The sequence below is a fragment of the Nymphaea colorata genome, chromosome 5 (genome assembly GCF_008831285.2).
Source record: "Nymphaea colorata isolate Beijing-Zhang1983 chromosome 5, ASM883128v2, whole genome shotgun sequence".
NCBI lineage: Eukaryota > Viridiplantae > Streptophyta > Magnoliopsida > Nymphaeales > Nymphaeaceae > Nymphaea > Nymphaea colorata.
In genome coordinates this window covers 10,885,963-10,958,051 of record NC_045142.1, presented here as the reverse complement: position 1 = coordinate 10,958,051, position 72,089 = coordinate 10,885,963, and the positions used below count along the sequence as shown (strand labels likewise).

The 72,089-nt window shown below is 38.0% G+C and overlaps 4 protein-coding genes and 1 long non-coding RNA gene across 5 annotated transcripts; all 5 read left to right on the top strand.

Moving 5' to 3' along the window:
- Positions 1–8,605: 8,605 nt before the first annotated feature.
- On the top strand, positions 8,606–13,533 carry LOC116254742 (uncharacterized). Its single transcript, XR_004172745.2, has 3 exons — positions 8,606–9,396; positions 11,160–11,299; positions 13,150–13,533. It is a non-coding gene; the product is annotated as an uncharacterized LOC116254742 (long non-coding RNA).
- Positions 13,534–19,646: 6,113 nt separating this feature from the next.
- LOC116254006 (protein EARLY RESPONSIVE TO DEHYDRATION 15-like) lies at positions 19,647–20,788 on the top strand. Its single transcript, XM_031629023.2, has 2 exons — positions 19,647–20,116; positions 20,332–20,788. The coding sequence occupies exons 1-2, from the start codon at positions 19,825–19,827 to the stop codon at positions 20,496–20,498; spliced, it is 459 nt and encodes a 152-aa protein (XP_031484883.1). The 5' UTR covers positions 19,647–19,824; the 3' UTR covers positions 20,499–20,788.
- A 12,998-nt stretch (positions 20,789–33,786) lies between these two features.
- LOC116255188 (heavy metal-associated isoprenylated plant protein 45-like) lies at positions 33,787–34,662 on the top strand. Its single transcript, XM_031630973.1, has 3 exons — positions 33,787–33,801; positions 33,898–33,979; positions 34,427–34,662. The coding sequence occupies exons 1-3, from the start codon at positions 33,787–33,789 to the stop codon at positions 34,660–34,662; spliced, it is 333 nt and encodes a 110-aa protein (XP_031486833.1).
- Positions 34,663–49,624: 14,962 nt separating this feature from the next.
- LOC116255136 (heavy metal-associated isoprenylated plant protein 43-like) lies at positions 49,625–50,553 on the top strand. Its single transcript, XM_031630895.1, has 3 exons — positions 49,625–49,653; positions 49,753–49,834; positions 50,279–50,553. Exons 1-3 carry the CDS (start codon positions 49,639–49,641, stop codon positions 50,539–50,541), a joined length of 360 nt encoding a protein of 119 aa, XP_031486755.1. The 5' UTR covers positions 49,625–49,638; the 3' UTR covers positions 50,542–50,553.
- Positions 50,554–56,210: 5,657 nt separating this feature from the next.
- LOC116255114 (heavy metal-associated isoprenylated plant protein 2-like) lies at positions 56,211–58,645 on the top strand. The gene is made up of 3 exons (XM_031630872.2): positions 56,211–56,302; positions 56,390–56,471; positions 58,305–58,645. Exons 1-3 carry the CDS (start codon positions 56,243–56,245, stop codon positions 58,547–58,549), a joined length of 387 nt encoding a protein of 128 aa, XP_031486732.1. The 5' UTR covers positions 56,211–56,242; the 3' UTR covers positions 58,550–58,645.
- Positions 58,646–72,089: the final 13,444 nt, after the last annotated feature.

The following is a 72,089-nucleotide window of genomic DNA, read 5'->3' as shown; positions in this document are numbered from 1 at the left end:
AAATGTGACCTATTATTGAAAGGAGGTGACATTTCCAGCTTCTACAACTTATTCAACTTTCAAATAATCTCACTGCAATGATAGTTGTTTTGCTTGCCAGTAAACAGCCGCAATCCAAGGAAAGTGAGAGGAAGAGTTGCTCTTGTGAAAACTAAAGCTCTGCCAATATCTCTACACAAATCATGTTCCACATGAAAGAGAATATAAACTGATTTCAGGGGATTTACCCTCAATCCAGCTATGGTGCCAAACTCAAGAAGAGCTTCCTTGGTATTAAGCACATAGTTAATCTCCGCTCTACAAAAAAATGATCATGTCATGAACAAAAAATAAACTTGGTTGAAAAGATTGTTGCTGATACATTTAGGAATTTTAATATATTTTTATTTTTTCTCCTCTTTCAATTTACTAGCGAAAACTTTAATGACAAGATTGAATAAAAAAATGGGACATGGCATCCCTTTGTTGCAATCCCCAGGCACTTTGGAAGTAATAACCTTCTCTTCCATTTATCACCACGGCAAAAGAGGGAGTGGAGACACTTCATAATTCTTGCCACCCATTCTTCATTAAACCCAAGATGCAAAAGATTCTTTCTCAAAAAGGCCACCTGACTTTATCATATGCCTTTGTTAAATCAAGTTTTAAAAGCACCAATTGGGAAAGCAAATTTTCCAAGCTATTGATTAGCTCATGAACTAGTAAAACCTGATCTTGTATAACACGATTTGCAACAAAGGCTCCATGATATTCACCAACTATCTGGGGCACTATCATCTTCTTTCTCTCCACAATCACCTTGGTAATAACTTTATAGATAACACTACATAGAGAGAGAGCGTGAAAATTGGCAATATCTATTGCACCTTTCCTTTTAGGAATGATGTGAGTGTGATTAACTTTCCTTACCAACTCTCTTGTTTTCGAGAAATCTATGACAACTTCAAAGATATTAGGGCCAATGATCTTCTAGAATTCCTTGAAAACTCGACTGTGAAACCATCGGGTCCTGGTGTTCTATTATTTTTCATACACCATACCGCCTCCTTCACTTGAGAAAAACTCCTTAAAGTAGGTTATGCAAGTAGAGTCAATGTCCCCCAAGTCAAGTGAAATCATGTCATGAATCTACATAACATCCATACTTTTTTTCTTTTGTTTGTTGTGGGCATGTGACTAAAAAAATGAGTTGTTTTGATCCCATGGGTAAGCCAAGTTCTCCATGCAAGAGCCATTCCAAATTTGGTTCCCTATATTATCATGTCTGTCCACAAATTGAAAAACTTCCAGCTGCCTTCGAATAGCATTATCTTGCTCACCAATATTCCTGAAACAATTTGTATTCCATAACACTAATTTTCCTTGTATGTTCTTATCTTTGGAGTGGGCAGATCATTGGATGACCACAAACCTCAACTACCCAGATTTGATGCACCATCTCCTTGCAATATGGATGCATCAACCAACACACAAAGAAGTGGAAAAGGCATTTCCCATAATGATGATTTTGATTTTCCATCAAAGACAAGATAAGCACACTATGGTTTGAGGTTGTTTGTGTGAGGACTTTCAACCTGAAATTGACATCTAGCATTTGTCACCAAATGTCATTAATGATATCCTAGTCTATTCTATATAAGATCTTGTCCTCGCCCACTCTATTATTGCACCATGTTTTGCTACACCATGTATCTTTGATGACCTGAAGCTAGGGCTGAACACAAGCCGAGTCGAGCCCAAGCTCAGTCAGCTCAAACTCAGCTCGACTAAGTAAGACCACGAGCTCGACTCGGCTCGAGCTCGAATATAGCTCGACTATACTGGCGAACTTGACCCAATAGTCACTTGCGAGCTCGAGCTCGACTCGATTAAGCTCTATAAACTCATTTACAGTCATCCATACTTGTTGAGCTCAAGCTCGACCGCAAGCTCGATTAAGGCTTGATTAACTCGTTACCAAGGAACACAAAAAGAAAACAACTTATTGCAATAGAAACAAGATTTTGACAATTAGCCTCTGATGCCTGTGAAACAGATTGACTAGAAAAAGGGTCACTGTGTATTGCTGCCAAAGAAGGTTCAGGATCTTCTGCAAAATTAATCAAGCTTCCTGAGTTTCCCCTCTTCAATTCAGCTGTATTTCCCTCATTAGAACCTATGCTAGTGGAGCATGTTGCTTTCTACAAAACCAAAAAGAAGCTCCTCTCAAACAAGATAACAGATATTTTATGACGCCAAGCAGCTACCAAGTTCTCTACTAAACCCAACAGAAGCATATTCAAATGGTGCCAACCAAAGGAGAAAGGCAAATAAAGCTGATTCTCAATGCCATGTCAAAATTCATGAAACGGGAATTCTGAGACATCAGTTGCATAGTAAGGACATGTTATGAACTGTATCATGATCAACAATCAATCGGGAAAGGGAGACAGATATGCCTAAGTCAAAAAGCAGTATAATTCATGCAAAAACAACAAGAACAAACAAATTTCACCCTTCCACGCCGATCAACTCCCCTTTCACCACTGTATTTTCTATCCACATAGACAGATTTAATGAAGGTGCAAACCCCATCAACATTACTGAAATAGTAGAATGAAACAAAAAACAGTCCGTGCGGGTGTGATGCACCAACTCTATGGGGCATATCTGCTTTAAACATATGTCATCATCTTCAAACTACAATTCAGCAATTTAAATTGATAAAAAAGCAAGAAATGTCAACAAAGTAAAATGGAAATCACAAGCATTTCCTCTTATTCTGCCTCTCCATAAATAATGTTATGTTAGAATACTCGTTCTAACAATATGCGAACAAATGTTTTGAGAACCCTCTCTCTTCTCAAGGAACCAAAACTTGAAAATGAACCATCCCTTTCTCTAGCCACAATAACAGCAAGCTCCTGAATAACATAGAAAAAAGGCTAGGTCACATTAAAATGACTTTTTAAGTGCACAATAGTCATAAACCTGACAATAATGGAACCAAAGACACCAAGAAGCAAAAGATACAAAAAGAATATTTCTTAAGAGGTGAAGGAAAGTTAAGAAACTGTATCACTCACTCGAATTCACATACTCACTTCATATAGAAGCTCTTCACACAATCATGAGTCATGAACATTAGACATCAAAGCTGAAAACTACAAAAGGCAACAAAAACAAACACTAGAATCACATTAGATCAAGAAAAAGAAGAAAACAAAAGAACGAGAAAAAACAAGCATTACCAAAGGCAACTTGAAGCATTCTAATGATATATATTCACTTGATTCATCCTCAACCTGAAAGAAATACATGTGGTCAATTAACAAATGATTCACAAAATATTTAATGAATACAATTTCTTCAAAACCTACTTACTTTTGTTAACACTTCATGCATTGGATCACCATCATTCTTTACCCAATTACCCAAACAAACCAAAGCTTCAACTATTTTTGGCATCAATGAACTATGACTATCATTAACAATTCGACCTCCTATACTAAAAGCTTTTTCTAAAGCAACAAAAGTTATTGGAATTGACAACAAATCACGTATCATTTATAACAGAATTCGATACTTAGATTCCTTATCCTTCCACCATTGTAAAATATTGAAAGAATCTTCATCACCATTATCATCATGCTTAATCAATCTGTCCTCCAAATATGTGTCTATCTTGGATTTGGTGACCTGAAAAGCAACATTCTCAGTTGTACCTAAGAACCTAAAAAGTAGCTTTCTTCCACCATGTGGTGTGTCTCGACTCTCTCGACCTTGAATACTAAAGGAGTTAGTTGATGTGGTAGAAATATTGGAATCCACTTTATTTCTTTGAATGTAAGTTTCATAAACATCTTGTAAATATTGTTTTATTATTTGTATTTGTTCTTCCCTTTCTTTTCTTGACTGGTAAATTCTTGAAAAGTCAAATTCTGATAATGTGTGTTTCACGCGTGGATCTAATATGGATGCAATAATCATTAACAAGTTACAGGATTTCTAATATATATCAAATTTCTCTTTCATTTTCACTGTCATTGCCTTTATAAATCCACCTTCATTTTCAACCTTTTCCTGCAATATTTCTCAAACTCTCCAAATTTCAAGAAAATACAAGTTTGATGTTGCATAAGATGATCCAGAAAATAAGGTGGACACATCATAGAAAAGTTGAAGAAAATCACATATCACTGCTATTTTTTCCCAATCCTCAAGTCCAAGCAACCATACCAAGCCTGGGTCTTCCATGTTATATCTTGCAAAAGCATCTTTATATGCAAGAGTTGTTTCCAACATAAAATATGTTGAATTCCATCGAGTTGGTACATCTAACACTAACTTCTTTGTCGTTGAAATTTCAACTCTCTAGCAGCAGCTGCAAAACCATGGAGTCTTGAAGCTGAAACTTTGATATATTTTACTGCATCTCTAATGCTAATGATTTCATCTTTAATGGCACTCAACCCATCTTGTACCATCAGATTCAAAATATGTGCACAACATCGCACATGAAAAAATTTACCTCCATAATACAAGTTGATGCCGCTTTTTTTCATGTTCTCTTGTAATTTTTTGACAAGAACATCATTTGATGAAGCATTGTCAACTGTAATAGATATTATTTTCTTTTTAATCTTCCACTCTGCAAGATGCTTAGCAATTACATTGGCTAAAACTAATCCAGTATGAGGTGGCTCAACTTTGGTAAAGTTGATGATACATTGTTGCATATTTCACTCTTTATCAATGAAATGTGTTGCTAATGCCATATATCCAAGTTGTTGGTTTGATGTTCATATATCTATAGTCAAAGCAATCTTATCAACACCCTTCAAGACAAGAAGCAATTTCTTTTTTTCATCTTCATATAATTTCATGACATCTCTCTTAACTGTCATTCTTGAAACTGACACCCAATTAGGAAAACCAAACCTTAACCTAAACCAACAATTATCCACTATGAAAAAAGCATGTTCTCCGGTTGCCACTAGTTTTGCAACTATCTCTCTTATTGATTGAGCATCGATGTTGGAACTCATTTCCATAAGCTTCTTCCTGACATCTGAAGTATTCCCAGATTTAAAACTTAAAATCCTTTGCTTTTTGTTAGCAAAACGTGTCAAACATTTGTACCTTCTCAATGATGATGTAGATCTTCCTGTACTTATCAAAAACAGTGTACCGCAGTACTCACATTTTCCATTTTTGATACAATTTATAAAAACCTCGTCAAAATCATTCCATATTGTAGAAGTCTTTGCCCTTGATTTTTTTGCACCTTATGCGTGGTTCAGGAGCATTTATTGAAACCATAGGAGTTTCATTAGAGGAATGTACTCCAATTGGGACATCATCTGAACTTTGTCTCAAATCACATACTTGTTTGCCCTTATCAATGATATTTTTTCCTAAATTTGTCATTCAAACTAGTAATTTTCCCCCTTGCTTAAGCTATTCTTCTATCTGAACATGAAATTTGATAGAAACATATAAAAATCTAAGGGAATATGAAATGAAAAGCACTAGTTCTTATTATTAAATATAAAAAACACTAATCCCAAATGAAAAAACAACATTTAGACAATACGGAATTTGGAATAAAAAGAACTATATGAGCAGACTACTAATTCAGAATATCATTTTATAACAATAGATTAAAAATGAAAAGGAAAAAAAAAATAAAGGTTCTTGTTGGAGCTTGATATAATAACCCCTATCAGTTTTCAAGATATTTCAAGCCATCTTCATTGTAACATACATATGACAATACAAGCAGGAAAGCAAGCAATAACAGCTCATGTGCAAAAAGTAGTTCCAATCACATACAAATCCACATTCATATAGGCTTACACAAACAGAAGACATCCTTACACAAAATACCAAAAAAAACTACTTCATCATTGGGATAAATATCATAAAATGCAAGGGAACCCAACACAACCATGAGAACAATGATTAATCTTCCGAAATAACACCACCTAGACCAAAGCCCCATATTTTTTAGTTAATAATAAATGAATGAAGTTAGTGAGTGAAGGAAACATGAAGCATACAAAACAGCTTTCACTAAAGTCACTCAGTCTACCAATAATTCAGTATCATCAATCCCATTAAGACATGACTGATCAAATAGAAGATCAATACACAAGTAGCAGAAGATTGACTGTAAATAAATAAAAACATATATTTACATGGAAATAAGTTTAGAAACATATACATCTCTGCAAAGAATGCACAAATACATTTATCCTTGGGATCACCTAATTGAACATCAGAACAACATAAGTACAGTTGACTAGGATCGGATTGTCATGTTTTAATTCATGCAGGCAGAGATTTGAGAACTTGACGTGGGAGTGCTACTGGCATGTACAAGCGGGAACTTGATGTGGGAGAGCTAGTGACAATCCAAATTTTGTTTCAATAATGCTCGGTAATGCCAAGCTTGAGCTGTAAAAAATTAAAGCTTGATTCATATTCAGGACAAGCCTATTATGACAAGGACAAATTTAAGCTTCCCCGTTCTGCCCACACTTGTATACATCCAACGTTTGTCTCTTTGCCTGATCATCTTGAAGGCTATTCCGAACCAACTTTGTAATCCCTCATTAGTAAAAGAAATCTTCATTAAGCATTTTCTTGTACAGATTTAATCTTGCTGTGACGAACTGCTGCACTTGCTTTATCAAGTGTAAGGTCTCAACTTGACTAAAGGCTAAAGCTCATCCCTTGGTCTCCACAAGAACAGAAGCAAAAACAAAAACAAAAACAACAAAAACCATGTGGTGTTCAACTTCAATCCCACCTCAGAAAACAACAATGAAAGCAACAACAAATAAAAAATGCCAGTAATATGGAATTTAAATAGCACACAAACGAGAGAGAATAAGTCAAGTGGAGAAACTCTGTTTCCAGCATAATCCACCTCAAAGAGATAGAGAGCACATTTTCAGTTGAGGGAGAATTAGCAGATTTAGGGCTAACGAGATGCAGACAAAATAAAAAATAAATCAAACAAATAGACATTAAACACCCAAAACCGAACACCCAAAATCGCTGCAGGGCTGAAAGATGTGGAGGGGAGCACTGAGAAGCAAAAAGCCAACCTGCGGTGGATGGGAGAAGGCCGAAGGGAGGAGCAGACTGCAGATCTGATGCTACCGGAGCTCTATCCTGTGGCTGCAGATCTGATGCTACCGGAACTGGTTTTTTTTAAACCAGTATTTTAATACATTCGAGCCGAGTCGAGCTTTAACGAGTCCACTTGAGTGAACTCGAACTCGACTCGATATGTTGAACAAGTCAACTCATGAACTCGAGCTCGACTCGTTTAACTAATGATGCAGCTCGAACTCGCACAACGAGTCGAGCTCGAGTAGCTCGACTCGTTGTGCACCCCTACCTGAAGCCTAGTAGTGTGAATAAGGCTAATGAAGTTTGCACATGCAAGCTGCCAAATGTTCCATCCACCAACTTTTGATAGACCTGTTAGGAGGCACACATACACCAAAAGCATTGAAACTAAAACCAATTTTCTGCAAACTACATGCTGCAGTTATCCAACATTCATTAATAGACTTAATAGAGACTTTTATAATGGTAAGATGCCAATAGATAATGATGCTAGCAACATACAAGGGTGTGAAATTGGTGACACATGCCCAATAACACAACAATTTGCTCCATTTCTTGAAAGAATCAACATTCACCATTAAATAAAAATTAAAAGATAAACATGGTTTGTGGTTTTGCAGAACTTGAAGCACCTCTCGCCAAGCAACAGCCCGAGCCAGGCCCCTGACATTCCATGCAACAAGCTTCACTTAAGAAGATTGGACATAGGATCTGACTCAAAGTGCAAGTGAGAAAGCCCACCTCCATCCCTATCGTCTTCACCATGCAAAATCACTTCCAACAATTCACTATAAGAGCCTCCCACGTCTATGTTTTCATCCTCAGATTGAGCAGACTGCTCACTATCAACAGTAAAAGCAGAATCATCAACATTCACCAAACCCTTACTAGCAAAATCTGGACTGCCCTTGGGAGCAATGTATTGAACGTTTTTAGGAACGGAAGCAAGTACTTGGGGACTTCCACACCGTTCTGCCATGCTTAAAGACACAAATATTGTTCTCTTCCACTACTAAAGTTCTAAACTTGGGCAGGGCCAAGCATCTGATGGTTACTAGTTTGCACTGAGAGGAGCAAATTGCGTTCCCTCGAGAAACGAGGCGGAGACTCAAAACGTGAATGTCTCTTTTACGTAAAATGAAAAATATTTAAAAAAACCTGGTGGTGCTTATCTAAAGTATTTTCGGTAACAAGTAAAGGTAAATTGATTGCAAGTGTACCTGAAAAAGAAACGTTTGGGGGCATCATTGTCTGATTCAATGTCTTCTTCAGTTGGACATTCATGGAATCATCAATCACTTATGTAAACACAGTTTCCTATAGTTGTGTCCTGAGACTATGTGGAGAGGTCAATATGTTATGGAGAACATGGCCATCTTGGTCCACATTGGCCTCGATACCATTCTGTTTTGTTTCCACTAGTCCTCCCATTTTGCTGAAATAGCTTTCCCACTTCCCGAAGTGTCCATGCATATCTCCATTTGATGCTTGAGCAGTTTTACCCAAACTTAGTTGCTTTGTCATATGTGTGTTGACTTTGCACTGGGAGCAAAACTTTGTACTTCCCTCATAAACAATTTTGAAAAGAGAAAGCTTGCCATCAATCTCTAGTTCGACTTCTGGCTTTGGTGAAAAACTAAGGGGAACATCAACAAGGAGACGAGCAAAACCCATACGAGTCATTTGACGAATATAGTGATCATTTCTAGCAGTTCTCCACAAAGGGCAAAGCTATCACTGCAAGAATAATTTGGGTTCAGTGGCATAGTTGCCATGTGCACCACTGAAGACCACCCTTTTATGGCATTCGCAGGGGCGGCATCACTCTACAGGTCATCTATGGCGCTCAAAAAGAAATGCCATGCGGGCTTAAGTTACTGACATGTTTGAAATGCCAGAATAAACGAAACCAATTAGGGCGCCTATTAAACTCCATTGAAGATAAGAACCTAAGGCGTCTTTTGGGAGCCACTGAAGATAGATTGAGGGCGCTGTTGGGATACCACTTAAGAAAAAATTAGCGCACATGTTAACCGCCACCAAGGAACATTTATCGCTATTTTTCCTATTCGTGATTAGTTTTGTCTGCTTTGGCCATTTCCACGCTTCAACTTGTTGTTCCCTCCTCCAGCATTCTATTCACTGGTTTTCCTATGAATTCTTTTGGAGCTTGCAGAAGATCCCTCTCTAGCTTGCTTGATATTGTGCCCGTGGTGTTTCAATCACACTCGCTGTTGTCACCAGAGGCAGAGATATGCAGTGGAGGATGAGCAGGTCAATTTTTGTTTCTTCCCATTTTTTTCCTTATGCTAAAGACTAGTGTGCATATATCATCTTTATGACTTTCTCTCTCTCTCTCTCTCTCTCTCTCTCTCTCTCTCTCTCTCTCTTATATTCCCATTTTATCGGCTCTCTCTCTCTCTCTCTCTCAAGTTAGATCATCAATGCGTTTACGTTTTTTGTAGTTGTTTTTATTGACCGTTTCAGGTTCATCTCTCTCTCTCTCTCTCTCCATCATCACTTGTTTGATGAAATTGAGCTTTCCATGTTATTCATCACTTGTTTGATGAAATGTGCAAGAGAAAAACCCAACGTACTCTTTGTCTTCCAAATATTTAGGAGAACCCTGTTTCTATGGAAAATTGAAAACGCTAATGACCTGTAATTTCTATAGAACTCTTCAACAAAGTGGATTAATTATGGCCTCTTCTTATAATACATCTTTGCACATATGGCGAAGGAACCCCCATCCTCTCCAATGAGTTTTATCATAGACTGCACCTTCACCTGTGTCTGCGTATGGAACAAACTGTTTCATTGTAATTTCCGTTCAATAAATTTTTATTTCTATTGAAAGCATGTGTCATTGTGTTCTTGTCTCCATGAACAAGTAAATCATTTTGTAGTGACTTCATATGTGTTTCATAAGAAGAGAAAGAAAAAAAAAAAAAAAAAGCAGAACTATTTCATTGTTAGTTCATAATTTGCGCAAATGAAAAAAAAACTGTGTTCACATAAGGATTTTGCTTACTTGCAGAGTCTAATGAGCCTATATGTAGATCTAAGAATATCATTGATCTCTTCTAAGATCTACAGATTTACATATCTACTCATTTTAATCTATATATGTAAGACATCAGTAATCTGCTCTAAAATCTTCAAGAAAAAATCGCGAGGGTTCTCCTCATATTAGTTCATATATCTATGAATATATGTAAACTTTTCTAAGGTCTAAGCTAAACATGAGAATTATGAGAAGTTTGAAATCATCTTAAAGCATGCTCTGTTTTTGCTATAACAAGCGAAAAAAAGAAAGAATTAGATCTTGAAAATCTACTACGATTGTATTGATTGGATCAAGAGATGTCCAATTTCAATAATCTGGTATAGATGATATTCTCATTGGAGGCAACCTACAAGCTGAGATGTGATTACGATATGCGACTTATGAGTAACAGGATCACCTTTTGGTTCCAGTCAATTGGATTGCTTGGTCCTTGTCCACCACCATGAATGTGCATTGCTCGCCGCCCTCTACAACATCTTGACACTTTCCCCTTCTCCCTCTCCCTCTCCCTCTCTTGATCTCATAAAGTCTATAGGCTCAAGATGCAAACCAACAATTTACAGGTCTAAAAATGGCTTGAACGACCATATCTCTTTGTCTCTGTATCTCAAGCACTGATGGAAAATGGGCAGGGGATGGGGGTGGGTAGGGAGGAATGTGGAGATGGCCGAAATTGGAGGGTTTGAATAAGTAAGAGGAGGGTGGTGGGGATTGTGCTCTAGTAAAAAAGATGTGGGAATCTAACAAAGCATTCTCTGGTGACTTTTATAGCTCTTGGATCCCTTCAATGTTTGTGAATGATTAGAGTATTCACAACTTCTTTATTCAATGTTTTGCATTTTGTGCTTCTTTTACTGTTAGTTTAATTAATTGTTTCTGCACACCAATTTTTTGAAGCATATAGTTAATGTTATTTTTTCTTGAAATGAGTGACGTGCACCTGAAAGTTATGCATTTCTTCATTTTTCAGTTTGAGATATTGGCTAGTCAATTATGGTGCAAGACTTCTCTTTCCTATTATTCAAGCTCAGTTCCTATCCGGTGTTATGTTTCACTAGAATTAGCTAGTAAGGGGAAAGTAGCCAAAGGCACTGGTTCTCACATTATAGAGTATGTCCTGAACTCTTATTGACTTCTTGTATTCTTTTTTTGGGTTTGCAAGTTATCAAAAAAGTTTGAAAAATGAAAGGAAGAGGGGAACTGATGAGCATTTTATCTGTTGAGAAAAATGAAAGGAATAGGGGAAAGGTGAGAACAAAAGAATGTTTTCATCTACAATGAAGTCTTCTGCTTGATTTTACACTTCATAACAGCATTACTGGGATGATCTTCATGTAACCTTGCTGTTCAAGTCAAGACAAGTACATTGCATGTTTCTATATCTATTGAAGTTCTATCTCTGGCCATTGTAATTGCAAGCTGTTCGAAGATCATATCAATTAACTGTATCACATCTTTGTTGGAAGTTACCCCTAGGCCCCAAGTTTTGCTACCGAGAGATAGGTTTGAGCGATTCTTCAAGATTAGATCTGTTGTTAACATGCTCATAGCCTATGTAACACGGGTACTGCTTCAAAGGAGCAGTACCAGTACCGTACCGGTACGACACTGGTACGGGTATGGGTACGGCTTGGGTGCGGCGTTGACCGTGTTGGGTACGGTCAAAGTACCCGAGGTCGAATCCGACCATTTTCAGACTCGGTCAAAGTTGTCTGAGTCCAAAATTGTCCATTGCACGTTTTAAAAAACCATTTTTTTTCCTCTCTCTCGCACGATGCCTTTGCCCTCTTGCCTCACCCCTCTCGTCCCTTGCCTTCTCGCCCCTTTCACCCCTCTTGCCTTTTTCATCCTCTCACCTCTCCCCCCTTGCCCCTCTCATTCCTCGCCTTTTTGCCCTTTGGAACTCCCAAATGACAGATTTTTTGTGTTGAAATTCTTAGTATCTACAAATTTTGGATCATGATTTAATGATTTATGAATATGCTATTTTGTTTGGAATTTTTTTGATATATAATATATATATATATATGTGTGTGTACGACCGTACCCCCGCACCCAAGTTTTTAGAAAATGATTTGTACCCGTACCTGCACCGGTACCCGTACCGGCACCCGCACCCGTACCTATGTGACATAGCTCATAGCTAGATCTATCAGTTTATGCTTGTACTTTCTTAACAATGCTCACAGCTAGATCTATCAGTTTGTGCTTATTACTTTCCCGGGTGAGTTTAGCTTGTTATGTTCATTTACTAGGCCAAACCCCAATACTTAACTACTGGTACAATGGGAAAGGATAATCTGTCTTCGCCACCCGATAGCTTTGTTGTCTTTGCCTTTGACAGTTCTTGAGCTTCAATAAGCCTTCCTTGTAGAGTTTTATACTTGGGAAAGTAATAACCGCATGGGAAGCTGGTACTGGTTAAACCAACGAGTGACGTTTCCTACTTGACAGCAGTGTCTTCATCTTCGAAAATAAGGAGGTTCAGAACAAAAAGTTGAAAATGGGGATAAATGTTGATCTGAAAATCAACAGAAAAAGAGGGTGGAGGAAAATATTTTACTGCCTATTGGGAAGTTCACATTTTGCTGTCTTCTTCTCAGGGTATATTGGTGCAATTTAATTGTAAAAAGCATGTCTTTTATGCTTTATAAGTCGATGTTTCATAATGAAGTGATCTCCAAATAGTAGAACCTGGCTTTCATCATCTTATTTGCATCTGTAGATGGCATTTTATGAGAAACAAGAAGTGGCTGTCTAAATTTCTACAAGTTTTTTAAGTTAATAAAATGTTCACTAGTCATGTTCAAAATTAAAATATGAAGATAAGGTATATTTGGATGTATAATTATGAAATTAAGTTGCATTTGGTCACACTTTACCATAATGATGCATTATATGTTGTTTTCTTGCAAATGAGTAGATAGAACTTATGACGTACTATTACCTTTCCAATGTAGGGAAACAAAATCGTGAGCCTTGGTGGACATTTTTTATCATCAGCCTGACAAGTTTCTTACTCTTAAGCAGCTGCGTGCGTGTTGTGCCTGCTTTCGGTCACTTTTCTCAATCTTTGATATCAACAGTTCTCTCCCTTTCCTCCCCCTCTCGGCTTCCCAACTGTCAGGAGGACTGTTACTTTGTATGGTTGGGATCATGGGGAGAAGAGCCTGCATATTACTTGTTCTCCTACATAGATGAAATTTTGTAAATGTGTACAGATGTGTATGCCTTTGAATATGGAAAAATATATATATATATGTATGCACTATATCGTTGTTCTTATTGTATCTATACATTCGTATGTACCAAAATTTTATTTTAATGACACTAACTTTTATATTGCCAGGAAAAGGTTCTTCTTTTAGTGTATTTATTTTTACTTTCAATGCAAATGAACTAAAGATCTTTAGTCATGTCCTTAATAGGCTTTTAGTGGCATTTGCAAATAGTCATAAAATGACAATAATGGCATACATATATGTGCCATTAAACATTGTTAGTAGCTATTTGCAATGTCACTATATAATCTTTAGTGGCGCAAAACATTAGCCATAAAAAGTTAACAATGACATTTTATAGGTGCCACTGAATGTCCTTCAATGGTGTTTTTAGTGTGCCATAGTAGTCTAATACCCATGACACTCCTTACATGTAAAAACGTCCACTATGGCACGAATCGAGCGTCACTGAAAAGTCGCCAGTGGCACAAATAAAACGCCATAAAACGCATGCGTCTAGGGTGTTCGGTTATTGTGCCACAAAAGGGTAACAGTGTCACAACATTCAATGGCGCTTTGGGTGGCGTTTGTTACGCCCCACAAAAGACGTTCAGTGGCACTTTTTGAACCACATGGAATGTCGTCTATCTTGTAGTGCATACTGAAGAAAAATTTTTTAGTCCCCATCAACGGTAGGATTCTTGTAACATGGCTCCCTCCTGCTAGCCATCAACACTCTGCCACCAACTCGCCAAGCCCCCCTTATGCAGAACTTGTTGTAGTTCCATTTCATCATCCACTCTAACAAGGAAAACCCCTTTCCCCAGGAATGAAAACCTTGGATTCTTTGTATCACGCCAAAGAGCTTTCAATCGACTCACTACATAGGGGAAATCCACTCTTTGATTCAGCACCTCCCACAAAGCAAGCAATGGCCGTCCATCGAAAGGAGATTTTCATTGCCTCCAATTCTTCCTTACCAATGACAATACTTGGTTTTCTCCCTGCAAAAGATATTTTGATCTCCTTTTCCTCATCAATCTTCTTGTTTGATCGTCCGGTTGCAATCTCAGCCCATGAAGCGGTCATTGGACGCCTCCCCGCCAGAAATCTACCATCGTTTGTGGTAGAGTCTCCCTGAGCAGTAGCACAGCCAGAAATTTTTCATGAGAAGGGTGAATTAAAGTTTATAAATTTTGACATGAGTCAAGATATCATTTTTTAAAATTTTTATATAAGACAAATAAAATTTTCAAAAATTTACATGTAATTTTTTTTTAAAAAATATTGAGATGGAGCCAAGGCCCAAAACACCCCTTCCCCTGGCGCTCATTCTCGAAGCTTGATAACCTCTTTAAAAGTGTCATTTTAAATCCAAGCCGACACCAAAATCCAACACTTGAAATATAAATTCAATCCAAGGTATATTTGGTTTCTATTACAATTGTCCAAAACGAAAACAATGGTTTGTTGGACAATATAGCTGTTTAAAACTTAGCAAGTTTAACAAATTTAAGAAATTTCACCGAGGGATTGAGAGATCTAGAGAGAGAGAGACTGCAAGAGACACGCTTTTCTAACAATAGTCAAATCCCCGAAGGTGGATGGGATGGGAAAAGTGGGCAGCCGACTTGATTTTGAGTTTTGGTGACATTAATTTTTTTTGTTGTAATAGGAGAAGTATGTATGATATACAAGTAAAAGCATAACAGAATTGTCATATGAGTCGTTAAGGCATCAAAAATAGGTCTAGTATCATAGGGAGAGGAGACAAGAATGGCCAAGGCATCAAAAATAGATCTATAGGAAGACAAGAAGACGAGTCATAAATTAAACAAAACAGAAAGAAAGAGGAAGTGTTGTTCTTGCTTTGCATGTCCCGTTCCAATAATAGTAGGGCCCCAAAAGAGTTTACCATTGTTTTGAGAGACGTCGTTATTACATCGACACACCGGGTCATGCTGATGCAACGTGGGGGCACTATGATATCTTGTTGCTACTTTTATTAAAGTTGGACGAGGGCCCATAGGTGCTGTTCGTAAGTCGTAACTTTTTCAAAATGGCATTCTAGGCCTGGTTTGGTTGAAAGAGAAACTTAATTTTCATTTTAGCAAACCTTTTGCCAAAAGTTAGTCTATTATTTTTTTTTTTTTTTGCATAACCAGCAAACACGAATATAGTTTTGACATATAAAACTTTAGGACAAATTTTTATAAAGAAAAAGCCAGTACGATACTTCTTCGAGCCATCGCAATTTAAAAAGGGTAAACGAGTGAGCACACAGGCAAGGCAAATATATACGATTAAGTTATTTATCCTTTCTAATGCACTTGATGTCACGAGTGTCGTTTAAGCGAACTGTTTTAATAAAATTAAATGTTTTTGGAACGATAAAAAATAATTTCTTTTTCGAGACAGCTCAACAAAATTAAACTCATATAAAGTTTATTTATTGAAAATGGAGAAAAAAACCTATTGACAGGGAGTAGGGGTGCACAACGAGTTGAGCCAACTCGGGCTCGACTCGAACTCACTCAGAAAAACTCGACTCAAGCTCGACTCGTTTATAAACGAGCCGAGTTCGAGTTTAAACTTATACCCGAAACATTAAACGAGTTGAGTTCAAGTTGTAAAAACTCGACTCGTTTATGCTCGGCTTGACTCGATTATTGTAAATCGTTTCGCTTAATTATATGAACCGGTTCATCGAGCCACCAAAACCGATTCACCAGTTTAGGTTAGACATTTTTGTTTATTTTGTTTTCATTTTTAACATTTTCGTTTTGACTTCTCCCTCTGTCTCTCTCTCATTTCTACTGCCCACGGCTGCACCGACTCACTGCCGCTCTCTCTCCTCTCTACCACCCACACCGACTCACTTTCGCACATGCCATGACCACCACCATCCATCCGGCAGAGTCTGGCCACTATACTGATTAGTCTCTATTCTCGCCTTTCCCTGAAACCCTAGCGTTCTTTTGAAACTCTGCCGATGCACATTTAGGGCTTTTTTGGTAGGTGGATGTCGAGACAGAGGTCGCGGATGAAGAGGGGGACGTTCAAGAAATTCAGTTTCAGGGGAGTTGATCTGGATGCCCTCCTTGACATGCCCACTGAGGAGCTCGTCAAACTCTTCCATGCCTGGGGTTGAAGACCGTGACGGTGTGTATCTCTCGCACTCTGTTTTTCATTCCCCTCTCTTTCTCTCTCTCTTATATGGTTTTCCATCTTTTTGACAAATGTGTAGGTTCTAAAGAGGTTTGAAGAGGAAGCCGATGACATTGATAAAGAAACTGCGCAAAGCATAATCAATCTCTTTCTTAAATTTCATTTTGTTTGACAAACATCTTCTTGGTTGGGTTTGAGTTGGTGCTTGGGCACATAATTGGTTTTCATTGTGGATTTTGTTTGCCTGCATGTTGCCCTTCTAATTGTACCATAGAATTTGCTTTGGTGTCTACTCGTGTGCAGCCCTAACAAATGCAGTTTGAGAACATGAATACCTCATAAATATTATGTGAATTAAAATGGGAGCGGGTTCATTTTGATGAGTCTGCCACAGTTTTTTATCAGATTAATAAAAACACTCACAAATATTTTTACCGCCCAACTACCTCTATAAATGTTTTCTTATGCACGTCGAATTTGTCGTAAATAAGTTCCACTTGACCACTTATGTGCATCAAAATCCATGACATGTTTTTTAAGTGAACTGTAACCGAAAAGGCATGCCTTTCAAGGGAGAAATTTTATCATGTTTGATTGTTAGATAAATTATCTTAAAACTTGAAACAGAATGTCACTTGGGATATTGTGTCTGAAGAAATTAAGGCGCCGGAGGATACTTTCCTTTTTGGAGCAAAAAAATGGAAGTCACATCAATGTTCTCACAATAAAAATATATTTTAAAATTATAAAAATATATTCACCTACCTATGTCACACGAACTCGCCAAAATAGCCCACGTATCCGTGTCGACATGCGGACACGGGGATACGGGTGCGGACACGGCAAAAAAATAGAAGTCATTAATTTAATTTTTTTGTTTTCATTTTATCAATTTTTTATGATGCATCCAATTATTTCCATGAACAATCCTTTCAAATATTCAATACTTTTGTAATAAAACACATTTTCTAACAAGATTGTAAGAATGAACTATTAATTTAATGTTTTTTTAATCTTATTATTTTTTATAATATTTAATGTAGCCGTGTTCGCGTATCAAAAAAAATTGAAAATTACCGTATCCACACCCATATCGGCACCCGTATCGCATCTGCACCCGCGTGACATAGTCACACACCTATCAACTAAAGTATCATTGTTTGCGGTTTAAAGAGTAGCACTTATAAGAATCGAATTGACAATCAAATTCTCATCAACTCATACTCTACACCACTCATAACACCATATTACAAGGGAATTTGATACAGGTCAAAATATCATTTTTCAAAATTTTTATATAAAAAAATAAAATATTTTAAAAATTATATATAAATATTTTTAAATATTTTTTTGAGGTGAGACGAGGGTCCATTGGAGCCCCTTAGCTTTGCCCATAGTTCCTCATCCAAGCAATTTTATTCGATGCACTGATCGAGCAGCTAGGCGCAATATTATGAAAATTGGAAATAGAAAAAATTATATACTCATTATAATCGAAAGTAAGTTTTGGGCCGTTTTTTGACATTTTGCTTTTAAAATTTTGGTACTAAAATCGGAATTACAAGACCTCAATCTCCACTAAGAGTAAAAGAGCCACATACTTTTTATGTAAATATATTTGTTTGGAAATTTGAAAAAGATCAGTATCTGTGCCCTTTAATTAGCTAATTATTAACTAACTAACATTCAATTGAAATAAACTTTTCAAAGACATTTTTGAAAACTCATTTTTTTTTGTCATTCAAACAGAAACTAAGTTATCATGAGTAAAAAACTGTTTTTTGTCGTCCTATCTAAACACATAAACCAAGCTTTCAAAACTCATTAAAAAATTGGTTTTTTCAAAATGTTTCACAAAAACCTTTTTTTCAGACGCTACCTAAGCGCTTTTTTTATAAGAGGAAAAATAAACCGGTACAGAGCGACAACGATCCATCGTCCCGGTACACGGGCATCATTTGATGAATCGGTTACACGACGATACCGATACGGAGAACGCAGGGTGGGTGAGCAACTTTTGTTGCGGTTCCCCAAAAAACTCAAAAAGAGCAAAAAAAAATCTCAAAGTGGGTCCCGCAAGCACATGGTTATGTCTCCAGAGGAGATGAGGACAATGACGTGTCCGAGTCCGATTCGTCGGCCCAAAGCCTTCCGTCCAACGTGCTATTCCGAGGCTCTGATGTAACCACTTTCCCGGGATTTATTTACGGAAGAGTCCCTAGAGAAAAAGATAATGGACAAAAAATTTAACTAGGATAAAAGCGAGTGTAGGGATAACTACGTCAAAGTGGTCGGCAAGGGTCTGAGGACGTCTCCTCGGCGCACACGTCCACACTGAAGTGGTCACACCGTCACAGCGCAGAAAAGTAAAACACAAAAAGAATTTCTAATACTCCTGTCCAATTTATTAATAATTATGAACGGTGACATAGTTTTTGTCTTTTTATTCAGATTGGGCGTTTGGTTTGTCTGTAGGCTTTTAGGTTATTTTTGGATGACATTCTTAAAAAAAAAGCGGTCTTTAAAGAAAATTGATTCATTAATATTTTTTAAAGCTTGATTTGTGTGTTTCAAAAATGTTTTTCATGAAAAGCTTCATCTATGAACTTTTCTGATCGAGCATAAACAAGTTAGCAAAGACGACTAGACGAGGTGCCTTTAAGATTAAACTCAAAAATATAGGCAGCTAATTGAAATATCTCCAAAGCAGGAGACGAGCCTCACCGAGTCACCGGAAGCTTCCCGTTTGGCTCCGAGCCACTGATCTCAGCGCGTCATGCGTGGGGCCCGCTCGTCAAAATCCTTATCCTCGGTTTCAACCGCTTGACCTGTTAGACCCCAGATTCTTCAGATATTACGAAAGGGTCACACCTCTTTCCCTTGCCCCTTTCTTCCTTCGCAGTGCGCAATTTCGCGACGCCTCTGGACCACGCGCACGGTAGTTGGTGGCAGTAAGGAAATATTTCTCAGATCTGAGGTTGATTCACCAAGCGCGAAAGGAAAAAGCCGCCACGTCGTCGCTTTTGGTTGTGGTGCCCCTTTGTCTATAAATATCTGCTCACGGGGCCTCCCAATAAAAGCAAGGGGCGCGTTTAGTGGTTGGTGGTGTGTCGTCGCTTGCTGGTTTCCGGTTTTCCGTTTCTGAAGCTTTTCCCCTTCTTCTTCCCTGTTCTTCTTCTTCCTCCTCTCGTCTCGTCTGTGTGTTGTTTCTGTTGTTGTTCTAGTTGTTAAAGAAAGAGTAAGGGGATGGAGGTACTATCTCGGTCGGCTACATCTGGTCTGAACCCGGACGCACCGCTGTTCGTGCCGTGGGCGTACCAGGCGGTGGAAGATTTCTCAAAGGAGTGGTGGGACCTCATCCAGTCGTCCGCCTGGTTCCGCGACTACTGGCTCGAGGAGAGGTTCGACGAAGAGGCAGATGCCGTGGAAGAGATGAAAGAAGTCGCCGACGTCGTTGATCTGGACGATGAGTTCGCTGTTCTCGGTGAACAAGACGCGTTTCTCCCCGATATGGCGACGGATCTCAGCGGCCTTGAAGGCAAGTATTTTCTTCCTCCCTTGGCTTGCTTTTTTTTGGGAAACGGGCTTTTAGATAACGCGATAGATCTCGTTTAATGCAAAAGATCGGAGATTCTTCGACGAGCGATTTCAAAATAACCGTTGTTAACGGGTTGCGATACTTGGATTCTGATCGTAGTGAAAATGAGTCAAAGCCTTGCTGACGATGGGATGGATTGTTTCTGGATGTTGCAGGCGCTAACGGGAAGGACAACGATTGCAGGGAAGTGGTGTCTCTCGCGGGGTTGAAATGGAAGGAGAGTCGGAACGGGGGTGAGAAGGTGAAGAAGGTCGTGGCGGAGAAGGCGCCCAAGATTGTGAACGTGAAGCCGAGCCCTCGCCTGATCCACCAGCCCCGGTGAAGCAGGGAGACCAGCTTTTGATGATGCCTCCTACCCTCCCCTTTGCACGGGAACTAGGCGAAGGAGTCTTCTTCTTTCTGTGCATATTGTATCCGTTTGGTTGATCGCTCATGTTGCTTTTCCATCTCTCTGCTTTGTCGGCTAAATCATAGTTGTAACCGCTTCAAGGGAAAAATGGAAAAAAAATTGTAAATTTTGGAGACGGAGAAATGCGCCCTTTTGGGTCCTGTATCTCCTCTTTCAGCATCATCTCTCTCTGTCTAAGAAAATAGGTTAAGATCCTTCTCTTATCTCCACTTTGATCTTACTCCAGGCATAATAACTCGAATCCCGATTATGGAATTGGAACCAGGACCTCACCGAGAATTGGGATAATTATCAAATGAGGCCTCGGATATGGGTAAAGTCAAGGTCTTTCGCTTCCTAACCACATTGATCGATTTTGTCTTGTTGGCTAACGAAGTGCGAGTGTCGTCTGTTCGCTGGCGCTTTCTTTTGGTGGTTCTGGAGAAATCCTGTTTGGGGGCGGGGCTGAAAGTCATGATCTTTGTCATGGTTTTTTAGTGTATGCTCGATAAGGTGCATTTCTTTCCGATGCACGATAAGGTGAATTACCTTCTGTTCATGAAGCGGCGAAGGCTGTATTCACTCGAGTGCCTCTGATAAAGCCTCTCTGTCATTTCTGTGTGCTTCTTTTCCTGCCGACTTTGTAAAGGCGATGACCTTGTGTCTTGATGCATATCTCCCCACTTCTCTCTTTCTCTCGCGCCCCAAAGTAAGTGGTAGACATTCATCAATACCGATCTAGTGATAATTGACAAATGACCGACTCGGGCTTTGCCTCCCTTTGTTCATCCATATGCGACATTAGTAACATGTCGATTTTTCTAAGGCGGGTTTAATTATTTAATACTAACTATATGGTGCATTGGGCTTGGAAGTAAGTCTGACAATCGGGTCTATGCGGCCACGAGTTTCCATTCCACCACTTGGCTTCGGCTTTGGGTAAGGGTAAAGATGCTTGAGTTGTTTCTTAAAAGCATTTGATTTCACTTTATTTAAAATTCTCACTATTTTAAAACCATGTGACTTTTGATTTTTATTTCTTTTTTTCAATAAAAAAGACAAAATAAGTATTTCAAATATGGGTCTGACTTAAGATCTTTGGTATGATGAATATACCTTTTGCCATATCAACCAAAACATGCCACTTTCGGAAGTATTCAACATACCTCCTTAAGGCTCTTTTGATGGCCACATATTTTATCAATGGATAAAAGACTATGGATAAGAATCTGAGAATCTATAGATTTTTGTCAATGGATTTTTCTTTTTTGTCTGGTGCGATAGGCAGGAATTTAAAACCCATGAAGTTATGTCCATTGCATGATGGATAACAATAAATATCCTAGACAAGAAAATTGGCCGTTGCATACTTGCAATGTTGCTGTAAAGAAAACAACCTGTAGGCAATTTATCATTTATAAAATTGTATGCAACATATAAAAAGAACAAAACCAAATTCATCAATATATCATGTGATCGTTCATATATATATATATATACACACCTAGCCTTCAAAAGTCGTATTATATATATGGTGATTTTAATTAAGTTATTTAAGTATCAAATGGAAAATGATCTACTGAGGCTGTTCAAATGATAATTTCAGCAATGAGATAAATTTATCTATGCCAACAGCCTCCTCCTTTCATCTTCAGCTTGTATCTTTTGGTAATCTTGCCCTTCTCATAAGGAGTTAATATGTAGAATTAATCCCCAAATAGCAGAAATTACCAAATAGCTGCAATGCATGGAATAGCAGGTAGCTTTGGCATCCCCCTCAAGTTGGTGAATGCAAATTGCTAACATTTGTTAAATTGCCACAACATTCAAGAAGAGGAAGCATAATGATCGTAGGACTAAATCGGTTTATTGTGGTTCAGCTCTTACAACCAAAATTCCACTTCTCTCTCTTTCTCTCTCTCTCTCTCTCTATCTCTCTCTCGAATGAGAAGTAGAGGTTCTCTCTAAAATTGAATGAAGAGAGGGAGGTTCTACTATTATGTTCATATAGAATAGTTACATAAATAAACTAGGAACGGATGACGTTTACAATTTTTTTTTTCCTTTATTATTATTTTCCTTTTACCAAGGGTCCCAATGGCTCCAACAATTTCCTTTCTTTGCTGTTTGAATCCACCATCCCCTCATATTGCTTCATTGACATGCTCCCTCATGCTAACATCATTGAGGTTAAACTTCCTCCTCAATTGATGACACTTCAGCCTAGGAAGAGGCTTGGTGAAAGTTTTTGTACATTGAGCATCAAACCCAACAAATTTGACGTCAAATTATTGGCTTGCAATTCTCTTCAATATGAAGTGGTAGTTTATCTCTACAAGTTTTGTGCGCGTAGGGAACATAGAGTTGACCGCAAGAAAGGTTGCTTCAATGTTGTCTCACCATAAGACTGGTTTTTCTTTTTTCCAAGCTCTGTGACAAACATACTTAGCTATAGTAATTCAGCATCTCCCACTAGAGCTTTATATTTAGCTTTGGTGGAGAATAATGGAAGGGCGATTTGCTTATTTGAAGTCCAAGACATAACATTTGTTCCTAAGCACATTAAGTATTTGCTTGTTGATCTTCTGTCATCCAGGCAACTTCCCCAATCAGCGTCAGAGAAATATGATAGTTGCAAGTTGCTAGATTTTGAAAAGTGAAGACCATTGGTTCACCATTTCTTTGTTATATTTGATATATATGTTTTACAAAGCTTCAATGAGCATTGCCTGGTTGACGCATGAATTGACATGCCTTATATAGCGGGTAGATGAAATGTGAAATAAAATAGAGTAACTTATTGTAACACTCCACGCATATACTTAATGTGTGTGTTGAACTATAAAGTGCAGCAACTACATTATTATAGAAACTTGTTTTACTTGTGGGCCAGTTTGCAGTTTTTCTAGTGAAGAAGTGATCAGAATATGTAGTACCCTCTTGATATAGTAAAGAAACCAAATCTGATTATGATGTTATCATCTCTGCTATGTAATAAATTCATGGATTGATAATATATTGACTGGCTCTGCAATGGTACCACTTCTTTAAATTACATATTTTTGGGATTCTATATTTTATGCTACTGGTGAGAAACTGAGTGTCGCCCTTTGGCGGAAGTAGATGATTGTGGCATTGCATGGCTTGAATTTAGAGTAAGAAACTATGCAATTGAACTTGGAGAACCTGACTTCTGAATTCTTTGCAAATACTCCACGCATAATCATACTTTTGGCTTGTCCTGACTAGAGAAATTTTGTTCATTGCTTATAAAGTTAAAAATGACTCTTAACAAATCCCACATGAACACAGTAACCTGAGTTTAATATGCTCCCCAGTTATAACTTTCTAGTGACGGTGGCTTGTGAAATTGTCATCTATTGTTTGAACTGTAGTGAATGCTTCCACCATGTTCCCCGTTAGTGTGTTGTTATATTGTCTCTTAACTACCTCTCATTTTTTCTGCAAATGTACTATACTCTTCATATAATCACCTGATCATCGGTTTCTTCATAATACTTAAAATCTCTTTTGCGTGCTCGCTTCCTTTCACATCTGTAACTACCTTTTAGGGCACAATTCCCTTTTCTTCAACAAACTGCCTATCTACTGGCACGCTTCAATGGATTATGATTGTGTCTGTAATTTTGGGAATATACCCTAAAGGAATGTGGGGGCTGTCCTTTGGCACATGATCCATGGTACTTTTTTTGTAGTTTACCATCGACCAACAAGAAATTCTGTAGCGATCGACCAAATTATGGTAAAATTTCAAACGTTTGGGTATTATTTGATCTGGTAATCAAACATAATGAGGGCTCTTTCTCTAAAACCTTGTACTGCCAAGCATATGGCTCATTAAGCATGTAAACAGTTCAGAATCTAGTAGGAACCAGCCTTAAAAGGTTCCGGTTAATTAGCTTATGCATTCCTCTTTGCTTGGCCAGGTAATTCATTCAAAGGCCACAATGACCTCCTTTTAATCAGACTTTTGTGCTTTATCACTCATACCATGTACTGCTACTCTACTATTTCATATTCTATTTTGGTGTCATGAGATGCATTCTCCACCTTCAGTTCATATTACTTTTTTGCTTACGTACTCTTCTAGCTCTGGATTCTACATAGGGTTTTTATAAGTGAATCTCATAAATTGGAATCCTATCTGGGATTCTGACTAAGTGATCCATGCAATGGGTTTAATTGCATATAAATATAAGCAATTATATAGGATCAGATTATAATTATATTTAGGAAAAATAAAGTCTGAATTGAATTTTGAATCCGAATCCAATTGAATAGAATCCAGTTAGTCGACCGCATGTGTGTGTCTATACATTTGCAACCCCATATTTGGATCATATCAGATGCGATGTGAATCCTTTTTCATACCCATCTACTTTTAGTCACATGTATTATATTTTGAAGGATAATTTCACGGCCAAATTAATAACATGGGCTGATTAATAAATAAAATTCCTTAGATTGAAGATGAGTATGATGCCAATATACCTAATTAACCTTGAACTCAAACGTAAGGTACTAAGTCAGATCACCCATGATACTTTGTTGAGAACTTCAAAGATCCTTCCATAAGGAAACAACAGAATATCAGGGACCTTAAGGTAGTAGGTGTTGATTCTCGAGTCAGAGACTGCTATATTTAAAAGCAAAACTTCAAAGATCTGAAGTTTACAGGCTGTCCTGCAAATGGATAATATCTTCATTTCCCTATATCATGGAGAGATAGTAGCTAGGGGTGTTGAACGAGTCAAGTTCACTTGGCCTCAACTCGAACTTGCTCAATATATTTGACTCCAGCTCGATGTAACTGGTGTCTTTACTAGGGGAGATCAGACTAAGGACTAAATTAAACCTATGAAAAACAAACATGACCTAGTTTTAAAACCATGCATGTTTTAAAATCTAAGTAGAATTAAATCTTGATGTCTGTTCGTGATCAGATCATCATAAATGAGTGCAAATCGATGTCCTAAATCTAATATGATGCATGGAAAAAAAAGGTCATATACACCTGGACTCCAGTTTCCATTGGGACTTGAGTGTAGGACAAGAACCTCTCAGGAAAATTTGGATTTGAATGCGAAACCTATAATCATGATATAAGAGATTTTATAAATTCTTGTTCTAAATTAGAATGTGAGATGTTATAGAAACCCAAAATGTCATATCATGCCATTGAGATTCATAATTCATGATAGTATATTCCATATCAGAGATCAAGTAAAAGCTTGAAATATATATATATATATATATATATATATATATATATATATATATATATATATATATATATATATATATATATATATATATATATATAAAATACGTGTCACAGTATTATCACAAATGTTAGATAGTTCAAATTGATATACATGTGACTAGATCGGTGTTCAAGTTTCCTTGCCCCCTCTTTCTGTAAGAACTACATTTCTTAATGAAATTCTCACTATATCTCAAGCCTAACCGAGCCGAGTTTCTAGTTTTTAGAGCCCGAGCTAATTAACATGAACTCAGCTTGAGCTGAAACCGAGCTCAGGTTTTTTCTTAAAACACTTGAGCCGAGTTCAAGCCGGCTCAGCTGGGCTCGAACTCCGGTCGTTAACAGACAAAATAGTAGCAACTGCTGACGTATCTCTTACAATTTTCATTTCTGTCAACGCCTATTTATTTAGTAGGAACATCTATTGATTAACAGTAAGGCACAAAATCATCGTCCTGGACGTCGAAGCTTCCATCTCTCAACCTGCATAATCCTATATATCTTCGATCTGCTTCTGCTTACAAATAGTTGCTTCCAATCATCATAAAGATTGAAACCTCGAAGTATCTTTTCTTCTCATAAAAAGAAAAAGCGAGAACCCGTTCTTGGCAAATTGGTCATGCTGACCAAAATAGTAACGGGAAAAAGATTATGAAGAAATTAAGTAATGGAAATATCCGGCGATCATGTGGCGTAAGCATTTTTGTTTCTATGTGCGTCTGAAGGAACAGATTGAGCGTACTGTAAAAGCTTCTTTGCCTCACGGATCGGAAGACAGTGGGCAGAACCTTAGACGAAGGCATATTGAATCCGGCGGACCGTCGGTAGAGGTCAATAAGAATGACAAAACAAGCATATATATATATATATATATATATACACACACATTGCTGACGCCCATATGAGTAAGACCTACTCACAATCATGACGTGGGTGCCCTCCTGTAATCATCCCCTTTCTGATTCTTCCAATGCATCCTTAATTTTCGACTACGCAAGCTGTATTTCTAGAATTAGAATAGCATAGGTTGAATTTTTCAACCCCGATTTCTATTGGCTTCTTAAGAATCTATAGATCATCGTAAGGGAAAAAAAAATTAATGTTTCTGTACATGTTGTATAAAAATCCATGCTTCAATCAATGTTGTATCAAACAAGGGAGACATGCAATACTGTTTAGAATAACATTAGTTCATATGGTTGAGCTGCCATAGGAACATGATAAGTCTTGGTGGTGCCCTCTTCTTGAACGTTAACCCTGCTTGCCCAAGTTTTCCTAATTAATTATGTGATATCACATACATGTTCCCATCGTTATAACCCATCTACCACTAGGGGAGTTCAAAACTTGTACAAGAGCTGAAAAATATGTTTCAGAATTTTTACATAGGATAAATAATTTTTTTTTTAAATATAACTAAATTTTCCTTTTCTGAAGTATGAGTGGGGCCATAGCCCCCTGCCTGCCTTCCTTCCCTTCGCTCCTGTCTACCTCTATAATAAGTGGTCTTGTTCTGGTACGTTCGAGTAGAGTACTTGGAATCCTTTACTCTCTTGTATTAAATAACCAAAATTGCTGTCAATATCTAAATATCCAAAGCTGCCGTCAATATCTTAGTTGGGCCATCATTAGTTTAAAATCTCGAAGTTAAATTAAGAATGACAAGTGTTCAACACTTAAGAGGTGTGAATACTTTACAACAAGGCCAAAGCAATGTAGACTATTTTAATGGACAAGGGAACATGCACTAACAAAGATAAAACAATTGATAGTCTTTATAATAGTATTCAAGGGATGCACCAAGTCAACCTTAGCTTCATAAAACATGCACTACTTAGATCGAGTAGCTAGACCCAGAATCTTGTGCATGGCAGCAGTCCCAATTACGATTTGGAGTCTATATCAGCCTTCTATATATGCATGGATTAGGTCTTGAGTGCAGTATAAGTTTGCCTGTTTGATTCGTGAAAGATACTCGACGGCTCAGCTCGTGCAGTTAGGCTGGTTAAGTTATCGTGAAAGTATTTTATATGTTTGTTGTATCATACACAAAATGGAAGGAAATGACATAAGATTTTGGAGTACCAAATGCACTAAGGTTTGAATAAATTTTTTGTTGCTTCAGTTTCAACCCTTTGCGACTTCTTCTTCTATTTTCTTTTCCTTCATACAAGTCATTGTCTCAAGCTTTCCCAAAATGGTACTATTGTTCCAATTTCATTACATTGACCCTTTTTTAGAAGCACTTGAAGCCATGTGCACATGCGCTTGAGAGAGAGAGAGAGAGAGAGAGGCGTAAAGTTTAAGAAACAACCTTCAGGGACAATCAATAATAAATGCATGTGCATGAGATGCTCCAATTAATTTCTATCAAAATCATATCCACATTAAAATGCATTTGGCTTGCAACAATGGATGACCTTCGGCAGAGAAGATATGATGAAGCCAGCCGATCGAAGGTCATGTTGACCCACTAACAGGGTGATTGACGAAAGGAGCCTATAGAAACGAGAGGTGCAAATCTTCAAAGTTCTCCAAGGGGTTGGCACGAACAGATGGTGAGGGCAGACAGCCAGTTTTCGCTTCTAATTCCCAAAACATTAGCTCTTTGTGTTACATAAAGGGAATTCCAATGCACAAGTTGAAACATAGCAGGAGGGACACCCTAAGGCATTGAAAGTAGACATTGTACCCTGAAAAGACGAGAGATTGGGTGGAGACTATGACACTTTCCTTGAACAGTAGAATGAAATAGTATTACTCCTTACTTTGAAAAGAGCATGACCAAATCATTCAATCACCAACAATAAGTATGTGTTTAAAGGTCTCATTTACTGCTACATACCTAAACCTATGGGCTACCCATAGGCACAGCCACATGTGAGCAGTTGCCCGCACAGTCCCACAAATTTTATTTATTTGTATATTGCTGGACTCCAACAATTTATTTGTTCATATACTAATGCTCCTTCATTATTTGCCTCATGCTCCTTAATAATCTTTTGTGCTAAACATTATTTGTAAGCCTTTATAAAAGTTTGACCATGATAATGTTGGACTCAGGCCTAGCCATATGCAGTGCTCACACTAGACATAGGCTCATGCTCTATCGCCCAACATGCACCCACCTCATTACAATAATAAGATAGATCAGTGCACCTCAGCTAAAAATTTCTAGCTCATCCACTGGAATTTTTTCAGTTTGCACCATATTATCATATTCAAAATACAGGCCAGGTTTTGCAGCTGAAAGGAGTTACAAATGCCAAGTTGGTGTGTGGGGCACTTTTAGCAACGATTCAATGGAGATGATCATGCAAATAACCGTAGGTTTCACTACAGGACCAAAGGCCTTCAAAAGAGTAAATTCCTTTTTTCTCAGTGTACACACACAAGGGAATATTTTAATATCATTATATGCTTTCTAATGATTGGTAAATATCAAAGGAGAGTAGTGTCGAACATGGGTCCAAGTGTTATTCTGGAGGGGAACATTGGCATTCGTCTACTTAGGGTGACTTGAGCATGGGCATAACACAAGCTGAATAGAGTTCAAGTTGGGTCAACTCAAGCTCTACTTGACTTAAAAAACTCGAGTTTGAACTCAACTCGTTTATGTTAAGTACGTCTTGTTTTTTTAACTCGTTAACTCGATGAAGTCATTTAGTTGCTACTCATTTTTAACTATGTTCTCATTATAATTCAATATTTATATGTAGTCAAGCTGACTCGAGTTCTTACAACCCAAACATTTTGAACATATACTTGAACTCAAGCTCGACTCATTTATAAACGAGTTGACTACAAGTCAAGTTTCGACGATCAAGTTCGAGTCGAGCTTGAGCTGGCCCGACTCATTGTGCAGCCCTAACTTAAGAGTGCGTGACTGAATGAGTTTAGAGAGCACGATTGATCTGGTTCGGTTGGGATTATGGATTTAGTTCGAATGTGTATTAGGTACGGGACAAAATTGAGGGCGACTAATTAATTTAAGAAGTAGAACAGGCATTGAACTAGAGTGGATGAAATTGATAAGCTGGTAAGTTGAGGAGGTGCTCGAACGATATATGAAAGGCAAAACTAGTTCATCAAGCACCTTATCGTGGAATATGAAAATCTTTTTGGTATATCCAGGTGGAGGCAAATGCACCCTTTATAATTGTACAAGAGACCAATTATTTTCCGGCAAAAAAAAAAACAAAAGAGAAGTCAGCTTTCATCCCCTCCCGTCGAATTGGCCCATACCAGGGTTTTTACTATTTAATTAAAAAGTAGCAAGAAGGATTATTGGATTTCTCTGGCGGAGTTTGGCCAAGGAATCCTCTAACCTCTCATAACATGCACCACATCGGGCCATGTGTATGATTAAAAGCCGTCCAATGAAATGCATTCGGTGACCTTGATGAAAGGGAATCCATCTTGGTCAGAGAGATTCTCTCTCTCTCTCTCTCTTTCTCTCTCTTTTCTGTTCGGACACTCCATCTTATGAAAAAAAGTAAAGAAAAAAGTTCGACGTTGGGGACGCAAAGCCTTTTGAGTATAGGAAAATGCCCTGCCAGCATCGCCGATCACGGGGAGGAAGGACGACCACCTCTCCCTCCATACGATGCTCACAAGGCATCGGGATGCTGATGCCTGACCTTTTCTTTTGTTTAATTTTTCCAAAAAACATGTAACCTCAAGCTCGACTCAGCTCAACCTCAAGAATAGCTCCAAGCTCGACTCAACAGTTAAGTGTTGAGCTCACGCTCAACTTGATTAAGACTCGACAAATTCGTTTGAATACAAGTGATATTCATCGTTACGTGTTGAGCTCAAGCTTGACTCGATTAAGGCTCGACAATCTCGTTCAAATGGAGTTGATATTCATCGTTACGTGTTGAGCTCGAGCTAGACAACTCGTAATCTCATTTGAATATATCGACTTGACTTGATTAAGGCTTAAACTTGACTCGGCAGTTATGTGTTGAGCTTGAACTTAACTCGATTATTTGAACGAGCTGACTCATGAACTCGAGCTCGATTCATTAAGCAAATGACTCGGCTCGATCTCATTCACGAGCAAAGTTTTAACAAGTCAAGTTCGAGTAGCTTGACTCGTTGTTCACCCTAGTTTTGGCAACTGATTGATACCAACTGGATACTGCTCGACATCTGCCCCTGCATTGCTTTGGCAAGGGACCAGTACTATACGGATGAAGGGATGAGACCATCGGTGCCAACCATGCACCAACTACCAACTGACCGATACGAACTGGATACTGTCCAACATCAACCCCTGCATTGCTTTGGCAAAGGACCAGTACGATACGGATGAGACGATCGGTGCCAACCATGCACCAACTACCTGCATCTGTTTGTATGGACATGGCGGCACATCGAGGAAAAGAATTAGTAGGGAATGGCAAAGGAAATGGACAATGAATTGACTCCCTATGCGATAACATCTAGTGCATGGCAACATGCATGAGTTATATAGATAGATAGAAACATCAGAAATCCCAAAAGAAGAGCCACTATATAAAGAATAAAAAAGTCTTTTTTTAATGATAAACGTAGACTTTGTCCAAGAAAATTAAAAAACTAATTATCCCTGCCGATGGCTTATTGGACCCCGTTAACAATTCAAAGCCACTTGGAATATATTTCTTTGGAAGGTCTGATTGATTCCCATGGTCTTTCCTTCATAGGTCAGACAACACCACAGTGCTTGTGATAAAGTAAGAAAAAACGCTTCTTATAAGAAAAATTTTCAAATGACCACCTTTTGGGTTATTTCTATATGTTTTTTAAAATATTGGCCTCTCTAAAAGAGAATGAGTTATGTATGCCACTCCTGAGTACACAACGACTGTATATGGCATGTGGACCATACTACCAATATACATATTTACTTGAACGTCTTAACATTGCAAGTACACAACGAACATCATTAACATTGTCGTTATCTCACACCATTTTTATTATCTCATACTCCTGTCGTTATCTCATATCCATTTTCTCATGCTCCCTATCATTATCTTATATCCATTGAGTTTAAGATAATGATAAGTAATGGTATGAGGTAATGATAAGGTATGAGATATAGCATCTAAAATACAGAAGTACGAGATATCGATAGACATATGGGAGAATGGGTATGATTAAACAACATGAGTATGAAATAATAGGTATAAGATAACAACAGGTGTATGACGTAATGTGTTATGTGATAACGGCACGAGCGAGACAAAAAAAATGAACATGTTTGTTTTTACTGTTCAAAGGGGTATATATAACAATATGCATATATGGACTGACACATCATTCAGTCTAAAGTTTATCAAATCTCAAAAACTGACTTTTTTTCAGTATTTTTCTCTTTGTCCATACAAAATGTTTTCGTTTTTTACTAACCAGGAGCATTTTTCATCATTACTAAATTGGTGCACGAAAATTTCCTGCACGGCACAGCACATATAGCCAGCTTCACTTCTAAAAGAATTGGTACTAGAAAACTTAAAAAATGAAAGTCTTCATTTGTTTACTAGAAGAGGGAGTGAAAGGTATAAAGGTCGACTTACGTAACTGTTTCGGTCGATCGAAAATAAAACCAAAATTAAAGTAATTTTTTTAAATGAGAGCAGATCAGACCATCCATCGATCGCCATTCTCCAAGATCTCTCGGCCTAATCCAACCACTGAAGTTGATAGTGATCAATCACTAAAATGGATATCGCAGATTTTGGATCCCACAGTTCCCTGAAAATACGTTTTTGGGAGACTATTTAATACTGTTCACACCCTGAATCATTTATAATTAACAGCTAAGATTAATGACAGTAAGAAGGTATTTGATAAGAAGAATATCATACTCATTAAGAACATATATTCTTAAGATATGGGTTCCATAAATATGGGGTTTCTGTTTTATAGCTATGATTACATATAAGCATTGGTTATTGGATTAAGCAACAACATCAATCCTTAATCAGAGCGTGTTTCCTTAAAAACAAAAAGAATTACGTTCTTAGAGCATGTATTCAACGAACATGTGTCTCAAGAATGCAAGATTGTCCTTCTTACCAGACACTCTTACAGAACACTACTCTCCAACAGTGTGCTTGCAAGGTGGAGAGAGGCGTCATAAGTACACCCATCTCTTGGCCTTAGCTAGCGGTGTCAACCCAAGACTATCAAACGTCCCATAATATCCTACCTCGGCAAGGGTTATAGGTGGATTAAGTTAAAGTCAATTCACCATTGCTGTGAACAATTGTTCTCATGATTCATGATGCATTGTACTCTTCTTCAAGCAAAATAAATTCTATTCGTTTGTCTAGGATGGGGCTAACCAGAGCATGTTCAAACACGTGCCTCACAGATCAAACGCAGCATGGCTCTTCCATTTGAGGGAGGAAAAGGACAAAAGAAAAAAAGAAAAAAGAAAAAACAGATGATATCCTATGGATGCAGAACGTTGGCCACATGCATCCATACAACTAGATGTACGTAGTAGCCATTAAATAACATTAATAATAGTAGCAATGTTTTAATCAAAGTGAAAGAATAATATAATTATAATTTCCTTTCTTAGGGAGCATGCACACCAGTCCGTCTGTAGCAACTTATCTTCGACGCAAGGGAAGGGATGCTAGCTTGGAAAGTTGATTGTACAATTTTTAATGTGACTTCAGCCTCTTCCGGCTTGACCCGCGGTCAAGGCAATATTCCAGTATCTTCAGCTAACCGCTTTTCAAATTATGAAGGGGTGATATAGGCCTAACTCCAGCGTATGACTTATTCAAAGCATATGATTAATTGTATAACTACTAATCTTCACTTTAATTAAAAAGATTATCAAGTTCTTGCCATGCAGTTGATAAGTGCTTTATATATATATATATATATGACATGTATGTGTCCTTGATCATAAGGGTCGTCGACTTTCCTGCAGAGATGGGAGCCTGCAAGGTTAGCTCTTAATTTCTTCTTATGGTTTTGCTGAATCTTGGGTAACTAGATTCCACAGAACGGACTCAAGACTATGGCATTTTTTATTTGATACAGGTGATGAAAATAGTGCTAAAGGTGGAGCTCTATTGCCTTAAGTGCAAGTTCGTCGTGCTGAAAGCAATAACGAAACTAATGGGTAAAGCATTATATATGCACTTTCTTAGTTTTCATGCGTTGTGCTTGCCTCCGTCTGCATGCGTACTTTGGCAATAGTGGGAAGTGGGTATTACTGCTATCTTTCTTCTAATGTTTGATTTTGTAAGTCTGAAAGAATGAAAATATCTATGTCCAAATCGTGATCGAGGAATTTTTTGTCTCAAACTTAAGAAATATTTCGTAGGAAAGTTATATTAATGCTTCCGTAGGGAGTGAATAGGAAAGGGAATCTTTTGAAGATACCCTCGAGAAATGAACACACCATTCCTAAGAAAAAGCTAATACTCTTAAAATGTAAAATGTAGGCTGGTTTTGAAGTACCGCAATGTTCTTCTGCAAGCTAACATTGGGATTCTTCTTGTATTATGAAGCTTTGGAGATCAGTTTTAGTGATAGAACTCCTTTCTCTCCGTATTGGTGAATGTAGGAATCGACAAGATAGAGATCGACATGGAGAAAAGCACGGTGACGGTGACCGGTGAGGTTGACGCGGTGGCCGTAGTCCAGCAAGTCAGGAAGCTCGGGAAGATGGTGGAGATTGTCACGGTGGGGGAAGATAAGAAGGAGGAGGTAGTGAAACCCAGCAATCCCCTCGAATGCTGTAAAACGTGCCAGCACATCTCCGTCAAGGTTGTGGAGTACGGAGGATGCGCCATCATGTGACGTTGCAGAAGATAACCTTGACTGCTATACATGAAAGCCTTTTACATTGTCATTGATTTCAAAACTTTAAGGATCAAGCTGTCATGTTCTTTCACTCTTCGGAAGCAACGGTTTCCAAAAATCTTGCTGGCGTCCGGATATGTTGATTCCGTTTTCCCATCCTTGTTGTTCAACACCGAACTCTCGTTGGGTTGTTGATTTTTTTTGTAAGTTGGCATCAATTAATATGGTTCGTTTCTGCTCTCTTTTGTGTGTGTGTATATGTATAGGGTGTGAGAGAGAAAGGGAGCACTGATAACATTGTTTTAATGAGTGCAACAGATAACCTGCACATGCAAATGCTGGCATGATATTCCCTGCTTTTATCAATAAGGTAGTGTTTGATGACCAGAAATATGTTTCTGGAAAAATGTTTCCAGAAACATATTTCTGGAATTGGTTTTTAAGAAATAAAATTCTTGATTTCCAAAACTAAGTTGTGTTTGTTAGTTTAGAATTATTTTTCTAGAAATAAGTTTCTGCGTTTGATGGGGAGGAAGGAAGAATTGGAAATGGGAAAACCCTCCGTTTCCTTCCCTTTCTTCCTCCTCCCTACTTCCCGTCTTCCGCCTCCGCCTCCACCTCCTTCCTCCTTCCCTTTCCTCCTCCCTCCTTCCTCTTTCCCTTCTTCCTCCTCCCTCCTTCCCTTTCGTTCCCTTCTTCCGCGCCTCCTTCCCTTCTTCCTCATTCGTTTCTTCCGCCTAGCTTCCTTCCCTTCTTCCTCATTCGTTTCTTCCGCCTAGCCTCCTTCCCTTCTTCCCCTTCCCTCCTCCCTCCTTCCCTTCTTCCACCTCCTTCCCTCCTTCCCCTTTCCTCCTCCCTCCTTCCTCCTTCCCTTCTTCCGTCTCCTTCCATCCTCCCTCCTTCCCCCTTCCCTTCTTCCGCCTCCTTCCATCCTCCCTCCTTCCCCTTTCCTCCTCCCTCCTTCCACATCCCTCATTCCCCTTTCCTCCTCCCTCCTTCCCTTCTTCCTCCTTCCCTTCTTCCGCCTCCTTCCATCCTCCCTCGTTTCCCTTTCCTCCTCCCTCCTTCTAGCTCAGCCTCCTTCCCTTCTTCCCTTTCTTCCTCCTACCTCCTTCCCCTCTTCCTCTTCCCTTCTTCCCTTTCTTCCTCCTCCCTCCTCCCTCCTTCCCTTCTTCCTCCTCCTTCCTTCCTTTCTTCCTCCCCAACGGTAAAAAAAAAAACCAGAAATATTATTCCGGCTCTCAACTGGAATAATATTTCTAGAAATATTATTCCGTTTTGAGCTTCAACGGTAAAAAAAGTAATTCCGCGTTTGATACGCAGGAATTTTTTTTAAAATTTGAATAATCTTTCCTGAGCTACAGTAGAATCCTTGCCTATCAAACGCTACCTAATGAGCAACTCTTCCTCAGTAAGGGGGCACATTTTAGGCCTTATAGCGTGTTGAAGGACATTTCCTGATCACTTGGTTACTGCACGTTTACGGAGTGATGCTAGCAGAAAACATGCATTGAAGTTGTGCATTTGTAGAATTGCAAGTTCAGAGAGTTTTTGTATTTATGATGTGATCGATTTCGTTGGATTGAGCTACTTAAAAGAACGGGTGGGAAGTAAATTGGGAAGTTATGATGACTTAAATCTCAACGGATACAATATATGGAGGAAGTCATGGTTTCATGATCACGATTCAATTCACATGAGCCAATTACAGGCTATGATCAGCAAATTATAGAACTGGCATTTGTACAATCAGCAATCATACGTACTCAACAAATTTCAAACTTTGTTCATGCAAGACCGTTTTATTGCTTATTCGGTTGTATCAAATTCGAAGTTGTTGTAGAAAAGATATATATGGTGTCATAGGAATCTATATAATAAATGATACTAAATCACAAAGCCTACGTATATGAGTATGTTATGTTTGTAAGGCTTTGTTCCAAATCATGAATGCGATGTGCATTAATACTTATCCTAATTGAGAGGTATAGGGCAACTATGATCGCATATTGCCACTAAATCACAAAGACAAAACCTAATCCAAGCTACCCACAATTACGTACATATGATTAGTACATAAACAGATTGTGAAGCTACAATAATAAAAAGTCACAAATCTATGATTATATCTCAACATCAAAAAATCACAGGTCTCGCTAGCTCGGCATGTATTTGGTTGCATGTCTTGATATTATACTTGTGTATAAGTCATGATGGCTTTGAAAGCAAAAGTAATTATGTCTCATTCAAAGACAACATATACTAGTTTAGCATGATTAAGTCATTGATTGCACAACAAGAATAACTGGATTTACGAACTTACGAAAGCACCCATAGCACCGGTTCAGGAAGCGGTCCAAAACTATTGCTCTCTCCTTATAGGTCTCTCTCACACTCTCTCTTTTCGCTCAAACACTCTATTTGCCTCTGTCAATTTCCTGCTGCCCCCCCACTTCCTCTTTTTTTCTCTCTCGATATCTCCATCACTTCTGTGTAGTTCTTGTTAGAGAATCAATTCATGTGGCTAAAGATGATCATCCGCATAAGTTGGGGAAATCAGAAGATGATAAGGTGCAACCAATTGCCAAAAAATGAGGAGTGAGTGAAGAAGAGGTTGACGTCCAAATCGCTTTATCTATGGAAAGAGATAAAATAGGAAACGATATTTTGAAGGAAACAAGTTGTATATCAACTCCATGATTTTAGGAGTCCAAGATTGTGTTTGTATTCTTTAAATGGTGGAACCTCTATCTCTAAAGGGAGTAGAGAGGCTTTGAGGATGTAGGTGATTTCAGCACCGAACCTCGTTAAAATTCCTTGTTCATTCTTCTTCATATCTCTTTTTTATCATGGTATCAGAGCTTCACGGTATCTACTCTAGGTATTGATCCTTGGATGGTGAATCTTTCCACAGAGATTCTTTCCTCGGATGTGTGTTCTTTATTTCTGGTGGAGTCTGACTATTTTCGGTGTTAAATCTGTCCGATTCTGAGACCAATACATGTTTTTGATCGTCTGAGGAGAAAGCTGATGAAATTTCGAGCATTTTGACGTTTGACAAATCAGGGAGAAATCGATTTTTAAAGTCTGCTGCAATTTTTATGTTTTTTCTGGCGCGAAAGAGGGATTCCGACGAAATCCGACAAACCCGGCATGTCCCGACACATCTTCATTCACGGTGTCAAAGCTGCTCGACGAATCCCGCCAGCGTGTGCCGCTATCTAAGCAGTGCCGACTCTTTCAAAGTGCCGACAATACCTTCATCCGTTTTGACTTCATCGGCTTCATTGGTTTTTTTTTGGTGGCTTCATCGGCTTCATTTAATGATGGCAACATCTTCATCGTCAACCTCTTCAATGTCGAACAGAACTCTCAACACTAGCTTCAACTTCAACCGGGTGCCGTCAAACTTTTCTCAGTTTCTCTCTATCAAACTTACAACAGATAATTATATGTTTTGGGCTGCCCAATTCAAACCCATCTTGATCACTTATGGGCTCATGGGTTATTCTGATGATGTTAATCCTGATTATATATTATGGTTAAAGCATGATCAGCTTGTTTTAAGTGGGATTATCACCTCATTGAGTGAAAACGTCTTGAGTCAAGTCATTGGCTTAGAAACTACATATGGAGTCTGGTCTGCCCTAAAAGGATCATATGCTTCCAATTCTCGTTCATGCATAATTCATCTTAGAGGTCAATTTCAAGATCTAAAGAAATGAAACAAGACAATAGATGAATACTTTCAGCATGCGAAATCTATTGCCAATCAATTAGCTATTGCCTCTTAACCTGTTCATGAAGATAATCTTATCATGCATTTATTGAAAGGACTGCCAAATGAGTATCATGCCTTTAGGGAATGGAGACCTGATCTACACCAGTGATGTTGGAAGAGCTTCATGGTTTACTCTTGACTCAAGAACGCAATATAATAGAGAGTATTGGTGTTGAAACTGATCAGCTAAATGCTTCTATTAATTTGACAAACAAGACTAGTTTCTTTTCTCACCATCAAAACCGTGGAGGATCACTTTATCGTGGTGGAAGAGGAAACGGTGGTGGCAATTTTGGAAGTCGTGGAGGCCGATTTCAAAGTAATCTACCTCGTATCGCTTGCCAAATTTGTGAAAAACCTGGTCATTCTGCGTGCTTCTGCTATCAAGTTGCCTCTTATGCTCAAAATAATCATTCTTTGGCACCAAAAGCATATCATGTGGCCCCGGCCCCTCACCAGAGCTCCACCAATGGTCAAAACTGGTATCCAGATTTTGAGGCATCGCATCATGTGACCAGTGACTTGAACAACTTATCTCTACACTCTGAGTATCTAGGTGATGATGGTGTTCTTATTGGAGATGGATCAAGTTTGGCTATTAACCACATTGGTTCTACTGTTTTTGACAGATTTGTCATAAGTAATATTCTTCATGTACCTACCATCTCTAAGAATCTCATGTCATTACACAAATTTGCTACGGAGAATAATGTTTTCTTTGAATTTCGCCCTTCTTGTTGTTATGTCAAGGATCTCACCTCAAGGAAAGTGCTCCTTCAAGGTCGAACTGAAGAAGGTTTATACAAACTGACCTTGAACAAGAACAAGCAAGTCTTCTTCACCACTAAAGATATTGGCGTCAAGGACTCGGTTGACACTTGGCATAGACGTTTTGGTCATCCCTCTTCAAAGACTGTTATGAACATCTTGAATAATTTTGGTTTACCTTATGATGATTTTATACAACATAAAGTGTGTGAAGCTTGTCAAAAGGGTAAGAGTCATCGTCTACCCTTTAACAAGACTTCTACACCAGTATATGGATTCTTAGATATTGTTTATTTTGACGTTTGGGGTCCTGCGCCCATAACTAGTATTGATGGATATAGATATTATGCTTTATTTGTTGATGCCTATTCAAGATATTCTTGGATATACCGTCTCAAGAACAAATCAGACTTATATGAAGTTTTTATCGCATGCTGAGGTTGTTACAGGTGCAAAAATTAAATTTCTGCATTAAGATTGGGGTGGAGAATATCAAGGTCTTACTGGTTTTCTTGAATCACATGGCATTGGACATATGATTTCTTGTCCTCACACTCCAGAACAAAATGGTCCAGTTGAAAGACGTCATCGCCATGTTGTTGAAACCGGGCTCACTATGATGGCTGATGCATGCGTACCAAACAAGTATTGGTCTTATGCCTTCCATACAGCCACATATCTTATAAATAGAGTTTCCACCAAAAAACTTGGAGGACTAAGTCCGTTTCAAGTCATATTCAAAACCAAACCAGATTACAATTTCTTAAAAATCTTTGGCTGTGCATATTTCCCATGCTTGCGGCCGTACATAAAAAATAAATTTGAGCATAAATCTGAAAAATGCATTTTTCTGAGCTATGCACCAAGGCATCATGGATATTTTTGTCTCAATCTCATAACAGGAAGAGTTTTTATATCACGTCATGTTATTTTTTATGAAAGCTGGTTTCCCTTCCATCAAAATGGAGAGAGATTTGACAAGGAAAATTGCAGAAAGGAAAGTCATGACAACCAGATTGTCACTATACAATATCCATTCTCTCAAAGTGGTATTGATGACAATATTGAGAAGACACACGGAACTCTTACTGGTGTTAATCAATCAAATAGTCCATCTGAGAATCCAGATCAAAGCATGGCTTGTCAAGGTGAGAATGCAAATCAAAGCACGATTCCTCCACCAATTCTCACAAGAACTCATCCTATGACAACTAGATTCTAAGATGGCACATTGAAACCAAAGGTCTACTCAACAAAACACTCTCTTCCACAGACGCTCTTAGCCAAGCTCTCTCAGGATCAAGATAATATACAGTTTCAAGAAGCAAGCAAGGATCCAAATTGGATCACTGCTATGAGAAATGAAATTACTGCCTTGAAGAAAAATTATACTTAGACTCTTGTTCCTCGTACAAATGAGCAACATATTGTGGGATGCAAATGTGTTTATAAGATAAAGCGCAAAGCAGATGGAAGTTTAGAAAGATACAAAGCGAGGTTGGTTGCAAAAGGATATAGTCAGCAAGAAGGAGTAGATTATTTCGAGACTTTTAGTCTTGTAGTTAAACCAACCACAATCAGAACTGTTATTTCTCTTGCTATCACACAAAATTGGTATTTACGATAGCTTGATGTATAAAATGCTTTCCTTCATGGGCACATCAATGAGAATGTTTATATGGATCAACCACAAGGATTCGAAGAGTCAAATTTTTCAAACTATGTTTGTAAGCTTGAACGAGCCCTTTTCGGACTCAAGCAAGTGCCAAGAGCATGGTTTTCAAGACTCAGCCTATTTCTTCAACAAATGGGATTCAAAGGTGCACAAACAGACAATTCACTCTTCATTTTAAGAGAAGAGAATTATATGATTTTCATTCTTATATATGTAGATGATATCATTACCACTGGAAATTCTCCAAGAAAGGTGCAAGATCTTATACGCATGCTTGGTACCAAAATTATACCTTAAGCAAAGAGTTCTATTATCACAACAAAAGTATATTGAAGATTTATTGCGAAGAACAAAATTACTTGATACCAAAATTGCTAACTCTCCCATGGCTGTCTCTCCACCACTGCATCTCCACTCTGGTACAGCTTTTCAAGATCCAAGTATCTATAGAAGCACTGTGGGAGCACTTCAGTACGTTACTCTTACTAGACCAGACGTTTCCTTTGCAGTAAACAAAGTTTGTCAATTTATGCATGCTCCGACTAATGAACATTGGAAAGCAGTCAAGAGAATTCTACGATACTTAAAGGGAACTATTGATTATGGTTTTGCTATATGCAAAGGACAAGATTATTCCATAAATGCCTATTCTGACGCAGACTGGGCAGGAGATCCAAATGATCGAAAATCCACTACAGGATATACTGTTTTCATTGGACCAAATCTTATATCTTGGAGTGCGAAAAAACAATCCACGGTTTCAAGGTCAAATACAGAATCAAAATATCGTGCTCTAGCAAATACTGTTGCAAAAATAACTTGGCTACAATACCTACTCAATGAACTTAATGTACCCAATTGTAGCATACCGAATATATGGTGCGACAATATTGGAGCCACTTGCCTTGCATCACATCCAGTGTTTCATAACAAAAGCAAACACATAGAAATAGACGTGCATTTTGTTCGAGATAAATTAGCAAGGAAGGAGCTCACAATTAGCTACATTTCTACTCGAGATTAGATTGCAGATATATTCACTAAGCCTTTAGCCAAAGATCGTCATGTTTTTATTTGTACCAAGCTCAACGTCGAAAACCGAGCGTTGATCTTGAGGGGGGCTGTTAGAGAATCAATTCATGTGGCTAAAGCTGATCATCCGCATAAGTTGGGGAAATCAGAAGATGATAAGGTGCAACCAATTGCCAAAAAATTAGGAGTGGGTGAAGAAGAGGTTGACGTCCAAATCTCTTTATCTATGGAAACAGATAAAATAAGAAGCGATATTTTGAAGGAAACAAGTTGTATATCAACTCCATGATTTTAGGAGTCCAAGATTGCGTTTGTATTCTTTAAATAGTGGAACCTCTATCTCTCATTACATGTTGAAAAGAGAGTAGAGAGACTTTGAGGACGTAGGTGATTTCAGCACCGAACCTTGTTAAAATTCCTTGTTCATTCTTCTTCATATCCCTTTTTTATATTTTCTCTCTCTCTACTGAACCTGTTGCTCATGGCTGATTGAGTCATGCCATGGATAGCACCTGAATCAATTGGCAACCCAGCTTTCGCATGCCTATTCGCCTTCTTTCTTCTTTTTCTCTTGCGGCTTTACTAAAGCTTTTATGGAGGATTGACTCTGTGAGCTCAAATTGGTCCAATGACCTGGAGATCGATCTATGCCCTAGGCTTTGTTTAAGGGCTAATAGGGAGGTGAGGCATCGATCTTTGCTATCTCTAGGTTTCAGCTACAACAAGCATTGACAGGCAAGAAAGCATCGATCTCTAGTACTTCTCTTCTCACCTGGAAACCTTGCCCACTGCTTTTCTTTCACCTTTGACCTCTCTCTATCTCTCTCTCCCCACCCCCTAGTTCATAGAAACGATTGCACCAACCTGCGACCTCATCAGTATTGTCCACTGCGTCTTTGTCTCTCTCAAGGCTACTTATGAACCATAGAAAGTGGGTTCTCCTTCAGGGAAGCCCTTTAGCCAGTGACAAATGGCTAAAACAATATCCAGAAACTATTGTTGAGTCCTATATGCAGTCAGAAATAGAGCATTGGGCCTCTCTTTCACAGAGTCGTACTTCATCATCCTTTGCTACATCCGCTTCAAACATTTGTAGTTCTTCTAGCTTGTCTTCTTTCTCATCATGCCAGTCAGCACTCGCAATCTTTTATTCTTAGTTTTCCCTAATTCTCTATTGATCTCTTGTTCATCAGATTGTTTTGTTGCTTCTATTCCTTTCAGTTCGGATGTCTATTTGTTGCTCACCTGCATTATTGTATTATATCTTCCATCAACAATTTTTTACGTTTTGAAGTTTCATGCTGAGGAGGAGAGTGATCTGTAGTTTGATCCCTAGTTTTGGGGTGGAAGGTAGTCAAGCAAAAACTTAATTGTTTCCTGTCGTCTATAGTTCAATAAGTCATGTTGTTATACTATAAGCTGATGATTTTGTAGGATGAAATGATAATCAAATACTATAAGCTGATGAAATGATAATGATATACTATAAGCTGGTCATTATTTAAGTGCTTTACCACGATTAAGCATGAACGAAATGCTCTCATCTTGAGCAGATTAATGATGTTTATATCTTCAGTCTAAGAAAGGGAAATGTCTTGGCTAATAATGCTCTCTTATCTTAATGTGCTTTCTCTTTATACATGAGCATGCTGTGTTGAAGCTGATGTTCCTTCTATTTGGTGAACCTTTTGGAGGTGACCATAATATTTTTTTATTTACATTGTGCCCGATGCTGATTCTCCATAAGTTATCAGTAATATTGTCCTACATTTTGTGTTTTAAGTTTTGATACTGTTTCGCAATTGACTTAGTGTCATGCTTTTCATGTCAGAAGCTTTTTTCTCATCTATGTATAAATTCAATTAGGTGAAGGGTCTAAATTTCTATTTTATAATAGGCTTAATTATTTCCTTATCCTTCATTTATATTTGTTTTAGAAGAGATTCTTGTTATGTCTTTGTAGTTTCTTATATTCACATCCTTTGGCTGGGAAAAAAGTAGTAAATGCTAAAAGCCTAAAAGCATTTCTATCCTTTGACTCTGCAGGAAACATGATCGAATCATTTTCCATTTCTTGTTTATTCTACAAGTGAAGTCGTCAAACATAGTGTGGGATCCTAAAGTTGGAAGAACGAGTCCTTATGACCACAAACGACTCAAGTTAGCAAGAAGCTTGAGTCGTGGGGTTACTGGTAAAGATCTGAAACTAGGCTCTAATGTAAGAAAGTAAGGACAAGTTTCTGTTGTTTGCAGTCCGCTTTCGATTCATACAATGGTTTCTTGTGGTAGTCTGAGCGTTTTCACATCTGATATAAGATATATTGATCCTTATGTTAGTTTTGTTTGCTTGCCTTGATATGCGTTGCAAGTTGTCGAACTTATAAAGTAAATGTTTTTGAGTCGTAAATAGAAAAATACTAATGTAGTACTGTACTGCAAGTGAAATTGTATTTTCCTAAATTTGCAAGCACAAGTGCCCATAGCGAAACAGCTAATATGGCGTTACATTTATTCATCTTTTTTTTTTTCTCAATGTTGATTGAAAATGAAAGCATGTACATGTAGGTCATCATCTTAAATTTTCCAAGCACATGCATAATTGAAATAAGGAAGGAGATGAGGTAGTCCTAACTATTGAAGCAGGATTTTCCCCCCGTGAAAAAGATGAGACAATTAAAAATAACTAATGAGAATAAAAAAAATTGGTCACACATGCACCTAATGAGAATAAAAAAAATACTTACATGCTACAAATAATATTTAACTTGTCTTTCAAATAACATCGTACCACATCCCACCCAAAATGACTTGCACAGCACCCAGCTTATTGAAATTGAGCTCATGTTGCTCAACACACCCCCTTCAAAGATTGCATACGCCCAGTTTGGATTTTAGGAAAATGAATTGTTCTTTGGCTAATGCCTTGGTAAATATGTCTGTCAGCTACATATGTACTCTGTTTGAGATTCATTTGGATATAATTTTGAACTTTTGACTCAAGCCCATCCCCAATCCATACTTATTTCACAAATTAGATTTGGATCCAATCCAAAAATTCACACAGAGACCCAAAACCAGACCTTATATATAGATCTGGATCCAAATCCAAGCCCTAGATCCAAAATAGATCCTTAGATCCAACTCTGAGGTTTAAATACAAATATATGATTCTAGATCCATTTTAAGTTTTACCACAAATCGCAGTAATGCTGAGCCAGGTTGCGTCTAAGAGACAGCCACTGCCCACCCCACTGCGCCAACCATCCGATTTCATAAAGGATATAACCATATACAGCAAAGAAAAAATAAATGCATATATATATATATTAAGTAATGTCACTTTTCTCTACTCCAGAATGACATGTTACACGATTAAACATGCGAATGCATTCAACATTTACAAATAAAAACAACAATACCATCAGCGTCATCGAAGTTCTCCTTGGTTGAGAGTTTTAGATGACTAAGGCACAAACAATAAGGAACAACGATCGAGCCAAAACATTAACTTTTAATTACTTTAGTAAAAGTGCACTTACTACTATCTCAATCATCGTTTGTGGAAACCACAACCAGCATAAGACGGTTAGCGTTCTAAGAGGTTCGTTACCAACACTGATCTTAACTTGTTTCTCTGTCTTTTAACAGAGTTTTGATTCACATTGATATAAATTATGGCTAGTTTCTTTGGGTTTATGGAATAAGCAGGGTAAGATGACAAAAGAGCTTGAATGTCTTTTGAGAATAGCTTGTGACCACTTGATTTTCACAAGCTTACAATTCAACCCTACATACATAACTAAGAATGTAAGCTTGATTCTCTATTACTTGCATTAACTTCACAGGAAAAGTAGGAGACTGTTCTTTGACAAAACAGAAGATATTTGATATGTGGGATGAATAATCACATCACATGTTGCACCCTTCACGACAATTCCAGTAAACATAAAAATTCCTTACTCTCTTTAGAAATGATCAATCACACGATCTTGAGGATGCAAAAATCAATCAAAATGTATAGCAAAACATGCTTTTTAGAATGGCGATTAAGAGTCAGAACTGCTTGTATTTAAAACTAACAGTGAACTGCTTGTATCAAGACACTCAATGGAACCACCTGCTGTGACAAAACTTTGAAATTGAGCTGCTGCCACCATACTTCACAAGAATAGCATCACCAAAAAAGGCTGCGGGAAATTGGAAGTTGGTCGACCATCTTATCTGTCCCTTTGGAGAGCAAATCAACCCCTTTGGAAAGCAGTGCATGATCAGTAAATTAGACAAGCTAATTTACATTACTATTTTGACCTTTTAAAGCTCATAATTCAAAAGTGAGACCCGAACCACCATGAACAATGCCTCCCACCACTCTGCTTATTGAAATTGAGATTATATTTCTCAACGCTCCATGCAGCCTTCTTCTATCAGTGGACTTAATATCAAGCTTCTAATTGAGTAGAGCACTATGAATGTCACATATAAATCATAGGATGTGGACTCATCAAAGCCTTTCTGGCTCAGTCATGGCCTCGGTTCCAAAAGGATCATAGTTTCACAAAAAGGCAGCCTTCAATTGTAGTGATTTATCATTCAATGAATGAGTGCATAACGGAATTAGTCTAACAACATAAAGAAAATCGAAATGTCATTTTCTATACAAACAGACCATGCATTCCCCAACTTAAACCATCATAGTTTTGTTGTGGCATAAGTATTGCAGCCATTGTTTGTAATATGTACACTATTGAATGGCACTGTAACTTTTCTATTGTTGTGAAGTGTTGTTGCGGCATGTATTTGTCTCACATGCGATGAACTTGAAAGTATGGGCAACTTTCTCTATTTTGTTATAAAATAAATAAATCCTGGCTATACTGAAAATCACATTTGTTCAATCAAAAGTCATATCCTTTAACAAACTATATGCAAAATCCCGTATACAGAATATATGCACAAACAAGTAAACATGTTAATCATAAGGGCCTAAATGTTATTTCTTCTATATCTTCATGACACTAGTTACCTATAATTACATGAAAATCACAAAGCTATGTGGCCTTTGATTTTGATCAAACTGGTGATGTTCCCAGACTTATCTTCATCTATCTAACATCACTGTCATATATATGTAGATCACAGCCACATGATTTCTTAGATGTATACAATGGTCTTACTATCAATACAAGGGTCCAATTCTTTTATCACCAATAGAAGTAAAGTCAGAAACTGATGATGTGTGTCCCAGACTTATCTTGATCTATCTAACATCACTGTCATATATATGTAGATCACAGCCACATGATTTCTTACATATATACAATGGTCTTACTATCAATACAAGGGTATTCTTTTACCACCAATAGGAGTAAAGTCAGAAACTGATGATGTGGGTCCCAGACTTATCTTGATCTATCTAACATCACTGTCATATATATGTAGATCACAGCCACATGATTTCTTACATATATACAATGGTCTTACTATCAATACAAGGGTCCAATTCTTTTACTACAATGGTCTTACTATCAATACAAGGGTCCAATTCTTTTACGACCAATAGGAGTAAAGTCAACTTGTATCCCCTTTCATCGAATTAGCCTTTTTGTTTTTTTTTTTTAAAAAAGAAAACATTGGCCCTCCATGAAGGCAGCTGACAAACTATGTATATATGCACACATACACACACATCGAACTTGATGAGAATCACCTAAGCCATTGATTACAAAGAGATTAGACAACGAAGATTAGGTAGCAAATATAGAAATCAAGTTGTTATTTTAAGAATCTAAATATCCCTCAAAGGAGACAGTGGTGTTTGTTTAAAGAAACTTATTACTTTCCTTCTTTTTTTTTTCTCTCTTTTCCCCTTTGAAGGGTATTTTTTCATGCTTTTGAAAATATAGTTTGGTTACAACTTAATTTTCATCATCTAATCTCTTTGAAACCAATGAGCTTGCTTTCATACATATATATACACTCAATAGGAAGGTCAGAATCCTAAAAGCAGAACCATTAATTGCAGAACTCTAATGGTCTTACCTTTTTAGTGATAACGTGGACTTTGTCCTTGACAATTAAAAAACCCAACGGTCCTTGTCGATATGGCTTATTGGGCTCCCCTTGGTCGATTCAAATGCACTTGGAATAAGTCTTTTAGGAAGGTCTGTTGATCCTCATAAAATTTTTACTAATAAGGTGTCTTTCCTTCACAGTTCTCAATAACACCATAATGCATGTGATAATGTAAGAAACAACTCTTGTTATAACTTATAAAAATAGGTTTAAGCTAGCCCACCGTTTGGGTCTTTTTCTAGGCAATATCTTGAAAATTGGGCCCCTTCTAAAAAACTTGGTATTAAAAGATTTCCAAAAATGAAAGTCTTTGTTGACTGGGAGAGAGAGAGAGAGAGATACATGAGTTGCAAATTGTTTTCAATATAATCCGAGAATAAATCCAAAAAATGTGGTTTTTAAATGGGAACAGATCTAACCATCCACCGCTCACCGTTCTCCAAGATCTGTTGGCCTAATCCAACCAATAATGTTGATAGTGACCGATCACTAAAATGGATGTCGCAGATTTTGGATCCAACTCTCTCAAAATATGTTTTTGGCAGACTATTGTATATTGTTCAAACTCTGAATCATTTAGAATCAACAGCCGATATTATTTTATAACTGTTAATCAGTTAATGTTCCCTAAAGAAAAGCATGGTGTTCTTAGAACATGTTAACGAATATGTGCTTCAAGGGTACAATGTCCTTTCTTTTAAAACACTCTTATCAAACAGTCAAGAGACAGACTACCCGTGTTCAAATGGATGAAGTACGTACATGCCTCTCTTAAGGTTCATACCATGGATTCAAACACAGAACAAGACGCCATTATTAAGATTCACAGATAAAAAAAAAACCATAATATCCAACATTGGGAAGGGTTCTGCACGCTATTCCAGGGCGTGGATTAAGTTAAAGGCTAATTCACCAAGTGAACAATTCTTGCAATGATATAATGCATTCTTCTTCTTCAAGTAAATTGGATCCGTGGTCTAATTAGAAGCGGCGAGGCAGATTCAATACCACGGGCAAAACATGCCCCCGAGAAAAGCAAAATAAAAAATATTCGATCTGGAGATGGTAAACATGTGCCTCAAGGATATATCACAACGCAGCATAGCTCTTCCAATTGAGAAAAAAACAGATCTCCTGTGGATGCAGACATCCATGCAATTAGATCTAGGAGCTAATAAAAAGAATAACAACAACAACAATAATAATGTTTTCATTGAAGTGAAAGAATAATATAAAACTAATGTCATTAATAATCTTTTCATTAAAGTGAAAGAATAATATGGCACTACTGCCATTTCTTTTGGAGCATGCACACAAGTCCGTTCGCGCCAACTTGTCAGCGATGCAGCTATAAAAATCGATTGTCCAATTTTTAATATGCCTCTTCAAGATTGAGCACCGGATGGAGGCCATATTCCCGCATCTTCAGCCAACCGCTGTATCAAAAGAAAGGGGTGGTATAGATCACCTACCTCGGTATTTGACTTGTTCAAAACATAAGGTTAGTCATCTAAGTTATCCGATTAATTTAAAACATTATTGTACTCATTCATGCAGTTGACAACTGATTTCAATAGCTATATATATATATATATGTGCCATGTGTATGTCCTTGATCATAAGGGTCGTCAACTTCGCTGCAGAGATGGGAGCCAGCGCGGTTAGTTCTTAACTTCCAGATCTCCCTGTTTTGCAGATTCTTGCATATCTGATTTCCACAGAATGGATTAAAGTCTATGACATCTGTGATTTGAAGCAGGTATTGAAAATAGTATTAAAGGTGGAGTTCTATTGCCTCAAATGCAAGGTGCTCGTGATGAAAACGATAACTAAACTGATGGGTACGTAAAGTGCTGTGTAGTTTCTTGACTTTTATGTTGCTTGAGAAATTGTTATAACAGCGGGTTTCCTTCATAGTTCATATCTGCTGGTTTTAGTTTGATCGAATAAAAATATCGACGTCCCAAACGTGTGAGGAATATGTTCTCACGAACTTAAATGAGAAATATTTCGTAGGAAAGCAAATTCTATAGATGAAAGTGAATCAGAAAGGAATAAGTGAAACCTTTCGAGAGTTCACCTATTCTTTTCATGATATCTTCGATAGAGAGTTAAACATACGAAGAAACCAATACTTGCAAAAGGTTGGCTGGTTTTGAGATACGGCAATGTTCTTCTGCAAACAACATTCGCGTTCTTCATGCATTAATTATGAAGCATTGGAGGTCCGTTTTACGGTTAGAACTCCTGGATTATATATTCTGCTTATTGCTTGGTGATCATAGGGATTGATAAGATAGAAATCGACGCCGAGAAAAGCACGGTGACGGTGTTCGGCGACGTTGACCCAGTGGCCGTCGTCACCCGACTGAAGAAGGCAGGCAAGATGGTTCATATAGTGACGGTGGGGCCACCGCCGAAGGAGGAGGAGAAGAAGAAGGAGGAGGAGAAGAAGAAAGAGGAGCCCTGCAAGCTTCCCCCCTGCTGTAAAAAGTGCGAGCACTTCTCCGTTACTGTTGAAGAGTACCCACAATGCGCCATCATGTGATGATATTGGACATCGACTGCTATGTATATGAAAGCCTGTAATATTAATTGTTATTGTTTTCAAAACATTAACAACCGATATGTTAGAGAGAGAGAGAGAGAGAGAGAGAGAGAGAGAGAGAGTACCTCTACTCTATGTGAAGATGACAAAAAACAAATACCACTTATGGGAATCAAACTAACCACCATGAGATAATGAGATAAGACGTACTCTTTCAACCAATTTAGTTGACACAAAAATTTTAAGAAAGGCGACGACCGACTCAGGCAAATGAGAGCACCGTTAAGCCCTAAAAGGACAAGTTTTCATGGGCCGCTCGATGCATGCAATACATATATGCCAAAAAAAAAGCAAGGAGTTGAGATATTTAGAAAATTATTTAAACAAAAATGCAATACTTCCATCTACTAGGAGCATTTTTGTCATTAACCATAATCATATTGATGCATGAAAATTTTGTGCACCAATATGGGCGTACATAACCCACTTCACAAGAAGGGATGGGATAGGATCAAGACTTCATTCTGGGGCCTCAAAATTTGACAACATTTGCATTTCTCTTTTTCCCTTCATAAATTAAAATATGTAGCTCCTCCAATGCTCAACCTCATGCCTACGTGGCTTTTTCATTTACTTTATTGATGACTCATATTGAATGATACTCCAATTAAAATGACTACTGCATGTAGACCTGGGCACTGGGCCGGGCCGTGGGCCGCCACTGGGTACCCGGTACCCAGCCCGGTCCGGGCCCGGGTCCGGGCCTTAAATTTTTCAGTCGGGAGGCCCAGTAGTTGTGCCCGGCCCGGCCCGACAGCATAACGGGCCGGGGCCGGGTTAAAAATTCAGCCTGTTGGGACCCGTTCGGCCTGTTATGAAGTAGGATAAAAAATTTTCAAACGAAAAACTTTAGGAAAGCATTTGTTAGGGTTTCGTTTGGTTGGAAAGAGAGAGAGCCGAGCCACCCCACCATCGCCACACCGCCGCCGGTCCGCCACTGCCACCATCGACCTCTGGTCTACCACCCAGTTTCTTTGCCTCCTTCAGTGGCTCAACCGCTCAAGCCTCTCAACCACAGCAACGCCCGGCACGGCACTGCGAGGTGGGTTTGGTTTTTTTTTTTTTCTAGGGTTTTGAAGAGATAAGTCCCTGTTTTTAGGTTAGTTTTTCTCCACAATCATCTGCCATTTTTATCCAAACTTGTTAGCATATATTTAAAAAGAATTGGAATATTTCCCCTCTCTGATGACATTTTCCATGGCTCAATGTAACTTACTTCTGTTTTTCCCTGAATGCGTCACTGAAAACCTATTTTTTTCTTATCTATGTGCCAGGCCAAAGCAAACCATTTTGGAGTTTGAAGGTGAAGCTGCTAAATCAAAAAATTTGCAGGTAAGGTTTTCTTGCTTTAGCTGCTAAATCTTATCTAAGTGAATAATGTTGAACTCTATGAGGTGTGCTTTTTAATATGAGATAATGCAGAGACTCGTGTGTGGTTCATCTTAAAAATGTGTGTTGCCCATATCAGATCTACTTTTAATAATGCCATAACCCTGTGATTCACTTCTATGGCGGACTGAACATTCGTCCCACCTTTGGCGGTTTGCTGGAGGCAAAGCCATCCAATTTTCTGTTTCTTGATTTGATCTTATGATACATCTTTTAATTTAAGTCTTTTAATTTAATTGCTTTTGGTCTTATGGTACATCTTTTAGTTTTAAGTCTTTTACTTTAATTCTATTTTACGGAAGAAAGGAAAGGCATCTGAGAACGATCCACTAGAACCATGTTTAGATGAAAAGGAACATATTACCGAACTTGTTCAATTTTTTTTTGTTAAAATGAATTGAAAACTTTCCACAGTAAGTGCAGATAGTCATGGGGCTCATCCTCATCAAGGAGGCATAAGGTCTGAGTGTCGTGGAGACGTGTCAAAATCTGCATTGTCATTTAAAAAACATGCTTGGCACTTGACTTTGTTAATGGCAAAGACTGAGTGCACTGATTGGTGGCTCTGCTAATGGAGCATCAACAAGGACTACATGGTTCTTCGCCCAATGGGTGACATGATTGCCATCACAAAAATTTAAATCAAAATAGCTGTTTACTGTTTCAAATCTCAAGTCTCAAATGACACGCCCTTAATCAAGAGCTTCTTATCTCTTAGTAAACACAGAATGCATGGAGTATATTAAGCAATAAGCACATTTTGATAGTATGAAGCATGTCTTTCTTTTTTTCCTTGACAACACAAATAGAAAAGAAGGGATAACAAATGCCTGCAATCTACAGATGATATGAAGCATGTCTCTCTCTCTCTCTCAACTCACATGTATGCTTGCAGACAAGCACTGATAATTCTTATTGACATTTACTTTTTCATGTGAAATTGCAGATTTGCAGATGGACATTTCTAGGTTGCTGATGGAAGTGTGAGCAGGGGAATTCCCCAATCATTTATTAAAAAAGAATGAATGAAAGTCCTGAATAATGTAGTTGGATAAATCAATTTTGTATATAAATGTCTATGCGTGAGTACATCTGCCTATTCAAGAACTGTAGCCTTCTTAAGCTTTCTGGTTCATCTTTTGTCATTTTAAATGTAAGATGATAGACTGCCCAACTGTATCAATTTTTTTGTCTTCATCTTGTTGTCTATGAGAACTGAAATTCAGGAACTGCAATATTGTGGAACCATAGTAGATGCCAAGGATTGGATTTCTACTCATTTTTTTTGTCTTCATCTTTTATTTGTAACATAATATTGGATGATCTGGACGCTTAACTTGAGCAAGGCTCGCCCAACCCCACCCAGCCGGCCTGACCCGACCCGGGCCTCGGGCTTGAAAGGTGAGGCCCGGTACCCGGCCCGGCCCGTTAATAAATGGGCTGGGTAACGGGCCGATAAGATCCGGCCCGTTTTCTTAACGGCGGATCCAAACCGGGCCGGGCCGGCCCGATGCCCAGGCCTAACTGCATGTGCAAGCACTTTTTTTTTAATCCAATTGAAAGATGGTGATATGCTTAAACTAATGGCAATGTACTACTGTGTTTTAGCAATAAATTTTAAAAATTTAGTGATCCAGTAATATCCAACATCTGGCAGAACAAATTAACCTCATTACTAGAAATGGATGTAAAAATCGAAACACATATTTCTGAAGATGTAATTATATGTTACCTTTATTATTTTTATCATTTAACGCATATTCCATAAGTTTTTTTACTTTGTATGAAAATTGTACGCAAGGGTGCTTATATTTGAATAATGTCAAAGCATAAATTTGCTTAAATTTCAAATCCTACTGTTTAAATTTATCTAAGGAAAAGATATAATAAATAAAGTAAATTCGTATTTCCATCGTCATATTTTCTTAAAACTTTTTATCTTCAGCATTTAATATTTACATATACTGTACGTATATGTAAATATTTGAAAAAAAGAAAAATATCCAATATTAAATAGAGATTGGCAGTAGATATAATTACTTGTATCATAATCAACTCCTCATATATAAATTTTGGCTTTAAATAAGACTTTAATTTGGAAAGACAGGGAAAGGTGTATTGGGTTTAGAATGTAGCTAGAGAAAAAACAATTATTTCATTATCATCTCAAAATTAATCAAGCAAAGCATCACAATCGGTTTAGGACACTCAAGAGCTAATGAAATTGTAGCGGGGGCAAGTCGAAAGTTGTGTGATCATATGCATCTCTTGACCAGCGTGGTTTGTGAACAGCCCAGCACTTCATGATCAAATTAATGAGTCTCAATTCGATGGCCGCTGAATATATATTACTGAACATTAAGTCCGTGTCTGCATCTATAAAATACTTTCCCTCACAATGCTGGTCCATGCCTACAGCTGTTAGGGAAGTCAACGGATCATATTTGAATCCTCTTAACTGTATATGTCTCTTCGCATATTCACGTATTTGAATTCAAAATCGAATTAGAATATGAACAAAGAAAAGTCATATCTAAATCAAAAATCTGATTTCACAATTCGAATGATTTTTTGAACCGAGTTTGACTTATTTTTAAAATGTTAGAACACTAGATATAGGATATTTTGTTTCAAAAATAAATCTGATCTGAATCCATATTCGATCCTGATCAGATATTTATGTATATCGTATTATGAGTTTGATCGGATGTCATTTTTTAAATCCAAATCTGTTGCAATTTCTTGATCAGATATTAATTTTTTTTCCCACATCTAATTCTTTAGGGATGGTTTGGTTGAATATCCGATCCAAATCGGGTATATTCACATTGGCAGCAGCACTTGAACCAGCCAAAATATCAGCTTCAATTGATGGCTTCGGCCCTTGTTGACCCCTTCTTTTGTAAATTAAACAGTTCAAAGTTAACTTTTTAAAGGAAAAAAATTATTGAAAATCACCAAGTGATCATTGTCTTCAAATATTGGTTAATGCAGTCTCTGTGTACGTCACGGGCTGAGAGTAACTAGTGGATATCCAAATGTTCCAAAATCAAGCACCCTTTTCTTTTTCCGCAAGTTAAAGAGGGGCCCTTCTGTTACTATAATATGGTCTTGCCGAACGAATTGTGAAAGCTACCATTGTCTGGAGCGTTTGCAGATCTGACCATGTCCTTTCTTCCTTCCTTTTCAAACATTCTTATGAAACACGACTCTCTCAGAGTGTGTTTAAAAGGGGTTGAGAGGCGTCATCTGTGCCTCCCACTCTGGAGCTTAGCACTGCCTGTCTTGCCACAAACCCCACCAGTACCGCAACTGAAGTTCTAGACGAACCTTGAAAGCAAAAGAAAATGCTTGCAGGTCAGGTCAAGTGGCACCCTACCCGTGTAATTCAAATGGGGGGAGTACTTACGTGGATGACGTAAAGTCTGCCTTAGGTCGTTTTCATACAATTCAAACACGGAACAAGATACCACTGCGATCCACAGATTAAAAAAACCATAACATCTTACATTGGGAAGGGTTCTGCACACTGTTCCAGTTCGTGGATTAAGTTAAGGGCTAATTCACCAGGTGAACAGTTCTTGTCATGATATAATGTATTCTTCTCCTTCAAGTAAATTATTTCTGTGGTCTAATTAGAAGGTGCAAGGCAGATTCAATTGGATGGGCAAAACAAGCCCCCGACACAAAATATTAGATCTGGGTAAACATATGCTTGATCATCGACTATAACGCAGCATGGCTTTTCAATCCATTTGAAAAAAAGAACAGATCTCCTATGGATGCATAATGCTGCCCTAAAGGCATAACATAGCTGGTCGGACTAGCGTTGTGGTAAAAGTTCAGTCATCAGTTTGATTTCTATGGATGTTATTTTCTTGATATGAAAATAATGGGTGCATGACGCAATAATGGGTACATGACGCTTAGTTGACGGGTGTCTCATTTTTTACTCACGTTGTAAACCAGCTCATACCCTAAGAATAAAGGGAAAAGAAAAGGAACATTGGCTTCTTTTGAGTACATCCCCATCGGCCCCAACCAAAAAATGTTGACCACATCCATGCAACTAATGTAGTATTTAATAATAATAATAACAACAATAATAATGGTAATAATGTTTTCATATTACAGTGAAAGAATAATATAACGCTAATATCGACCTTTCTTATGGAGCATGCACGCAATCTTGTACTCTTTCATGCAGTTGACAAGTTCTTTCAAGAGGTCTCTCTCTATATATATATATGCCATGTGTGTGTCCTTGATCATAAGGGTCGTCGACTTTGCTGCAGAAATGGGAGCCAACGAGGTGAGTTCTTCATTTCCTGATCCCCCTGCTTTGCTGCATCTTGCACATCTGATTTCCAGAGAATGGATTAAACTCCATTTGAAGCAGGTATTGAAAATAGTGTTAAAAGTGGAGTTATATTGCCTCAAATGCAAGGTCCTGGTGATGAGAGCAATAACCAAACTGATGGGTACGTAAAGGATTATGTAGTTTTTGAACTTTTTGTTGCTTGAGAAATGGTTATGATAGCACGTTTTCCTTTATATCTGTTTGTGTTAGTTGATTGAATGAAAATACATTCATCGCATCTCCAAGGGGGTTGGCACAAGGAAGGGAGTGAGGGCTGGTAGGCGTTCCATGTCCATTTGAAATTTCTGGTGCATCAACTTCATGTGCTATAAAACAGAGGTGCTGACATGCAAATTGAAGCATAATGTTGACATCTATTTTGAGGCATTGAAAGTGAGTGAGTCTGTATCTTGAGGGGATGAGGGGAAAGGTTGAGAGTTTCGGCCCTCTTGTCAAGCGGTAGGATAAATTACTCATTCCTGGTTACCCAACAAATATCTATGTCCCAAACTCGAGGAATATGTTCTCACAAACTTGGAAATTATTTAGTAGGAAAAGGAATCCTCTAGGGGGCGTTTGATGGCTTGGGAATTTTCATTCTAAAATCAAAATTACAAAATCAAAATTCTATCTCAAACTGGAATTGATATGAAAATTTTAGTTTCATCCCGTTCCAATTTTCTCCACCGAACAGTCTAAAAATCCAACAAAAAATAGCTGGGATAAAAAAATTATAAAAATAATTACTCCAATATTTTAAAATACAAAGAAACAAGCCTTGCATTTTACTCTGTTCTGATACAAACTGCGTTTCTTTTCTCTTTTTGTGCAACTCATTTACAAGGACAGCCACTTAATGGGGGTCATGACAAAGTTACCTTCTAAAGCCAAATGCCTACTTCAGTCTTCCCACTTTTCCTCCTTCTGTGAATCCATCTCATGGCCGGGGCTTAGTTAACTCGTCAGCTGATCTGGCTTTGATGAATATGTTTACATTTTCCACATTCAGAAAACTGAGAAAGGAAAAACCAAGAATGTCAATCAGTGGGGATATAATACACTTGTCAGAAAAATGGTGAAGCCCTAATAGCAGATAAAGAGGGGTTCAAATGGTTTAGATCTGATTTGAGCCTTTTTCTTTTTCTTTTTTTTTTTGTAGAAGTTTCTTATTTTCTAATGCAATTAGCAGTCCTGGATCCAAACCGTTTGCTTTCCTACAGATAAGTTTGAATCTAGTAAAATAATGACCGACAAAAAAATGATCTCCAGTTAGCAAAACACTACTTTTCTATGTGGAAGGACAGTAGAAAACTAACAATTTGGGGCATCGGGTTAGGGCTTTCCAGAGGTGAGGCCTGTCGATGAAGTTGGTGCCTTCTTCAATGAGAGGGAGACTGCTTTGTAGGGGCGGGAGAAGACAATGCATGCTCGGCTGAAATTTTGATTCCGGAATTAAAATTTGTTAGGATTTTGATTCCAGAATTTTAATTCCGAATTATTCACTAATTCCTGAACCAATATTCTTTTTTTTTTTCAAAACATAAGAATTTTGATTCTAAAATTCTAACAATTCCTGCAAATCAAACGCCCCCCTCATGAAACTGAATCAAAAAGGAATACCTGAAACATTTCCAAAGTTCACCTATCCTTTTCATCCTATGCTCAGACCAAAACTTGTAAAGCCAGAAATTTTTTTTGGACAAACACTGATTCATACCTGAATGGGCACTTTCATATATAATAAAGTAAATATTAAATGATTTTAATATAAAAAAATTCAGAAGCTTGTGTAGGCAACTGCCCTCACCAGCCTATATGTGGCTCCGCCACTGGTTGGCTGGTTTTGAGATACCATAATGTTCATCTGCAAACAACATTCTATGAAGCTTTGGATGTCGGTTGTGCCGATAGAACTCCCGTCTTATATTTTCTGTTTATTCATTGGTGATGGTAGGGATTGACAAGATAGAGATCGATGCCGAGAAAAGCACGGTGACGGTGATCGGCAACGTTGACCCAGTGGCCGTAGTCACCCGATTGAAGAAGGCAGGGAAGATGGTTCAGATTGTGACGGTGGGGCCACCGCCAAAGGTGGAGGAGAAAAAGAAGGAGGAACCCTGCAGGCTCCCGGTCTGCTGTAAAACGTGCGAACGCATCTCTATTAGAGTTAAAGATGACCGAGGATGCGTCATCATGTGATGATATTGGACATTGACTGCTATATACATGAAAGCCTGTAATATTGATCGTTACTATTTTCAAAACATTAACAATCAATGCTGTTAAATTCCTTCATTAGAGAGAGAGAGAGAGAGATTAATGTAAGACTTGACGTATGACCTAAGCAAGCAAATGCAGCCATTAGATTGAGCGCCACTATTAGGCCTTGCGAGGACAAATATCATGGTAAAAAGCTTATGGGAGGGGTAGGAATTAGCCTTTATTTTGAGGCCTCCGAGTTTGAGAATGAGAACATTTGCATTTCTCCTTTTTCATCCATAAAGTGAACCATGTAGCTCCTCCGGTACTCAATCTCATGCCATATGTGGTTTGGTTTTCCCATTTAATTTATTAATGATGCTTATTGAATGATAGTCCAATTAAAATGATCACTGCTTATGCAAGCATTTTTTTTATCCAATTGATAGATGGTGACATGCTTAAACTAGATGTAAATGCCAGAAATAAAAGTGGCTCACCTTAATGTGGTCAACCTGAAATAGTATAAGAATAGAGTGACAATTGGGTGCATGTCCGTTGATATATATATATATATAGAGAGAGAGAGATAAAGTCAATGGTGCTGGCTATTGGATAGCTGTTTCATGTCTAAAATTTAAAAATTCATTTTTAAAAGGACCACACATCAACACTAAAACCACCATAACCACCGCCAATATATGGCAATATAGTTACTATTTTTTAGCGACGGGTTTTTAAAGTTTAGCAATCAGCATTCTCCGATATCTTGCAAACATTATTCAGATTACTAACCTTGTTTTTAAAAATGAACGTAAAAATCAAAATATATGTTTTTGAAAATATAATTATGTCTTACCTTTATATCATTTAATAGATAAAACATAAGTTTTTTTTTTTTGCATTATATATAATAAAGCAGAAAAAATAAAAAATTAGTTGATCTATTACTTTATATGAAAATTGTACTGAAGAGTGCTCATATTTTAACAATATGAAACTGTAAATTTGATTTAACTTTCAAATTCTACTATTTAAATTTTTCGAGGAAATACAAATAATAAATAAAGTATGTTAAACCGTATTTTTCCATAGTCATATTTTCTTAAAACTTTTTATTTTCAGATATTAATATTTACATGTACTTGACAAAAGGAAACAATTCTTAAAAAGAAAATGTGGACTACGTATAATTACAGTCATCTTAATCAACTGCAAACACACAAACTTTTGGCTTTAAATTAAGCTTTAACTTGGAGGCCGAGCAAGGTGTATTGGGCTTAGAATGTAATTAGAGAAGCAAAACAATTATTTCATTATCATCTCACAATTAATCAAGCAATGCTGCTAGGACACTCAAGTGCTAATGAAATTGTGGTGGGGACAAGTCGAAAGTTGTGTAATCATATGCATCACTTGACCCGCGTGGCTTATGAACAGCCCAGCACTTCATGATCAAATTAATGAGTACTTAATTCGACGGCAGCTGACTATATATTACTGAACATTAAGTCCGTGCCTGCATTTATAAAATACTTTCCCCCACAATGTTGGTCCATGCCGGTAGCAGTTAGGGATGTCAATTGATCGACTCGAATTGGATATACTCTTAATTGTATCTGCTGTCTCCGATATTCACGTATTTGAATTCAAATTGGAATTGAAATACGAACAAAGAAAAGACATATCTGAATCTGAAATCTGATTTCACAATCCAAATATGATTTTTTTGAACCGAATTTGGCTGATTTTTAAAAAGTAAGAACATTGGATATAAGATATTTTGTTTTAAAAATAAATCTGATCTGGATCCGTATTCGATCCCGATCAGATATTTATGGAGAGACTGATGCTAGGCATGGATGAAGGTGGATCTTGATAAGCACCATCGATTTAAGCACCCGAACAAGAAGCACAAGAAGAAAGGGAGAGAGCTTGTGGATTGTGAGAAGAAGAGAGAACTGTAACTAGGGATTTGGATGCTGTTGTTGTTGTGGAAGTACAAGAACGCGGACATGATATGCATATATAGTGGCCGTGCAGGAGGGAGAGGAGGAAGGGAGGAGAAAAAAGAACGGGATTGGGTCAAAGCGGGAAGCCCGACCGCCGATGACCGCTTCTTTCTTGGGTTGAAACTTGAAATTCCTTTTGTGTTGTGTATTGGTCCTACGCTCTTCTCTTTTAGTTTTAAATTTTGAAACGAGAAAATGTGCCTTATAATATTAAGGTATGAGTGTGGATACACATCTCACACAAGCAACAAAATTGGTTTTATGAAAAAATGGGTTTGGGTTTGGGTTTGGATGCACCTAAAACTTATTTTTTTTAATAAACTGGGGGCTGAGATTATTCAATTCATCTAGTCAAAACACTCTAAAAAGTTGTTTTGAAGGTACACAAGCTGCATTACAAATCCATTTTGAAGTGTCATCCAAACACGACCGTAGTGAGATCTTGTGAACGCAAAAGTAGGGCCCTTAAAGTGCGATCTTGTGAACGCAAGAGAACCTGGGAGGGATCCCAAACAACTTACTCTCGCCCATGTTTGATTGCTGGAGGAGTGTATCTATATAAAATATATATACATGTGTGTGTTATCAACCATTCATTATTGGGTTTTAATCGCCAGTGGAAATAAGACAGGTAAACCTTATAGATGATATTAGGTCCGTCCATTGAGTGACATTTATTATTTTGGGTTGCTTGATCAGCACATTTACCCATTACAAATTAAAAACGAAAAAGGAAGTGGTAGGTCAGGTGGTGGTGGTAGAGGCAAAAGCCACCTTATTCCTCCTCCCGTCCGCAGATTCAAGGTTACTTCAGGTTGACTTGTGTAGTTGCATGTCATATTTAAATTAAAGAGTAGTACCTATGAGAATTGAATTGATGATATCTTATATATACAATTCCGTTATGAGAGACCCTCGGGGTGCATGTTATGCTGGCTGGTAAACAAGATGAACGTACTTTTTTTATCTTGTTCAAGCGTGAGTCATTCGGCAATGAACCCAGCATAGCACGAGCTTGTCAGTTTCTCTGCATGACGAAACATTTTTTGGAGACAAAAAAAGTTGGTAAAATTCGAACTTCAAATTCCATCGAGTCAATCATAATTCATAACTTGCTTCTAGAAACGTCTGAAGTACTCTAAAAAATTAATATCCATCTGGGAGGCAAACGCTTCAAGTTAGCTAATTAATTGTTTTGCATTTTCTAATGCCATTGTAGATCAAAATACTTAGTATCTGTTAGCCAAGCAGCTGAAACCATCGGCTGTTTCGCTTGTTTCTCAACCTTTCGATTCATTTCCTTCAATTGTTATTTAAAAGTACTCTTGGTCCAGTAAGAGAGGGGAGAGCCAGAAAAATTTCTAGTATGGGTAATTATTCAAGAAAATATTAGACATAATAAAAAGATTAAGGGGCACATATGTACGCATAAATAAAATCCTGAAAAACGCTATGTGAAACTAAATAAGATGCAGTGGAATTTGTGGGCGACTACCTACACATGCTCACATGTGGGTCCGCCCATGATTAAGAATTTGTCTGAAAAAGATGCCTTGGGTGCCGACTGCATGGCAGGGGGTCATATAGGTAGTAGGGGTCATATAAGTAGGAATGTTCAACGAGTCAACCCAACTCAAGCTCAACTCAAACTCACTCTGTTAAGCTTTACTCGAGCTTGACCAATAAGTTAAATGAGTCGAGTTCGGGCTTAACTGATAATTCATGTTTGTAAATGAGATAGGTTAGAGTTGGAAGAACTCAACTCGATTAAACTCAATTAGCCTCAATTAACACTAATACTTGTTTTGGCAATTTTTAAAGCTTAAAATGGCTTAAATAAAAATATGAAATCTTTAAGCATAAAATATATATTAAGGGATACAATCTTAAATGAGTCAAGCTCCATTTTGGACTCGGTTAAGTAAGTCGAGCTCTTTCTCACCTCATAAAACTTAAGTCGAGCTCAAGTTGAACTCGAGCAGAGCTATATGTGAGTCCAGTGGAGCTTGAGCTCGGCTTGCTCGTTGTTCATCCCAAGCCATAGAACCTGATGTTTCGAACATTTAGCTGTCAAGATTTCCAAAAGTTTTATTTTGGCTATTTTAAAAAAAATATAACCAGCCGCTGTCGTATGTTCCTGTGCACATGCTTTTCTACACCATTTCAAATGCAAGGCTGCTGGGTAGTAGGATCCCCTCCGTCTATTATGAACAAATCAGATAATGGTATTTACATAAGTACAAGAAACAGAAAGCGGCCAGGATGCTTTTCTACATCATTTATTATCTAATGTATTTTGTAGCATATTCTTTCCAACTACACGGTCTATTAGTAGTTAGCAAGGCAAAAGCACGTACGTGCTTGATTGGCCTGGAATATTGGTTCTGAGAATCTGAAGTCAACAATCCAGAATTAAAATTCCACTTGAACTGCAATTGAAATGAATATTCCTGTATTTGGTAGTATAAATTTTGATTCCAAAATTGAAAATGATTCTACAGCTGTGATATTACTGTTGGATTTCTGCATCTCACAAATGCAGCCACGTTAACTCTCTTTATATGTTTCTTTCTACTATTTTTCGCCCCTTCAGTGAGAGAATGAACCATTAGTAACGCAGCATATTCGCTCTTAAATATGTTTACCAACGAAAACAATGTGTTACAACGTTTGTTACTGGAAGTCGCGACGCTAATTTCATTAGCAACAAAAATTAGTTTTGTTTCTAAAGATCGCACATCACCAACAAATACATTTCGTTATGAATTATTTATAACAACGAAACTTTATGTTGCAAATTCATGGTTTGCAGGGAGAAATTTGGGTTTTAGTGAGGAATTTGGGCGTTGCAAATTGTCCACATTTTCTAACGTTTCTGTGCATTACTGAATGTCTATTAGTAACGAAATAATGCGTTACTAATTGTTTTTTTTTTTTTAAAAAAAAAGACACCCACTGAGCTCCCCCAGATGGCAATCTTTTTCCGTAATCACAAGAGGCTGTTAACAAGAGAAACAAGAAAGAAATGAAAACCAGCAAAAACACGTTAAAAAACCTTTAGTATTCCTACTCTTACTGGCCATACAAAGATATTAACAAAAGCTGGATAGAAAAAATTTGAATGATTCCTTCACATGCCTTTCTTTCCACCAACTGCTCAAGTAACAAGGGAGATGTAGAAAAAGGCAAAGACACAAAAAGCTGACACATGCCTCGTTTGTTCTTCTTCCATTCTCAAAAGCACTGTGTTGATCCCGGCGACGAGTCTTGCCACTACAATCCTTAGTGCTCTCTGGCATCATGGTCTCTTATGAATCCCCATAATTAATTCTAAAAATCTAAAAAAAAAAAATTACAAAATCCACCCACCGTATCTTCTGCATATAACATATTGCTGCATCTGCTTTCTTCTCTCTAAAAAACACACTCCCTTTATGTGACTGCTGACCTGCCAACCTGCAGAATTTTTTTCTTCATTGCTGAGAAATGAGCTATGAGAAAAAGTGCGCCCACCAACGAATTACGATGTAGATGATACATCTATAATATAATGTTGATCTAAAAGTAAGGATAAATTGACAGATTTGCGATGGGTATTGCCCACATATTGGAACATGAATTAAGAAATATGTGTTCAGATGCATTATTGTAACAGAAACAACATGTTCTTAGTTGGAATGGGATGTACAGGAAGAGATATGGAAATACAGCATTCTGAAGGACCAGTACTTGTACAAGATCCTTTTTTCCTTCTTTTTCCTATTTTCATGCTGCCATGGCAGCATGGTAGTAGGTACAACGACTCATTCCTGTGAAACCCTTCTCAACTGAAAATTTTAAAACAATAACAAATACTAAAAATTAGGAAAAGTAAAATAAATGAGAAACTAATAGTCACAAAGGAACAAAAAATTGCAAAAAACATCATCGAGATTTTTGTTCTTGCTAGATTTTCAAAATCTTGTGAGATTTTCTAATTTTTTTCGTTTTACTTGTTCTTTTGGTAAAACACCACGAGATTTTGGAAAATCTCGTGATATTTGTGACAACTATAAAACTCATGGACCACGAGAAACACAAGATAGTGCTAACTTTGAGTACAACAATGATGCTGCATTGTAACACAGTATAAGCATAAGTACATAAGTAAGGACATGCATCTAAACAAATAACTATTTACTCTTAAACAGTTGCGACTTTCGAGTACTGCAGCAGTAACAGGTGGAAAGTTTGAACACAAACCTCTCTCTCTCTCTCTCTCTCTCGCTCTCTCATATCATAGATATTAGATATGTACTAAAAGAATCCAGTATACCCTTTTCTAGAGCACATCTATACTATGTCAGCACACGTGAAACACTCCCTTTTCTCTACAGATGTATGTAAACTATATAGGATTGTGGCATGAATAAATTTTATTTTTTATATATATATATAAAAGAATTGCAACATAACTAATCACTTCCTTAACGGCATGAAGTTGCCATAACTAGTTATGGTCCAAAAAAGTTCAACTGGCGAAAAACTACAGAACATTTAATTAGAATTTTGAAGTTTAGTTGAATATGAACACTTACACTTTTCAAACTAAACTTTTTCTTGCACGGGTTCCTGAAAGCAGTCTTTGGCTTAGCAAGAACCTAAAAAAGAGGTTAGAATCACTAGTTTGAAACTAGCTTACTGACATACTATTATAAATATAAGATCCAGGAGGAAATATTCAAAGGAATAAGAGCAATGGTTTGAATTAGTATCACAAACTACCTGAAACACTATGATAAAGCTAAAGTCCAGAAGGCATCACAGAGTCAAGAAAGAAAAAACTATTCTACCAAGTATTGCTCATACAAACAACTGTTTTAGCAAGAGGTGCAGTGAGTGTAATGCCACAAAACCACCAGGAACTAATGCATGGGAAGGAGTTGAGAAACGGACCGAGTGCGTCAAACATATAATGAGCAGAATCACATTTTTTTCTACTTTGAAAAATGACACCCAAACCAAAGTAGGTCTGACGTACATATGGACATCAATGTACATTGTCATACATATATTAAATAAGACATGTGAGGGACCCATACCTTCTAAGATCACATGAACACCTTTCACAAAGCATAGTACAAGTGTTCCAACAACAACAACCACGCTAGAATCTTTAGCAGGCAAACCTTCTCCAAACTGCATATTGATTTTTAATTCTTTGGTGCTGTCATAGACTCACAGGGAAAAACCACAAAAGGAAGAGAGAAAAGAAAGAAGGCAGATATTGTTAGCGTATGGGGATCGGGTCTGAACAGACCCGATCCATTCTCCTTATATCCACACGCCTAAAGCTACTAGGCGGTGGCTCTCTTGTAATTTTTTATCTTTTTATGTACAAATCTGTTGTACCCTATTAGGGTTATTCTTTTAATTAAAGATTAAGGAACGCAGGGCTAAGTTAAGCCGGCTGCTCCCTTTCCTCCATCGTCTTCTTTCATCCTCTCTTCTCAACATATCTGTTTTGCATACGGAGAGACGAGTACTTTGTGAAGATTCTTACATGGTATCAGAGCCAGGTTGCATCGTCCTCCGGTGAGTGATTTCAGTTTGATGTGATTAGCCCTAATCTGCCCTAAATTCTTTCTTTTCTGGCGTGATCATCCCTCTTTTCAGTTTCTGCCCTAAATCTTGCGTGATTTGCCCTAATTGATTTGCCCTAATCGTTGTGCCCTAATCTTCTCATCGTTTTGCCCTAATTTCTGTCGTTGCCCTAAATCAATTATGGATCAGCCGACCCCCTCTCTTCTATCTTCCAGCTTTCTCTCCCAACTTATTTCACAAAAGCTGAATCATAGTAACTATTTGACTTGGAAACGTCAAATAGTCCCTTTTATCAAAAGTCATAGACTCTACGGGCATATCGATGGGACCACTCCAGCACCTCCTATGTATATTGACCGTGAAGTGAAGAAAACCGTAGTGGGAGATCAAGCTGCTGGGGCTGCGGCTATGAGTGAAATCAGATTTGAATATGAAACCATTACTGAAAATAATCCTGAGTATGAAGCTTGGCTGGCTCACGACCAGTCTCTTGTTGCCTATATTACTTCTACTTTGTCAGAGGAAGTATTAGGAGGTATTGATGATGATTTAACAGCCCTAGAGTTGTGGTCTACCCTTGCCACCACGTATTCTCAAGTATCCGAAGCACGTTTTCTGCAGTTAAGAAGGCAATTTCAGGACATCAAGCGTGGGACGCGTACTGTTTTGGAATATTTGAATGAAATTAAAAGTGTAAGTGATCAACTTGCTGCCATTGGACATCCCGTCAGCGACAAGGACAAAGTGCAACAAGCCTTGAGTGGACTGGGAACAGATTTTGATATTTTTTGCACAGCCTTGGAAGTCCTACCTATTCTTCCATCTTTCGAAGATCTCAAGGCTAAGTTATTCCAACACGAAGCTAGTCGTGTTCAGCGACAGAATTTGATTCCTTCCAACAGTCACAATGTACTGATCACAGGGACACATGCATTGCAAGGGAATCGCACTCGTACTTGGATTCCTCAGGCAGGAATGGGAAGAGGGATTCTCCCAACACCACAGGGCATGAATACTACATCTGCCACATCTAGAAGGGTTCCGACTTGTTTCTATTGCAACAAGAGGGGGCATGTAAAGTCAGAATGTTGGCACAACCCACAGAACAAAAATAATCAGATTAGACGTGAGAACAAGGCAGCAGCAGGGTCAGCTTCATCATCATCTGGATCTAATGTTTCAGCAGACGTACAACAACTCCTCATGACAGCCCTGTCTAAGCTTCATTTGAAACAAAACGAGCAAGGAGAATGGTATGTGGACTCTGGAGCAGCAGCCCATGTTACTGGTGACGCAGGTAATCTCTCTAGTGCTCTCCCTTATTTAGATAAAGGCTCAGTTGTCACGGGAGATGGTTCCCATCACACAATATCACACATTGGAAATGTACAAATTTCTATGGGCTCTTCTTCGATTCCATTAAAGAATGTTCTTGTTGTTCCAAGTGTCCAGAAAAATATTATTTCAGTGTCCAAGCTTATTGATGATACTCAATCCTCTGTTGAATTCACACCCTCTTCTGTTTATGTCAAGGATGCTCGAACCAAGAAGACATTCGCTGAGGGCACTCGCAAAGGAGATATGTATGTCCTTGAAGGAGCTCCACAGATGTCAAAATCTCACCCTTCCGATTCATGTTCTCCAAGTCATAGTGAAGTCAATGTCACAGAGTATAATAAACCATCCATTTGGCATGGTCGGTTAGCTCATTGTAGTCAATCTTTTGTTCGAAGTCTTGTTGCAGACGGGCTCTTAGATAAGTCCAGTCTGAGTTCTGTCAGTGAGTCCAGCATGTGCTCGAGTTGTCATATCTGTAAGAGCCATGCCCTTCCTTTTCAATTAATAAATAAAAGAGCTCCAAAGGTTTTTGACACCATATATTCTGATGTTTGGGGGCCTGCTCCAGTTCCTTCTTCTTCTGGGAGTAGATACTATGTCATTTTTGTTGACTCATATTCCCGATATACTTGGATCCATTTCATGAAACACAAATCAGAAGTTTTTCGCCTATTCACTCAATTTCATGCCTTAGTTCAAAATAAATATTCCAGTAATATTGTGCATTTTCAATGTGATGGTGGTGGTGAATTTATTTCTAATGAATTTACTGAGTACTTACTAGATAATGGGATCACTAGACAAATTTCATGTCCGCATACACCTCAGCAAAACGGAATTGCTGAAAGGAAACATAGGCATATTGTTGAAAGTGCACTTAGCATGATGCATGAAACAGACTTACCTATGACATTGTGGACCGAGGCTTTCCATACGGTTGTACATGTTATAAATCGATTGCCATTGGCTTTGCTTGATGGAAAATCACCATTTTTTCTTTTACACCAAGAGCAGCCACGTTATGAGGAGTTGCGCGTTTTTGGATGTGTGTGCTATGTGCATGTTGATGTTTCCTTGCGAAACAAATTTCAAGATCGTGCTGTTTTATGTAGATTTATAGGGTATGCAGAAAATTACAAGGGTTATAGGTGTTACAATCCTAAAACTGGGCGTGTACATATTTCACGGCATGTTGTATTTGATGAGAACAGGTTACAGGATCCCAAGGCTACTTCTGTGACACTCAAGGACAAAAATGAAGTTTATGATACTTGGCTTCATGCTGAAATCTTAAGACAAGGGGCATCAATGTTGACTGAGCACAATGAGCAAGTTGTTAATGAGCCCGAGACATCTGTAAGTAGTTCCTTGAGCAGCACTACTTCCTTGGACAGCATGCCTTCATCTTCTCAGCCCAGTGAGCCACCTATGCATAATCGGTTCTCAGGCCTGGTGTATTCTAGGCGATCAGTTCCTACTGCAGTTCCACGCCAATCACAACGCGTGCGACATCCTATTGATAGATGGGTGAGCTATAACAGTTTTTCTTTGGATTTTCAGCTGTTTATGACAGAAGTCAGCAAAAAGGTGGAACCAACATCTTATCACAATGCGAGTAAGGAAAAATGTTGGGTTGAAGCTATGAATGAGGAAATGGCAGCCTTGCATGAATGTCAGACTTGGCAGATTGTCCCTCGTCCAGCTGATAAGAATGTTGTGGGATCCAAATGGGTTTATAAACTGAAATATAAACCAGATGGTAGCATTGATCGGTATAAAGCACGACTTGTGGCGCGCGGTTTCACTCAGCAATATGGGGAAGATTATGATGAGACATTCAGTCCAGTCATCAAGATGGGAACAATCCGTGTCATTATTTCTCTTGCAGTCTCGTATGGATGGCCTCTCTATCAGTTAGATGTCAAAAATGCTTTTCTTCATGGAATTCTTAAGGAAGAGGTATACATGGAGCAACCTCCCGGCTACACTACTCATGATTCTCAAAAATGGGTTTGCAAATTACACAAGTCTCTATATGGGTTGAAGCAAGCTTCTAGGTCATGGTTTGATCGTTTTTCTCATCACATACAACAAATTGGTTTTCTCCGAAGCTCTCTCGATCACTCTTTGTTTATCTATCGCACTGGAGAAGCTACCACCTGGTTACTTATCTATGTTGATGATATTGTTATAACTGGGAATTCTTCTTCACATATATCTTATGTTAAAGGTATGTTGAAGCAAGAGTTCAAGATGAAGGATCTGGGAGAATTACGATATTTTTTGGGTGTCGAACTTGACAGGACAAATGATAGTTTGACTCTTACACAGCACAAGTATACCCTTGATGTTTTGGATAGGGCAGGTATGACTAATTGCAAACCCATCACTACCCCCAGTGTTCTGAATACTAAATTGACTGCATCTGATGGAACTGCTGCATATTCCACTCCCACATTCTATCGCAGCATTGTTGGTATGTTACAATACCTTACCTTTACTCGCCCAGACATAGTATATGCTGTAAATCAGATTTCTCAGTTCATGCATGCACCCACTGAAGGACATATGGATGCTGCTAAGCGGATCCTACGGTATCTCAAAGCTACTCTTGGAGATGGACTAGTCTACACCAAATGTTCCAATGTTTCTCTTGGACATAGCATATATACATATACTGATGCCGACTGGGCAGGCGATCCCGATGACCGACGATCAGTTTCAGGTTTCTGTCTCTTTCTTGATTCTAATCTCATTTGTTGGAGCAGTAAGAAGCAGCGTGCTGTTGCACGATCTAGCACTGAGGCAGAATATAGAGCAATGGCTGCAGGGACGGCTGAAGCGTCATGGTTACGTCATTTACTTGGAGAGCTCAATCTTCCTATTGTTCGGTCATCATTACTATGTGACAATCAAAGTGCGATAAAAATTGCTTTCAATCCCATTTTGCATAATCGCACCAAACATATAGAGATTGATCAACATTTCATTCGACAGAAGGTTGAAGAAGCCGAGATCTTGCCTACTTATATATCTACCAATGAACAGATAGCTGATCTTTTTACCAAAGGTCTCACAGGGCAGCATTTTTGGGATTTGAAGAACAAGTTGTGCATGATCAAATCTCATGCACAACTTGAGGGGAGCTGTTAGCGTATGGGGATCGGGTCTGAACAGACCCGATCCATTCTCCTTATATCCACACGCCTAAAGCTACTAGGCGGTGGCTCTCTTGTAATTTTTTATCTTTTTATGTACAAATCTGTTGTACCCTATTAGGGTTATTCTTTTAATTAAAGATTAAGGAACGCAGGGCTAAGTTAAGCCGGCTGCTCCCTTTCCTCCATCGTCTTCTTTCATCCTCTCTTCTCAACATATCTGTTTTGCATACGGAGAGACGAGTACTTTGTGAAGATTCTTACAGATATATACTGCAAAAAGTCAATGGAAGAAAGATCTATATCTGCATTAACCCAATTGGAAAAAATGTATCAAGATGGAAAAAAAAAATTCATTCATCTCAAAAGAAAAAACATTGATCATGTTCCAAACCTTTGATTAACAATTAGTCAGGCAGAGCAAGATCCAAATTGGAAAAGAGCCATGCAGGAAGAAACTAACGTGTTGGAATCAAACAACACTTGGACCCTAGTCTCTTCTTCAACTAATGTCAAACCCATCTGCTGCAAGTGGGTTTATCGGATCATGTATAAGGCAAATGGTGAAATAAAAAAGTTCAAAGCATGATTAGTGGCCAAAGGGTATGCACAAGTGGAAGGCTTGGATTACCATGAAACCTATGCTCATGTCGCCAAACTTGTTACTGTTTATTGTTTGATAGCAATAGCTGAAAAACTAAATTGGGTGCTGCAACAAATGAATGTATATAATGCCTTTCTAAATGGAGAATTGGATGAAAAAAGAGAAACAAAATTGTGTAAGCTAAACAAGTCTATCTATGGGCTGAAACAAGCCCCCACTGAACTGGTTCTCAAAGTTCTCATCAAAAGTGGTGAGCTGTGGTTTTATGCAATCCAAGTGTGATTACTCATTGTTTACATATCAAAGAGGAAGGGTGTTCATGACAGTTTTGGTGTACGTCGACAATCTCATTCTTGCAGGAAATGATACAGAATACATAGAAGCCTTCAGACTGCATCTTGGCAAAAGATTTAGCATGAAAGAAATAGGCAACTTAAAATATTTCCTTAGCCTAGAGCTTATCAAGGGGAAGAAAGGAATATTTTTGTCACAAACAAATATGCTTGTGACATTCTTAATGAATTTGGCCTTCTCAATGCCATGCCATCTGAGGTTCCAAAGGAACCTCGTCAAACTCTTGCTGCAATGATGGAGAGGATTTAAAAAATCTTTCATTTTTCCGAAGACTTGTGAGGTGTCTTATATATTTGACTATGATCCGGCCAGAAATAGTTTTTGCTGTTCACCCTCTTAGCTGTCATATACAGAAACCAACCACTACTCACTCAATGCTGCTTTAAAAGTACTATGCTATCTCAACCTTTAACCACGTCAAGGAATTTTCCTTCCTGCATATGACAATTTCAAGTTTACTGCGTATTGTGATGCCAACTGAGTAGCTTGCA

Coding starts and splice junctions, on each gene's coding strand:
- LOC116255114 (XM_031630872.2), top strand. CDS start 56,243: ATGTGTGTGTCCTTGATCATAAGGGTCGTCGACTTTGCTGCAGAAATG. Junction 56,303..56,389: donor CAGAAATGGGAGCCAACGAG/GTGAGTTCTTCA, acceptor CATTTGAAGCAG/GTATTGAAAATAGTGTTAAA. Junction 56,472..58,304: donor AGCAATAACCAAACTGATGG/GTACGTAAAGGA, acceptor TGGTGATGGTAG/GGATTGACAAGATAGAGATC.
- LOC116255136 (XM_031630895.1), top strand. Junction 49,835..50,278: donor AACGATAACTAAACTGATGG/GTACGTAAAGTG, acceptor TGGTGATCATAG/GGATTGATAAGATAGAAATC.
- LOC116254006 (XM_031629023.2), top strand. CDS start 19,825: ATGGAGGTACTATCTCGGTCGGCTACATCTGGTCTGAACCCGGACGCA. Junction 20,117..20,331: donor GGATCTCAGCGGCCTTGAAG/GCAAGTATTTTC, acceptor TGGATGTTGCAG/GCGCTAACGGGAAGGACAAC.
- LOC116255188 (XM_031630973.1), top strand. Junction 33,980..34,426: donor AGCAATAACGAAACTAATGG/GTAAAGCATTAT, acceptor TGGTGAATGTAG/GAATCGACAAGATAGAGATC.